Source organism: Sorex araneus, chromosome 1 (genome assembly GCF_027595985.1).
Source record: "Sorex araneus isolate mSorAra2 chromosome 1, mSorAra2.pri, whole genome shotgun sequence".
NCBI classification, from domain to species: Eukaryota; Metazoa; Chordata; class Mammalia; order Eulipotyphla; family Soricidae; genus Sorex; species Sorex araneus.
This window is the reverse complement of record NC_073302.1, coordinates 238,294,954-238,358,006: the sequence shown is the minus strand read 5'-3', so window position 1 is coordinate 238,358,006 and position 63,053 is coordinate 238,294,954. Positions and strand designations below refer to the sequence as shown.

General features: G+C 39.7%; 1 protein-coding gene across 1 annotated transcript; it reads left to right on the top strand.

Annotated features, from left to right (window-relative positions):
- Positions 1-2,663: 2,663 nt before the first annotated feature.
- On the top strand, positions 2,664-40,043 carry TEX26 (testis expressed 26). Its single transcript, XM_012931823.1, is given in 8 exon segments — positions 2,664-2,721; positions 10,365-10,446; positions 16,555-16,720; positions 23,896-24,043; positions 33,036-33,209; positions 35,520-35,601; positions 35,603-35,679; positions 39,967-40,043. Coding segments are annotated over 8 exon segments (864 nt in total).
- The last annotated feature ends 23,010 nt before the right edge of the window (positions 40,044-63,053 follow it).

Sequence of the window (63,053 nt, the reverse complement as noted above, 5' to 3'; positions counted from 1 at the left end):
TGCTGGGTGTGACAACCCCCTGCAAAAAAATAGCAGAAATATCTAAGAATTGGTTGGGAGATAACTCAAGTAGTAAAGCACATTCCTAGCATGTGTAAATCCCTGATTTTTGTTTGTTCGTTTGCTTGCTTGTTTGTTTCTGGGCAACATCTGGCAGTGTTCAGAGCTTTCTCCTGGCTCTCTGCTCAGGGATTATTCTTGGCACTTCTCAGGGGACAATGTGCTGTGCCTGGGATTGAACCACATGGAATGCAAGTGCCTTACCCTTATACTGTCTCTCTGGCGCTAAGACCAATATAAATTTCGGCACGATATTATTCCTGTCTCCAACATTACCAGGAGTGGTCCTGCAGGTCCCAGAGGTACTGGGGGTGGCACCTTAAATATATGTAAGGACTGAACACAGCTGACCCTGATTTGATCCCCAACAATTTATATGGTCCCCCAAGCACTGCCAGAGCAGGAATGATTGCTGAGCTCAAGTCCAAGAATAAGTCCTGAACACTACTACATGTGGCTCAAGAAAAGAAACACAACAACAAAAAGTAAGGATCATATGGCCAAGTGACTGATTTACTAAAAAGCTTTCAGTAAAAGACTTACCCAAGAGACTTATTTATTCCAGCAAGAATGCAAAACCCACCTCATGATTGTTCTCATTACCTCATGAGTTTGATTTTTGGTTAAAGGACAGTACGGCCCAACTTGATCACTTACATTATCAGTTCCAATATCTTTTAAAGTGTTCATTTAAGAAATTCAAACAAATGTGCAGCAGTTTGTGAAAGAATTTTCTAAAGAATTTCAAAAATTTGGGGTGCTACAGCTATAGTACAGCAGATAGGGCACTAGTCTTGCAAGCAGCTGATTCGGTTTCTATCCCTGGCATATCCCATGGTCCCCGAACCCCTGAGTGGTGATCTGAGTTTAGAGCCAGAAGAAAGCCCTGAGTATAGCCTGGTGTGCCCCCAGAATAAATATAAGAAAAAATAATAATTAAAAAAATTCTAAATATCAGCAGTGTCATTAAAATAAATTATTACCTAAAAGAAGAACATTAATTTGAATAGGTAAACTCTAACATTACATTCAAATGTGTTCACTCCTTGAATGAATGTGAGGAAATGAACAGAGGAGTGTGTTGGTAACTATCTGTATTCCGTAATTTTACAGATCCACACACTGACGTTCAGAGAAGAGTCTTTACCTCTAGATCTCCTGGTATATGGTACAAGAAAATCAGTGAATATCTCAACCATTTCACAGCCTAAGATGAGACAAATGTAAGATATTAATAAGATGCACTTTTTAACATTCTACATAGTCAGTACTCCATTTAAAAAATATACTTCTCTTCAATTATGTTATGCTAATTAGTGCTACCATTTTCAGACAGTAATCTGTTATTGGGTGTTACTTTCTTAATTTAGCCACCACTACTAAATCCTAATTTTAGACTCATTTCTTTTCATAGCATTGACAGAAGTTGATACCTTCTCATAGCTTCCACCATTCAAGACTTTACAATCTGAGTCTAAAGTGTGTCATATTCATTCCACTGTATAGCTAAGCATCTGCTCTCAGAAAGTTTAGCTTCATCTTTTTGGTTTTGTCTTTTGAACCACTCCTGGCAGTACCAGGGATCAAACTTGGGCCTCTCATGTGCAAAGCATGTGGTCAATCTGATGAGCAACCTCTGGTGAGCTATGACACTACTGGGATAGAATGTCAAGGGATCCTCACTCTGATACTTGTTCTGTCTCCTTTGATAATCTCCCCTTTTATTACACTTCACTCTCCACTGAGGGCCCTAAGTCTGTGTAGGGATACAGATTGTCCTGAATTGCATTCTAGACACGGTACTTACAGTTTCCAATGTGCATCTACTGGTTTCTCTGTTCATCCAGTGGGCAATGGCCATGCCCCAATCTGGACACATTCATTATTACTAAGCACCTATAATGAGTTGAACTAGTGGACAGTTTGCCCCCAAAAAAGGAAGGTCATGAAACCTCCAATGATAGTGGAAAACAAACACACAGGGACACAATTTCCCTCCAACAATCATGGAAAACAAACACACACCATCTTACTTTGGGTGTAGGAGAACCATTAAAATCACATTCACAAAGCACCATGGTGGTGGCAAGGGACACATGGTCTAGAGCGGAGACTCTCTGACATCTTCTGTGAGAGGTGCCCAGAAGGCCTGCTGGATAGCCAGCTGAATACCTGGGACTCTGCATTCTGACACTGGTTCACTTCCACGAGATTGAGATTCAGATTCTGTCCCGCTTGCTTTCTTTCAAATTACTGTCAGATCCCACACCTCTGTTCAGTTCACCAAAAGTGAAAGTCAGGCTGAGATGAAAATTTGCAGTTGGGTGTTCTGCGCCCCCTCCCCAGTCCAGAAAATACACAGGAAAACTCATTTCACAAACAATGCAAACACCCCAAGTCTGGTGTTCAAACGATGAGAAAAGGCGCTTTTAGCTCTTCACCCGGCGACTTAGTGGAAGACTCCCCTATGCACCTTGCTTCACCCGGAGCAGCTAAGGAACCCTCATCTCTATGGTGATGCGTCACAAAGCACCTCTATCCTTAGCGCAGTTCAGCTGGTTCCGGGGCCCTCAAGGGGCCCGCGAGGGGCCCACGGGGCCCAAATGGCATTGTCTGGGTCCAAGAAGGTCCGGAGTTCTCCAGGCTCCGGCAAGATCCCAAGTGAGAGTGGCAGCAATAGTGGGGCAAGCGCTAGAGATGGGGGCCTTGATTCCCTTGTGAGGGGCGCGGGGAGATGGGGTCCGTGCTTTCCCGGGGAGCGGGTACTGCTTGGAGCATGTCTGCCTCACTCTAGGGCCGGGCTCTGCTTATTTCTTTTTTGTTTTTGTTTTGTTTCGTTTTTAGGTCACACCTGGCGGTGCTCAGGGTGACTCCTGGCTCTGTACTCAGGAATCACTCTTGGCAGTGCCCCTGGGACCATGTGGGATACGGGAGATTGAACCCGGCCTCGATTTAATGCGACTCCTGGAGTCAGGAAAGATGTTCCTGCCCCTGCCCCTTTCCAGACCGTCATCAGGAGTCCTGCCAAACCACCCCCTAAAAACACTTAAGCATTCGCCCCTGCCCTCCCCCCGCCGCGCCAAAGGTCTGGCTACACACTTGAATAGATTGGAAGAATTGCCTAGTGCCTTTCCGGAACTAGCCTAAAGTGGCGAGGAAAGGGAGAGCAGATGAGCATGCTCAGGGCCGCTGGGGAGTGCTCGGGGTCTGAGTCCTGGGTGGGGAGAGCTGAGCGGCCGGAGCCCACCCGGACCTGGACCCGCTCAGGCGGGACCTCAGTGGGCCGGAGAGGAGGCTGGGAGCTGGGCTGGCAGCGCTCTCTTCTAACCTTTGCTGTTTTTTTCTTTCTAAGTGATTTGTATTTCCCAGATTTAGTGCTTTCCGTACAAATTTTGTATGCAAATGCTGCAGATTTACTAACTCAGCTTTTTGCGGCGTTGGAGAGTTTCTTCTCCCCGTGATGCTAGTGGCGTGATTACTGCGCAGTCAGCTCCACCCGGCCTTTCTCAGAGCAATAATAACCCGCTGAAACCTTGTAGTTGGCTAATTGTTCCGCAGAGGGATACAGAGCAGCGGGAAAGGCTCAACTGTAAATTCCCTAGAATTGCTGCCCTGCCAGAATGAATGAAATGCGTGTTTCTGTTCCAATCACCCCACTGTATGAAGAATAGAAAACAAAAATACTTAATTGAAAAATTAAAACCAGACAATGAATGCAGGCATCAAGGTGATTGTCTTGCATGTGGCACACCCCGGTTCCATCTCTCATATCATGTAGGGTCTCCCAAGCACACCCGGAATGACCACTGAGCACAGAGTCCCGAGTAACACCTGAGAGTAGCTGGGTGTGGCTCCCCAACCAAATCTAAGAAAACAAACCCCTTCCAAAAGAAACAAAATGATTTCAAACACTACTTTCTGTCTGATGGCAAGCAAGAACCAAGGCAAAGAATCTCCCCACAATTTCTTCTTCCCTGCTCCTTCGACACTTTGCCTTGGAGCTCCCTCATTTTGGGTTTCCCTAGTCTCCTCTCACCTTTGGTTAGAAATGTGGGTATCCTCCAAGTTTGACCCATGGGGGCTCATGTGCTCTAGGGGTAGCCATGTCCTCTCCCAGGGCTTAAAGTTTGCAAAATAGCTGCAACAGCCCTCAGACTTTAATCTCTAAGCACTCCTTCCTAATTTTCAGATGAAAATGCTATCTATCAGACTGTTCTATTTGGATTTCATAGAAGAGCCACAATGCAGCATGTACCAAATTATGTCCCTATACTTTTTCCTCCTATATGTCACAAGCTCAGGAAGGTCCCAGTTATTCAAAGTGGAAAGGAAGACTGCTTCCTCTGAACCCCAGGCTTCACTGATTCTACCTCTGAAATTCCTTATCCCCTAAGTGAGTTTGATTCTTAACATTCAGCCTTGGAATGCCAACAGCCAGTCTGTGCTACTCCAGCCATGCACTGTTGCTATCAGTGTCCCTCTCTACAGGTGGGTCTGATGTCTTATGGCTTTCATTCAGAAATACAACATGGTGAACAGCTGCTTCGCAATGCCTCTGATGGTCTAGGAGACAATCTTCTGTTTCCTGTTTCTGCTTGTTGTGACCCTTAGGGTTCTTGGCTGTGGCCTCGTCTTAGTACTCCCTGCTTTCTCGGTGAAATTGCTTCTTCTCTGTGCCATGTCTCTCCCTAACTCCCTCATTGATACTGACATTGAAATGATAGCCAGGGTCCGCTGGGTAACTTAGAATGATCTGATCTCAGCCCTTGACTACATCTACAAAACCTCCTTTTCCAAACAAGGTACTGTCTATAGATTCTGGAGATTAGAACAAGCAAGCACATATCTTTTGGGGCTCCAATCACCCAGCAGCAAATGCTTTAAATTAATCATCTGTATGCTGGACCAATAGTACAGAGGTAGGGCATTTGCCTTACACGCAGCCAACCCAATTCTATCACCAGCAACACACATGGTCCTTGAACCCTGCCAGGAGGGATTACCTGAGCACAGAGCCGGGAGTAATCCCTGAACATTGCCAGGTATGTATAAAACTGAAGTAAATTAATCATGTGTAATCCTTACAGCAATGGTATGAAGATAGAATTACTATGTAATGGGTCTTTCTATCGATTATTGAGAGGCTAAAATTAGATGAAGTAGAAACACTTTAGTGTAATATATGCACATTATTTTATATTTTAAAACATAATAATAAATGTTCACAATTGCAAGAATTGAGTTGTTCAGTAAAAAAATTCAAAGATGTAGTAGGACAAAGCTGTTCACTGATCCCTACCATTAGCCCTTTCCCCCTCAGCTTTACTCCTACTGGCTGCTGGTCATGTCTCCACTTTTCATACCTCATACTACTTTCTTCTTTGTTACCTTGTCAAATTTCTACTCGATTCATACCCACTCCTGACTCCGTCTGTTCTCTGAAGTCCTCCTTTTCCATCCTCTCATCTAAGCAGAAAGAATTACACCTCCTTTGGGGTTCCTCTGCCACACAGAGCATCAGTATTCCTATAATCTTGTGTTTATTGATCAATTATTATCTCCTTCACTAGCCCATGAGTTCCCCAATGCCAGTACCAGGTGTCTATGTCTAGGGGCTACCCAGATACCCCATAGAAGGCACTCAGGGAATGTTGATTGAATGAGTGGTGACTGAAAGAAGAAAGAGGCAACAGAGAGTCTTAGACCCCTGGCTCTGTGCTCAGGGGTCATTCATGGCATGCTTGGGGGACCTTATGTGGTAGGAGAGATTGAACCTGTATGTACCACATGTAAGGCAATCACCTTAATGCCTGTATTCATTGTCTGACCTGGTTTTTTCAATTAATTAAATATTTTTTAAGTTTTCTATCCTTCATTGACAATGGGGATTGGAACAGAAATATTCAAATGTCACAGGGTAGTTGGACCCAATTGCAAGAAAAACACTGAAAAACATAACAAGAATAAAGGCAAAAGAGTCAATGACTTTAAGAGAACACATTTGAGACATTTTTTAGAAGATCATAATACTGATGATGCTAAGGATCAATTCTAAGAAAATTTTATTTTCAGAAGTTTTGTCAATTGAAGAAAAAAGCCTAGAAATACAGAACTGACAAACATGTGTTGTAGTAAGAATAATCATTTCTCATGAAATTTGGGGAGATACATTGGAAATGCAGAATCTCCTGCCCCGCACCAGCTGCTCCACTGGGGCCCCCTTGGAGGGGGGCAGTTTGAGTCTCCCTCCCCACACCAAGCAGAGCCCTGGCAGCCGAAAACCTCCAGAACCCAGCCACAGCCATGCTCAAGGCCACTCCACATGCTCAGACGAGCCTCACCCATGAAGGAACCGACAGAGGAACCACAATATGCAGGACCCGTGGCTGAGATCTCCAAGCCTGCTTGGATCGAGACTGGACCTCCTCCACCCAGGTCCCCAGTTTTCCAGTAGCTTGGCAGCCATACCCACAAACTTCCTCCAGCGCCAGGTAATCTTATCAACAGCCAAGATTCAGAGACTGTAAATCAAAGTTCCTGGAAGTGGTGACGCAATTTTTCCTGGAACTCTTTATTTTTATTTATTTATTTATTTATTAACCCGCATGGCAGAGCCTGGCAAGCTACCTGTGATGTATTTGATATGCCAAAAACATTAACAACAACGTGCTCTTTATGTTCTTGGAGTGAGCAGACGCCATTGGGCTTACACTAGCATGAGACAGGAACAAGTGAAGATGTTACTGGTGTCCACTTGAGCAAATCAATGAACAATGGGATGACAGTGATACACTGTAAAATCAAATGTGCACTGATATCAGTATTATATTTTTAAATTTTTTAACTTTTTTTTGAATCACTGTGAGATAGTCTATTACAAAGCTGTTCATGATTGGATTTCAGTCATACAGTATTCCAACACCCATTCCTCCACCAGTGTACGTTTCCCAGCACCATTGTCCCCAGGTTCCCTCCCATCACTCCTCACCCCCCGCTTGCCTTTTTGGCAGGTGCTTTTCTCTCTCTCTCTCTCTCTCTCTCTCTCTCTCTCTCTCTCTCTCTCTCTCCTTTTGGGCATTGTGGTTTGCAATAGTGATACTGAGAAGTTATCAAGAATATCCCTTACCTGCTTTTAACCCTCAGTACTTGTCCAGCATGATCATTCCCAGCTATTATTGTCATACTGGTCTCTTATCTATCTTATCTATCCTCAGCCTCACACACACTTGTGATTAGTTTCAATCATTACCAGTCCTCCTAACCCCTGTTTTCCCTATAATAATAAAGAATATTATTATTCTACTATATATATTTTATATACCACAAATTAATGCAGTCATTCTATATCTGTCTCTTTCCTTCTGACTCATTTCACTCAGCATGATACTCTCCATGAGCATTCATTTATAGGCAAATTTCATGACTTCATTTTTCTTGATAGCTGCATAATATTCCATTGTGTAGATGTGCCATAGTTTCTTTATCCAGTCATCTGTACTTGGGCACTCAGGTTGTTTCCAGATTCTGGCTATGGTGAATAGTAGTGCACTCTTATGTGTGCAGGTGGTGTTTCTGCTGTGTTGTTTTTGGCCCCCATAGTATATTCCTAGAAGTGATATTGCTGGGTCAAATAGGAACACAATATCTAGTTTTCTGAGAAACATCCGTATTGTTTTCCAAAATAGCAGGACCAGTCGTCATTCCCACCAACAGTGAAGGAGAGTCCCTTTCTCTTCATATCCACACCAACACTGATTGCTTTTGTTCTTTTGTGGTGTGAGATGGATATTTGTATTTTAGACACCCAGGTGGGTGAGACCTAGGAAGCTAGTGGAGAGGGAGGTCTGATTGGTATCAGGTTATAGGAGCTGGCTGTGTGTTGTTCTGCTCCGTGCAGCTTTCTAGAACATATACTTAGCACCAAAGACCTGCAGGTTGTTCTCAGAAGGAGAACAATCCCAGTTAGAGACACTGCATAGTTCATTACTCTCCCATCTGATTGGTTGAGAGATGATGCCTGGGGAGCTTTTTGACCAAGGGCCTTGCGGCATTTTAGGGCCTAATAGGAAAGTGAACTATATTAGTGTTGTTTGTCTTAAGTACAAGACGGAAAACTCATGTGCAGAAGATTCCATCTGGGCCTTCTGGAATAGAACTCATATTCTAGTAAAGTTTCTATTAAGAGCTAGACAAACTCATAATTCGTTTCCACTGACTTGTCATGGCATAAATTCTCTTAAGCAAAAACATTTAATTCTACAGTTTGAATAAGTTTTTGAAAGCATAAAGTGATTCCCACTAAATCAGGAAGAGACAAAGATAATATAATTTCTCATAGAGAGGATCCAAGAGTAGGTTCAGGGGTCTGTTGAGGTGCGAAGACTGGAATTGGACTGAGACACAATGGATGAAAAAGGAAACTCAGTTTGTGAAGAAGTAGCAAGTATATAGTCACAGAGAAGAAGGTCCAGCTGCCCAGCCAGATCCCAGGGCCCATTCTATGAATAACACAATTGGGTAGGGAGAGGTGACATGAACAGTAAGGACACAGATGGCAAAAGAGAAATGCTTCTTAGAGTTCTATATGTCAATCAGAGACATAGCAACTTCAAGACTATATGGAAAATAGACATATATGAAAAAGATTCTTGACAGCAATTGTTTTTAGGCACATGAAGAAAGGCAGCCTAAATGAGGTGGCTAGTGTTCTGCAGTCATCGACTTCAAATGGCAGTTTATTCAAACATTTTATCACGTCAGTGAAATGTAAAAAACAAAAAATCAAACAAAACCCAGATATTTCCCAGAAATGAGGAATAAGAGGATGAATTAGCTTTGAAATATCTATTCCTCAGGGATTTAATGATTCTCTGTTAGCAGTGATATGGAAGAGCTGATTGATCTGTTGCTGTTATTTAAGGTGATGGTGATTTTCCAGTTCTTCTGGATCTGACCTGGAGCATTTGGCATCAGTGATCCCTCCTTTCTCCTTGGCCACTTCCTTGACTTTCAGGATGCCATATATGCTTGGTATTTCTCCTTCCTCACTGAATACTCTTCTCCGCCCCTTTAACTGACTCTTTCATCTCTCTGACTTCTGAAGTCAGTTTGTCCACTTTTTTTGGCCTTTGTACTTCATCTCCTCTATGTCCCCTCCCTTCTTCTTATCTACTCTGACATCTAAATCGCAAAATCTTACACAGATGTTACAAAGAATGAATAGATACTACAGCAGATGTGTTGGAGGCACTTTCCATATGGCTGTTAGAGACAGGAGAAAAGGATACTTTGAGTCATCTGAACCCATTTTTGTAAAAACAAAATGGTGAGATGTAATAACCAATATGCCAGTGTTTGTATGGGTATATATTAATCTCTATGTGATTATATCAGTAGTTATAAAAGTATGGAAAGAAGCAGCCATGTACGTTACCTGCATGGAATGGAGCAGAGGGGGTCATTTTAATAGGGTGATGACTCTACAACTTTGGTGTGGACGTTATTCTTACAAAGATATAAAAAGGTGCACTGGGAAAATGTTAAGGTTTTCTAAACCAATGTTGAATTAATGAAACTTGTTTAAAAAATAAAATCATTGGGGCCGGAGCGATAGCACAGCGGGTAGGGCGTTTGCCTTGCACGCGGCCGACCCGGGTTCGATCCCCGGCATCCCATATGGTCCCCCAAGCACCGCCAGGAGTAATTCCTGAGTGCAAAGCCAGGAGTAACCCCTGAGCATCGCTGGGTGTGACCCAAAAAGCAAAATAAAAAATAATAAAAATAAAAATAAAATAAAATAAAATCATTGAGAAAATAAATAAAAAATAATGGTCATGAAAATTTGGTCATTTAAACAACAGTAGTGAACATTGTGTTATGATATAATTCAAATAGGCTTTTAGCTTTATGTATTTTGCTTGTTTGCTTGACGGTCACATCTGGTAGTTCTCAGGGGTGACTTCTAACTCAGTGCTCAGGGGTCTCTCCTGAAGGTGCTCAGGGGACCACAATACCAGGGACTGAACCGAGACCTGCTTCACGGAAAGCAAGCACTCCAGCCTTTTTTATCTCTCCAGTTCTCTGTTTTATATTTTTATTTATTGTTTGTAGGACTTCTGAAGAAAAACAATGGACTTATTTTAATTTAGGAGGGATACTCAGATAATTGAGGTTACCCTCTTTCTTAGCTACAACTGGCTTTATTTCTTTAGAAACTAATTCCTTCCCAAAATGCTTTTCTACTGCAAAATACTTTTCATTATTAAAACATTGGATTTAAAATTGCTTTGTTATGGCTTTGACAGGGACTGTCGACTGGGATTCCTATGCTACCACAATGAGGACTGCATTCACACCCAAGACAGCACAAGTACCCAGTTTAGCTCGGTAGGTAGCTGAGCCCTACTGCTTACAAACTTTTATCTGTTCACCTGTGTTTTGTTATTCAGAATCCCAAGCCAATAGGAAGAGTTATCAGAGTAGGCATGTGAAATATAAATAGTCTCTGCCACAAATAGGAAAGCACTCCCCTAATTGAAATAATATGCAAACCTATCAGAAAATGAAGAAATTCAACACCTGGATTCTTTATAAAGTCACTGTGAATCAAGCTTTAGTTTTCTTGGGGAAAATCTTCCCAGTAGTGTTTGTGTGGGGACCAGGGTTAACCCTATCAGTACTAGGACCAGTAGTCTCTGGGTCCAACAGATCTTGGAGACACCAGGTTGCTAATGGAATTGAGTGTGGGCCTTCGTATAGCAGATATGAGCTCCAACCCTTTGAACTATCTCCCTATGAATACATTTTAAAATAGAACTAGTATATGGTTTAGTAGAACTTGACTCTTAAATATGGGGCCACTTAAATTCAGTGTGAACTCAATTGATTATTCGGTATATTAGTCAGGCAATGGCAATTGAAGAGATGAACCAAGAGTTGTTAGTAAGTTTGCCACCAAATTGTGTCTAGAAAAAGCCCCCAGTCCTCTCTCCCTAATTTCTCTTGTCTAGTTCTTGCTTCCTAAAGAAACACTTGCTTGTGACTCCTGATTCCTCCTGACCTGTGGCAGGAATTCCCATACCTCTATCAGCAGCTTCCCTGAACTCACTGATGGATGAGCAAGTGGGACAAGCAAAGAACTGTCATCTTCTGTGCAGCACAGAGAAGCTTGAGTTGACTCCAAGAATTGTTTTCAATATAGAGGGTCTTTTCCCCTTCAAAGGTCAAATGACTGAGAAGTCAGCAGTCAAGATTGGGGCTGTAGATGGGTGAAATGGGTTCCAGCCTTGGCTCTCTTTTTGCCTCATTGTATCTGCTACCTGACAGGGATTATAATGCACTGTGCCTTAGCATCTTAGTCTTAGATGAGAGGCTCATGATTTCTGCCTGAGATCATTACTCTACAGAGGACAGGATTAAAGCACCAATACAACAACTAGCATCCAAGAGTTACTCAAACAAATTTTCATTCATTTTGCCAGCATAATATACTACTGACTTCGAAAAAGTACAGGGCTGTTAGATTCCTGATGTCAAGATTACCTCCCACCAAGGCAAACTAAGTTTCCTTAACTGGGAGATTTATCACCTGACTACAATGATTACACAAGCTTCCCTGACGGGAACAGTTGTCTCGAAAAGAAACACTTGGGCTAAAAGCCAGAAACAAATGGATGCTAGGAGACTAGGTCAGTGCTCTTTAAATTCACTCATATTTTAATTTCATAGAAAGATTTTCATTATAAATTTAAATAACTACAAAATATAAGATCCCCAGCTCACCCTAAATACTGACATCTTAACATGAAACAGCTGTTTTTAAAAAATATAACTGACAGGCAAATATAAGTACCTTGTCAAATTGACATTCAGTGTGATCTTAAGAACACACAAACAAGCCTTTTTGATCATCTACTCATTCCTTTTCCTTCCTGAGCTCTTTTTTCTCCCACTACTCTAACCTCATTGAATTTTACCCTGCTGTGTTTGAAAGCAATTTATTGATCACTCCATTATATTCCTTTGCAACTATTTTAGCATATTAATTGAAATTAATTTTTAAACATGTTAATGTGGCCCTCGGTATCAAATTATCAAAATTATTTTTAGTACACAGTTTCCCAAAGCAATAAGCACATTGCAATATAAATGATTTCTAAATGCAAGTTATATATTTGCAACCATATCTTAATGAGGTAAATGTGGTTGTTTTGTTTCCAATTAGTTTATGCAATTTAATTATTATTATTATTACAATGAGACTGCATTCAGAATAATTGTTTTCTGCCCCCAATTTGCCCCCAGTGCTGGGACTTGAACTCAGGGCCTCAATCAAGTGATACATGTGCTCCATTGCTAAGCCACATCCTTGGCCCCTTTGTTCTTCATTTTTAGATGCTAATATTGAGAAATTTTGTTCACATAAATTAATAGATGTGAATCGAAAAATTTTAGCATAGCATTGTCTTACAATTCTCTGATCATTTTTTCTGAATTATAAGTCAAAAATCACAGGTTACTTCTAATGATTGATCATTGGCAACTTGGTTTGGTAGTCCTTCAATTTTATTGAAAGCAAATATTTAGATGAATTGTCATCCAGTTATTGAATTAGTCTTCTCTAATTTTCTGAGAAGTATACTAAGGACAAAAGCATGTCTTTAACAAATGATTGTTAAATTATATGTTGCTTTTCCATTTGGAAAAAACCTGCTTAATATACTATACCAAACTGGGTTTAGAAAATTAGAAACATTAATTTGAATGAATTGTTTTCCAATGCAATTTTTGTATAAACTATTTTCTCATTTATTATATATTTTCCTTCTATATATGCACAAATGTGTGTGCATATATATGTATGTGTGTGTATATATAATGTGTGTGTGAATGGCCAGCCCTCCTGGTGATTCCCAGACAACCTGGCTGACAGTTCAATACAAGGGTCTTGCGAGGCTCTGGGTTACCCAAGCCATCGCCAGTGGTGCTTGCAGGGCCTCAAGGGCTAGCAAGCACTTCATGTATTGTTAAATGTTTTTCAATGTGAAATAAGAGATGGGCTATGTTGAAGTATTTAATAATATTTTAGGGTTATGTAAATACGTATCAAATACCTTACTTAATAATGAAACAAATTCAGAAATAATATTTTTTTATCAGTTTCATCCTATGCATCTTAAAAAGGCAGAGCCTGGCAAGCTCCCCATGGCATATTGGATATGCCAAAAACAGTAACAACGAGTCTCACAATGGAGACGTTACTGGTGCCCACTCAAGCAAATCGATGAACAACGGATGACAGTGCTTCAGTGCAGTCAATCTTTAAAAAGTTGGTAGGCTTCAATATGATTCCAGTTATATTTAAAAGAATCAACTTTTCCACCTGTGATTACTCATCTACTCAGAGATACATTTCTTTCCACCCTAGGGATTAACATAATTTTTTAAACAATTAAAACTGCCTCTTAGCTAAACAATTAAAGCTGTGTCGTGGTTGGGTATGAATCATTTTAAGTACTCTATATCCTCTGCTTTTTTCTCTGAGGTACCATCTTGGGGAAAGGGCGAACATTTTGATTGTTAGGAGATGGATAACTAGACTTTATTCTGTTATGTTGCTCTCGATGTATAACAATCCCCCCTTACCCATGGGAGAGATTCTGGAAGACCCTTCAAAAATGAATGCCTGAAAACAGATAACAACACACCCTTCATATGCTGTGCTTTCAGCTATACACACAGACCTATGATAGCATTTTATTGTATACTAAGCACAAATGAGACTAACAATAACTAATAGTACAACAGAACAATTGTAACAATGCACAGGAGCAAAGCACAGATGTAAAAAGCCACCCAATCTTACCCTAGACCATCTCAGAAGTTTCTCTCACATATGTGGGATATAAAGAAACTTCCTGGGGGAATATCAAATGCTCAAGCAAGAGAATTGGTCTTCAGTAGGAAGCTCACCACTGGAATCGGGGTGAGGGTGGGGATATGTTAGGGGAGGGGACAGTAGGACAATGGGGGAGTGGAAATGTTCCTGCCATAGCCTTGGGTGTGGAAGGGAAACTGGACATGTTAGTGGAGGATATAGAAAACTCTGGTTTAGGGATTGGTGTTGGAACATTACATGCCTGAAACTCAATCACAAATAGCTTTGTAACTTTGTAGCTCATGGTGATTCAATTAAAAATTATTTATTTAAAAAATAAAGATAATACATCAAGGTAGCAATTAAGGCAACAAAATGGGAGAACTGATTAACACTATTGATTTGGGGAGATGAGAGTGAGGGGTCTTGGGATCCTCGGGGGATGGAGACGGGTATGCTGGTGATGGGCGTGGTGTTGGAATCGTTGTTATTAGTTTTGTTAACTATAGAATCTCAATTTAAAAAGTATTTAAAGAAGTATACAGTGCAAACCAACAGCATGTCCTGAGAAAAAGAATGAAATTTGGCTTTGTAGGTTTATTCCCCTGAAATAACCCTGACAGTGTTCCCCCTCCTTTCACCTACAAAGTACTGACTTATACTGAGATGAAAGAGACCTTAGTGAAATCCTCTATGAAGTGAGGGAGGGAGTTAAGGGGTGAGAGATAAGGGGCCCATCTGGATGCACAGAAATGTTCTCAGGCAGATATGTGTCTAGAAAGAGGCTGCTAAGAAATGGAGATCTGAACACAGGTTTTTTTGATGGCTATTTAGGAGGATGACAAATTCTGAATGATGTGGCTCATCTGTGGTATACAGACAAACAAAACAAGAGGGTAGGCAAAATTGAATGAGGCCTTTGATTGAAACCTGAGATTCCTAAGCAGTGGGGGAAGAAGTGGAGTCTTGAACACATTGGTGTGAAGATGCAGTAACTTTGTTCTAGAAATCAAGAATGTTAACACAATTTTAACATTGTTACTGAAATTACAATTTTAAAAGTCAAGATGAAATATTTAATTTATTAATTATTATTATTTTCTGCACCATACCTGGTGGTGCTCAGTGTTTACTTTAGTCTCTGCACTCAGGGATCACTCCTGGCAGAGCTCAGGAGACCACATGTGGTGCTGGGATTGAACGCAGGCTGGCTGAGTGCAAGGCAAGCACCCTACAACCTTTACTATCTCTCTGGTCCAGGATAAAATATTTTAGACAAATACAAAGGCCTATAACAATGAATCTCTAGTTATCTATCCACCTCAGTAACAGAAGCACTTGAATATCTCTAAGGAGCCTTCCCACTGGATATTATTGAAGTAAACTTCAGTCCATCTGTGCTAATTCTAAATAATTTTCATTTATAACTAAATAATAAGAGCTACTCTAGAATAAATAATAACCCCAGTTTTATAAATTCCTTATTTTCTATAGCTAATCAGTAAAAGTCTTGTAACTCTTATCATTTAAAATTAATTCAAAATTGAATCCAAATAACTTGTACATGTTATATTTGTTGTGTGATTGTTTTGTATTTTTTTTTGTATTTTAAATCTGCAGGTGTCCCTTCTTTTTTTCCTTTGTTTAATATGTTTTCTCCTTTTTTTGCTTCTGTTTTGGACCCACATCTGGCGATGCTCAGGGGTTACTCCTGGCTCTGCACTCAGGGATCTCTTGGAAGACTCAGAGTCCCATATGGGTTACTGAGGATAGAAACTGGGTCAGCCATGTGCAAGACAAAAGCCCTATCCACTGCACTATCATTCCAGCCCCATTAACACTTGTTATCTGTGTTAAAAAACATCACTTTTCTGGACTTATTTGGTTTCCTTCCCATCATGTCATTTAAAATATTCCCCTTCGGGGCTGGAGTGATAGCACAGCAGATAGGGCATTTGTCTTGCACACGGCCGACCCAGGTTCGATTTCCAGCATCCCATATGGTCCCCTGAGTATTCCTGAGTGCAGAGTCAGGAGTGACCCCTGTGCATCGCCAGGTGTAACCAAAAAAAGCAAACTAAAATAAAATAAAATAAAATATTCCCCTTCATATATTTCCTGAAATCTAATGTCCAAAGACTTCATCCATCAGGCTTGGTAGTTTGACCAGTGGTCTTGTGTAAGCTTATCTAGAGTATATCTTTTTGAACTGTGAATAGTGACTGCTGATTATTGGCTTAATAATCATTGTGTTATTTCATTAGGAGCTTGTGAATAAGTAATATCCTTTTGCTAACTGAAAAACTGATAATTTTTCTTCATAAACTAGTCATACTAAAGTACTACTTATATAGTAAAGCACTCAGCTCTAAATTTTTTTAAATAATGAATTTTAGACTATTTTTTAATTATATTTTAGATCTCCTATACCTTTGTTAGTAATCCTACATTACAAGATTATTTCTTTTCAGGGTAATCTGGAATTTAAGTTATTTCTAAAATTGTCTTAAGTCAGTCAATTTAAAAAAAATGTTAACAAGTAAGATTATTTGACATGTGAACTATTATGGAATTTGGCATTTAATTCCTAACTTAAATTTCCACTATCTTTTATCTAGAAAAAAATGTCTGAGAAGTTCAAAATATACATATTCACCTGGTGACCCTGTACATAACCGGACACTGTACAATGATGAGTATGTTTGGAAACCATATTCTAAAGAAGCTTCGTACAGACCTATAATGTCAAGAGGAGCTGTATACTACAATATTCAGCCCAGTAAAGTAAGATAGCATCCACATATATGCTAGATTAAATATTATATCAACAGCCCACAGAATTAAAAATATGTTTTCTAAAGAATGTTCATCTTCTATAGTTATGTTCCTTTATTAGGCTATTTCGTCATCACTGTTGCATTTGTTTCCAAATACTTCTCCCTTCTCCCTTAGGTTGTTTCTTCTTTAATTTTTAAAAACAAATTCACATGGCATAAAATTAATTTCAATATGAACAATCAGTATCAGCTAACTAGTAATATAATATTGTGCAACCACTGCCTCTATTTCATTCCAAAACATCATCATCATTCCAAAATTAAGAAATTACTCCACACTACCTCTCTGGAAACTACCAACCCCCTTCATATCTTTCTGAATAGATTATAAATAGTGGTTACTCTATATGCAGATTAATACAGTATGTGACCTTTAGTGTCTGGATCCTTTCACTTAGCCATGTTTTTCTGAGATGTATTCATGTTATAACATTTATCAGCAATTCATTTTGTTTAGTGACTGTGTCATATTTTATGTTTACATCACAACTTTTTATAAATGTATTCACTGATGAACATTTCAGTTTCTGTAATTTGGCTATGATAAGTACTGCTGCTGTGAGCAGGGATGCACAAATAGTAGAAACTGTTTATCACTTTGTTGACTATCTAGAACAATGTTTTCCAACTTTTACCTAGCCGTGGCCCCGTTCTGATTTCCTTTCCTTCCTGTATCTTCCTTCTCTTCCTAGTTGACCCCTTAGACTCATGTCTAAGGTCCCCTATTTACATCACTAACAGCTGTGGACCCTTGGAATACTTGGGGGCCCACATGGGTCATATGACCTGAGATTAGAAATGCTGATCTCTGAGCACCCCAGGCTTCCCTCCCCTCCGGACTGCCGGCAGAGTGGCCGGCACGCTACCCCCAGCCGGTTGACCGCTGTAGGGTTGTGGGAAAGGGGCGTGCCCTAATCGTCAGGGGCGTGGCCTAAGAAAAGTGGGCGTTACCAGCCGGCCAAAGCTCACTCCGTGGCAGATGGTTTCCTCAACATCCTATCCAAGACTAACATCCTAGCTATTCGCAAGCAGTAGGACAATAAAACACAAGACTTCACATAAGGATTGAAGGAACATCTCAGTAGGAGACCAGGTTCTACAACCGGCAAGTAAAAAGGCAACCACTATTAACTGAGCCTACCCACAATCCTTTTTCGCAACAAAAGGAAACAGGGCTACTCATCTTCAAGGGCCCTCTTTCATACCACCACAACAACATGAAGAAACAGCGAAAATCCCCATTGCAAGCAGAGGACGATCAAAGGAGTCCGGAAACCTCAATGGGCGTTTCCTACAAACTTGACCTCTCTGATAAAGAATTCAAAGTTGAAATCCTCAACATGTTCAATGAACTCAATGCAGAGATGGACAACTTCAAGGAAGAACTGGCAGAAACAATACAACAGACAGCCGACAAAATACGGGAAGAAATGAGAGCAGAAATAAAAAACCTTCAAAAAGAAATGAAGGATTCGGTACATGGAATCAAAAACTCTCTGGCTGCCCTCAACAATAGGATGACTGCAGCCGAAGACAGAATCAGTATGCTTAAAGATGAGCTGCAAGAGGCCTACAGGCAACAACAAACCATGGCCAAGAGACCTCAAAATAGCTCTAGCCAGAATCAGAGTCCTAGGGGATGATTTCAAGAGGAACAACATTAGAATCTTTGGACTACCAGAACCACAGGGAACCAACTCCAACGAAAAAGACACAGTCAAACAAATCATTGTGGAAAACTTCCCACAGCTGGCAATGCGGGCATCCAGATTCAAGGTGCCCGAAGAGTGCCAGCTAAAAGAGATCCTAACAGAAAAACCCCAAGACATATCATAGTTACAATGATGGACATCATCCAGTGTTGGAATATTTCCCCTTTTCCAGCTGCCTTCTGGAGTTTTGTTACAGAAACCTTTTGTCACAGAAACCTAGCTGATCTTTGACCCCCGCAGATCTAAGGTGCTAGCCAGGTTTGATTTGACATTGTAGATTCCAGGCTGCAGCCCAGCCTGGTCTTTGGGATGTAAATCCGAGTGCTTTCAGCCCAAAGAAGGCTTCCCTTTTGTTTTTGTATCTTCTTTCCGGGGGGCCTAGATTAGCAGGCCTGCAGATACAAGAGAATTATGTTGCCTCAATGTTCTTCCTGTAAGATCTTTTGGTGCTTTTGGTGACGTCAATGTATTGCGCCCTTTGGAAGGGCCATGATCAATAAAAGGGGTTTGGAGAGAAGGTGAGGGGGCGGAAAGTGTATAGAGGGCGGACAGGTGTAGAGAGGATGGAGAGTGTATAGAGGGAAGACTGGAATAAACTGCAAGTGAGACCAACCATCATGGCTCCGTTCCTTCCTTCGCCTGCCACATCTTCGCCATCAACCTCCCCGGGGTGGGGGAAGTGGCTGGAGGCTACCGAACTCGGGTGGCGGGAGAGACAGCTGCTGCCCTAGGCCCTGTGCCTGGCTCGGTGCGGTGAGGCATCCCTTTCCTCGCCCGCGCCTTTTATTTTTATTTTTACACAATCCAGAGAGATACAATACTGCAAGCAGCAAGGTCCAAGAAGGAAATCGCATACAAAGGAACACCCCTTAGACTCACAGCAGATCTATCAGAGGAAACCCTCCAAGCTCAAAGGCAATGGTGGGATATAGTGAAAAAACTCAATGAAATCAATGCTTCACCAAGAATACTTTATCCGGCTAAACTCTCATTCAAACTAGAAGGAATCATACACTACTTTGGGGATAAACAACAGCTCAGGAACTTCATAGACTCAAAACCAAACCTAAAAGAAGCACTAAAGGGGCTATTACAAGAACAACCCCTACAAGCACAACAAACCCTTGCACAAAGATGGCACAAAATCCCAGGGCTATTATAAGACAAGAACAACCCCTACAAGCACAACAAACCCTTGCACAAAGATGGCACAAAATCCCATAACAATAATCTCCCTTAATGTCAATGGTCTGAATTCACCAATTTAGAGACACAGACTGGCAAAATGGCTTCAAAGACTGAACCCAACATTCTGCTGCCTGCAAGAAACACATCTGAATAGTCAGAACAAACACAGACTCAATGTCAAAGGATGGAAAACAATCCTGCAAGCAAACAACTCCATCAAGAAAGCTGGGGTGGCTTTACTAGTATCGGACAACATAGACTTCAGGTTGAAAAAGATTAGAAGGGATAGTGAAGGCCACTTTTTACTAATCACAGGATGTGTACATCAGGAAGAAATCACACTCCTAAATGTCTACGCACCCAATGAGGGACCAGCTAAATACCTACAACAGCTGCTAAGAGACCTTAAGAAGGACATCTCGAGCAACACAATAGTAGTTGGAGACTTCAACACCGCACTGTCTCCTCTGGACAGATCAAGAAGATTAAAACTCACCAAGGAAATACTGGCTTTGAAGGAAGAAATAGGAGAGAGAGGGCTAATAGATCTATACAGGACTTTATATCCCCAAAAAAAGGAATACACATTCTTTTCCAGTGCACATGGAACATTTTCCAGAATAGACCACGCGCTGGGCCACACAGCATACCTCAACAGAATCAACAAGATAGACATTGTACCAGCTATCTTTTCAGACCATGATGCACTGAAGATAAAACTTAATCGTGGACAGATGCAGAAAACCAAATCAAACACCTGGAAATTAAATAGCTCGATATTGAACAATGAGTGGGTCAGGAAGGAAATCAAGGAAGAAATCAAAAGGTACCTAGAAACAAATGAGAATGAAGACACGAGCTACCAGAACCTGTGGGACGCAGCTAAAGCCGTTTTAAGGGGAAAATTTATATCTCTGCAAGCATATCTCAGGAAGGAAGAAAGGGCCCACATAAATAACTTGACTTCACAGCTCAAGACCTTAGAAAAGGACCAACAAAAGGAGCCCAAACCAGGCAAAAGGCAAGAGGTAATAAAACTTAGAGCAGAAATTAATAACATGGAAACCCAAAAGACAATCCGAAAGATCAATGAAACCAAGAGCTGGTTCTTCGAGAAAATAAACAAGATTGATAAACCACTAGCAAAACTCACAAAGAAAGAAAGAGAGAGAACCCTTATAAGCCGAATCAGAAATGAAAAGGGGGACATCAAAACAGAAACCAATGAAATTCAAAAGATCATCAGAGACTACTTTGAAAATCTCTATGCCACGAAACAAGAGAACCTAGAAGAAATGGATAAATTCCTCGACTCCTATAATCTCCCAAGGCTGAACCAAGAAGACCTGGAGTACCTGAATAGTCCAATTAACATCAAAAAAATTGAAATGGTAATCAAAAGTCTTCCCAAAAGTAAAAGCCCAGGTCCAGACGGATTCACTAGCGAGTTCTTCCAAACATTTAAAGAGGACCTTTTGCCAGTCCTTCTCAAGCTTTTCCAGGAAATTGAAGAAACAGAAACCCTCCCAAACAGTTTCTATGAGGCTCATATCTCCCTAATACCAAAAGCAAACAAAGACACCACAAAAAAAGAAAACTACAGGCCAATATCCCTGATGAACACAGATGCAAAGATCCTCAACAAAATATTAGCAAATAGAATTCAACAACTCATCAAAAAGATCATACACCACGACCAAGTGGGATTCATCCCGGGGATGCAAAGATGGTTTAACATCCAGAAATCAATCAACGTAATCCATTATATCAACAAAAGAAAAGATAAAAATCATATAATAATATCAATAGATCCAGAGAAAGCTTTTGACAAGATCCAGCATCCGTTTATGATGAAAACACTCGCCAAAATGGGTATAGAAGGGACCTTCCTCAATATAGTCAAAGCCATTTATCACAAGCCTATGGCAAGCATTGTGCTCAATGGGGAAAAACTAAAAGCCTTCCCTCTGAGAACAGGGATGAGACCTCCATCTATCACCATGTACAAAAATCAGATCAAAATGGATTAAAGATCTCAACATCAGACCAGAATCCCTGAAGTACATTGAAGATAAGGTCGGCAAAACCCTCCACGACATTGAAGCCAAAGGTATCTTCAAAGCTGACACGCCACTGGCCAAGCAAGTGAAAACAAAGATAAATAAATGGGACTATCTCAAACTAAGAAGCTTCTGCAACTCAAAAGAAACAGTGACCAAAATACAAAGACAATCTACAGAATGGGAAAGGATATTTATGCAGTACCCATCCAATAAAGGGTTGATAACAAGGATATACAATGCACTGGTTGAACTCCACAAGAAGAAAACTGCCAACTCAATCAAAAAATGGGGTGATGAAATGAACAGCAACTTTTCCAAAGAAGAAATCCGAATGTCTGAGAGGCACATGAGAAAATGTTCAACATCACTAATCATCAGGGAGATGCAGATCAAAACAACCATGAGATATCATCTCACACCACAGAGACTGGCCCACATCCCAAAAAACAAAAGCAACCGGTGTTGGCGTGGATGTGCCGAGAAAGGGACTCTCCTTCACTGTTGGTGGGAATGCCGACTGGTTCAGCCCTTTTGGAAAACAATATGGATGATTCTCAAAAAGTTAGAAATTGAGCTCCCATTTGACCCAGCAATACCACTCCTGGGAATATATCCCAGAGAGGCAAAAAGGTATAGTAGAGATGACATCTGCATTTCCATGTTCATTGCCACTCTGTTTACAATAGCCACAATATGGAAAAAAACAGAGTGCCCGAAAACAGATGATTGGCTAAAGAAACTCTGGTATATTTACACAATGGAATACTATGTAGCTGTCAGAAAATATGAAATCATGAGATTTGCATATAAGTGGATCAACATGGAAAGTATCATGCTGAGTGAAATGAGTCAGAAAGAAAGAAACAGATATAGAAAGATCGCACTCATATGTGGAATATAAAGTAGCTGAGAGGTACAAGCTTACAATGTTGCGATTCCTGGCAGACATTTCTCTGGACTTAGTTACTAAAATACTAAAATACAGAAATCCAAAACTATGCTGTTGCTAGTGCGGCCTCCTGACCTCATATCTCTTCATTCTCAGCAATGGAAAACAAATTACCAAATGCTTTCTTTTCAGCAGATCGACTTTAGGGGGGAGAAACTCCAAATCAATAATAGTGATTTTTTTAATTTAAATATTGAATGTAATCAATGTAAAGTGAAAGTAAAGTGAAATTTACCAGTTACACATGCGGGGTGGGGGACTGGGGAGGTGGGGGGAAGGGGGGAGGTATATCGTGATTCTTGGTGGTGGAATATGTGCACTGGTGAAGGGATGGGTGTTTGAGCATTGTATAACTGAGACTTAAACCTGAAAGCTTTGTAACTTTCCACATGGTGAATCAATAAAAGAATTAAAAAAAAAGAAATGCTGATCTCAAGTGAATATAATATATATCAAAAACTGCTAGATTTATGTCTAGTTTTATCATGAAGTCTTTGGGGGTATGAAGAGAGAGGATAGCCTTCCCACTCACCTCATTCTATAGAATACTGCTAAGGGCTCTGCATGCCAGGTAAGTATCTCAGGTGGGAATTCCCAGGGAAAATCAGAGCTTGTCCATTTGCTATGCACACATGGCCTGATCTCTAAATCACATGGATTATCTTTTCCTCTGGTCCTGTCTGGAAGAGATTTCTGGTTGATTCCAGTATAACCAGAAAATTCTGGTATATTTCCAATATAGTTGTACATTCCAAATAGCACGTCTTATGTCATCAACATAAGACATCAAGTAACCAAGTACCTGTGTCATGGCTAGGTAAACCATGGTCCACACTGGCACAGCCCTGACAACTGTGGGGTAGCTACATAACATAAAGGATTCAAAAGTATTTGAAATTATAACCATATTTCATGAGCCCCTAAGGATAGCACTGTAGCACTGTCATCCCATTGTTCATCTCTTTGCTCGAGCGGGCACCAGTAACATCTCCATTGTGAGACTTGTTGTTACTGTTTTTGGCATATTGAATATGCTATGGGTATCTTGCCAGGTTCTGCCGCGTGGGCTGGATACTCTTGGTAGCTAGCCAGACTCTCTGAGAAGGACGGAGCAATCATACCCGGGTCAGTTGCATGCAAGGCAAACGCCCTACCCGCTCTGCTATCGCTCCAGCCCGGATATTCTTGGAAATTGTGTTTGTCTTGATAGAACTTCTTTATCTGGACACCACCCATAAAAGAAGTAAAAGAGAATTATGACCCTTGGAAAGACGATCCTTCTGCAGAAAAGGTTAAGAAGGCAGTGACAAATCTGTTTACTTCCATCAATAAGAAAGATTTTAAAAGCAGAGAGCAAGGTAAGCATGTTTGCCTACCAATCCCCTTCCCCAGTAACATGCTGAGTACTAGGATTTCCCCGAGAACCAGCAAAGATGTGTTCCTTCTCTTGGACTACAGAAAGACTTGAGCCAGCAGGCTTGCACTGTGAAGTATGAAGAGGTGTTTGCTGTGGGTAAGATGGGCTGTGTATGTGAGTAACGTGTGCATTGGGGAAGGAGCCAGGAGAGATCTTGTTGGCCTGACGGACAAGGAAAATTCACCAGGCACAGATGAAGGATTTGGAGTTAAAAATACTGCCTCCAATTCTTAAATACTTTTTGTGTGTGTGAGTGTGTGAGTTACACTCGGTGGTGCTGGCCCTGAGCAGAGGGATCACTCTGGCAGTGCTTGGGACTATGTGTAAGGGGTGTCCAGGGGATCAAGCCTGGGTCATCCTTGTGCAAGGCAAGAGCCTTAATCCCTATATTATCTCTCAGTCCTATTATTTTCTAAAATTAAAGCCGACTTTCACTAAATTAATGAATGTGTGTACTTAGCTACTTTAAAGGGCTTACGATCAAATAATTATGATTCCTTGATCCAGGGCTCTTCACTCCCAGTTTTACTCCCCACAGGCAATTCATTTTACTCTTTTTAACTCTTTGTTCTTATGACCTCTCCCATATTTGTAAAATTAAATGCTTATGCTGCTGTTTTTGATTCCTCAACATTAAGCACTATGATTTACTTCCTATTATGATAATTGATGATTTGCCTCTTATATTTTCACTCTCCATTTATCTTCAAAATTCTATTACACATTGTTTGTGTTTATGATTGTGCTGATTTAATATATTGTGATAATTTAACTATTTGGTATCGTACTATGATCATATAAGCATTTAGTGTCAAGCAAGGTAATATTGTATTATTGGCTACTTTTACTTTGCTTTCCTTCATTTGAGATTTTATAATTGATTCTTTTTATATGAATATCTTTCTCTGTGCCTATCACTAATTTTTAAAAAATATTATTCACACAGCTATCAAGTGTATTTTTCAAATATTTTTTTAAACACTCCACTAGCTTTAGTGCTTTCCCTGGAGATCTTTATGGGAAAAATCTGGGAAATGTCCTCCTTTATTTTTGTTTAATATGTCTTTTGTAGGTTTGTTGCTCAGCAATGCCCTGGGATTTCATTTTTGTTGTTGTTGCTGACATCCAGGGAATTTCTTTGATTGCCTTTTTTATCCTTGTCCTCTCCCTCTTATTTAACTGAAATGTCCTCCAGTAGCTTCCAAGAAATGTTACAGGGAGGAAAAATTTAAAGTATGTTATTCCAGGTCTGAAAATGTTCCCGTTTCTTCCTTACAGTGGCTTGATATTTTGCTTGGATATAGAATTCTGAATGGCACATACAATTTTTCAACATCTATCCCATCACCAGTGTCAACTTCCCTCCACCAATATCCAAATTTACCCCTCCCGGTCCCACCCCCGGCAGCCTCCTTGATTGGCAGATTTTTGAGTTTGATTATTGTAGTTTGAATCTCATACTTTCAATTTTGTTGGTCCTATGGTTCAAATGTATAGTTAAATAAAACCTGTTCATCACCAGTGTGTTTAAAGTTTCTTCCCCTGTTGCCTTCCATCTGCCTCTTCCTTCCCCTCTATAATTTCTTTTTTTCTCTTCACTCAATTCTACAGTCCAGGTTTCCAGCATAATATAGGGATCCCTCTAATTAATTGCTTTTCCTTTTCCTATTATTCTATTTTAATGGGTTCAGGTAAGTGAGTCAATCTGATATTTATCTTTCTTATTCTGACTTACTTTGTGCAACATGATACCTCCAGTTCCATTCAAGTTGCAATGAATTGCATGATTTCATCCTTCCTTGCAGCTTTGGTATTACATTGTGTACATATACAGCTGGTATTTTTGTTTCTAACTATCAGCCTTCAGGGGAAAAAGTATTGGAGAAACAGATAAAAAGTAATTACCTAGTATTGATAAGTGCTTTAAAAATATCGATTAAAACATGGGAAGGCCTATCTATACTAACTTGGGGCATCAGAAGGAGATACCTGGGAGATACATATACTTTACACTTAGACTTAAATGATTATTATACATTAGCCAAAAACTATGTATAGATATATATATACACAATATGAAGGGTATATATACACACAATATACAGGGTATATATGATTGTATATATACATAAGATCCTTTTCTATAACCATTGCATTGTAATTGGAAAAGATCCTTGGTATGATTTTAACCTTCATGAATTTATTGATACTTATTTTATGATACAGCATATACATATATTTATCTTTCTTATTCTGACTTACTTTGTGTAACATGATAACCTCCAGTTCCATAGGATTTTCTTCAAGTCCTATAAGGTATTTTATAACTAATTTCTCAACTCTGGCCACTATATAGATTGTGTCCTTTATCTAAAATATTCTTCTCTAAGCCCTTTCTGTGGTTTCCATTTGTTGTTCTTTAAACCCCAGCTAAAATATTACCTGACTTGAGAGACCTTTTCAAATGATTTTCTCTAGTGAGGCATAACATCAACCTGCTTCCCTCCTTCTAGAAATTTCCATTTTTATTGTTTTACTGAGTTTTGTTTTTGTTTTACTCCTCATTGTTGTAGCCCATAGGTCCCCAAAGCTCTTCATAGGTAACTGAAACTCTTCCGTGCCACCCTCGAGAACATCATGCGGCAACTGGAATGGGAAGGAATGGGAGTGAAGATAGACAGTTGGCAACTACATCACCTCGCTTTGCTGATGACATCGTTCTCATAACGCCAAACATTAGCCAAGTGGCACAAATGCTGGCCAACTTCGACCTCGAGTGTGGAAAGGTCAGACTGCAGTTGAACCTCAACAAAGACGATGCTCATGAAAAATGAACTAGTCTCTGATGCTCCATTTGCTCTCAATGGAACGAACATCTCCGAATGCAGCAGGTATGTGTACCTGGGTCGAGAACTCAACATGAGGAACGACTTCGAGCCAGAACTGCGCAGGAGGAAGAGAGCAGCTTGGAACACCTTCAAGAGCGTTAAAGAAGTAGTTAAGAGGACAAAGGGGGCTGGAGCAATAGCACAGCAGGTAGGACATTTGCCTTGCATGTGGCCGACCCGGGTTCGATTCCCAGCATCCCATATGGTACCTTGAGCACCACCAGGAGTTAATACCTGAGTGTATGAGCTGGGAGTAACCCCTGTGCATCACCTGGTGTGACCCTCCACCAAAAAAAGCCAAAAAAAAGGGGGGGACAAAGGACCTCTGACTCCGGGTACATCTTTTCGATTTCACCGTTCTTCCTGCACTAACACATGCCTCAGAGATTTGGGCCCTATGCAAACAGGATGAGAATGCTATTCGGGTATCCCAGAGGAATAGAAAAAGCTATCTATGCTAGGAGTATCATGTCTCACTCAAGTGAGAGAAGGAATCCGGAGTTCTGACCTCTGTCAATGGTCAAGAATCAGGGATGATGTCTTGTTTGCCAAGACATCAAAAATCAGATGGGTCAGACATGTAATGTGATTCAGAGACGACCAGTGGACTAGAGCTGTTACCGACTAGACTCCACGGGATGTTAAAAGACCGCATGGCCACCCACCAAGTAGATGATCAACTTCTTCGTCAAAACCCTGAATGAACAGTTTGAGGCTCTTTCTGTTCTTGGAGCAAGAATTTATCATTGGACTACCCTAGCATGCGACAGGGACAAATGGAGATGTTACTGGCCCCCGCTCGAGCAAATTGAAGATTAACGGGAAGACAAGTGATACAAGTGAAGTGATACTGAGTTTTGTTTTGTTTTACTCCTCATCGTTGTACCTCATAGGTCCCCAAAGGTATTGGGGACCTATAACGTCTCACAATGGAGACATTATTGGTGCCTGTTCCAGCAAATCGATGAACAATGGGACTACAGTGCTACAGTGCTATCCATATGATAAAGGGTTAATAGCCAGGATATACAAGACACTAGTAGAACTGTACAAGAGAAAACCTCCAACCCCATAAAAAAATGGGAAGAAGAAATTAACAGAAACTTCTTCAAAAAAGAAATACAAATGGCCAAAAGGCACATGAAAAAATGCTCCACATCGCTAGTCATCAGGGAGATGCAAATCAAAACAACAATGAGATATCATCTCACACCACAGAGACAGGCACACATTCAAAAGGAAAAAAGCAACCAGTGATGGTGTATATGTGGGGGAAAAGGGACTCTCATTGTTGGTGGGAATGCCAACTGGTCCAGCCTTTTTGGAAAACTATAGGGGCATTCCTTCAAAACCTAGAAATTGAGCTTTCATATGGTATCATATGACCCCATAATACCACTTCTGGGAATATATCCTGAGGGTGCAAAAAAGCACAGTAGAAATGACATCTGTACCTGTATGTTCATTGCAGCACTGCTCACAATAGCCAGAATCTGGAAACAACCCAAGTACCCAAGAACAGACAACTGGTTAAAGAAACTTTAGTACATATATACATTGGAATACTATGCAGCTGTTAGGAAAGATGAAGTCACGAGATGTGCCTATAATGGATAGACATGGAGAGTATCATGCTAAGTGAAATGAGTTAGAAAGAGAGGGACAGACAAAAAATGACTGCATTCATTTGTGGAGTATAAAATAACATAATATAAGGCTGACACCCAAGGACAGTAGAGACAAGAGCAAGTATTGCTCTATGGTTGGCAGCCTGCCTCATGAGCTGGGGGAGAAGACAGCTGGAATATAGAAGGGATCACCAAGTCATGATGGTTGGAGGGATTGCTCGGGATGGGAGATGTGAGCAGAAAGTAGATAAATGACCAAAAGTGATAGCTTCTCAATATCTGTATTGTAAACCATAATGCCGCAAAATAGAGAGAGAGAGAGTAGGGGGAAATTGTCTGCCATAGAGGCAGGAAGAGGGGTGGGATGGGGGGAATATTGGGGACATTGGTGGTGGAAAATGTGCACTGGTGGAAGGATGGGTGCTCAATCATGGTATGGCTGAAAACTCAAACATCAAAGCTTTGTAACAGTGTCTTATATGATTCAATAAAAAAATACTTTTAAGTTTCCAAAGTTGACTTTTCAGCATGTATAAATTAAATTACTATTTCCCCATGTGCAGATAAAAACTGAAGTTCTGTCATGACATCCTCCTAAACCTCTCACTCCATCTGCTTCTCTACCTGCCCACCACATTCACTACATTAATTCAGGCTACCTAGGTTTCTCCCTCAGATGACCTCTAATGCAACTATTGTTTCCATTTTGTCTTCTATTATCCACTGTTTATACTATAGCTATAGTGAGTTTTCAGATGTGTACATTGATGTTGCCTTCTGACTTCTACTTTAATCCCTTTTAATGACTCCCTCCTGTCCCCAGGTTAAAAGATAAAATCTTAACACCATCTTAACAAGTACCCTGTATAATCTTGTCCTTGCTCCAACTCTCTCCCTAAGTGTTCCATGATCTCTATGTACTGATGAATTTTCGTCCTTTATACTGACCTTGCACCCTGCACCATGCTTCACTTCTTTGAAGTGAAACTTCTCCCTCTTCCTTTTTGGCCATGTATAGTTGTAGTTTAAGTCTAAGTTAACTTTATCTCCTATGTTTCTTTTCTGATGGCCTCATCAGGTAATATCTGAAGTAAGGGTCAGTGCACAAATTTTGCAAAAAATTACCAGGTAATCCTGGTGTCTTATCTCCATGAGAGAACCACAGTTCATGTTACAGTTCTAAGGCATTATATTCCATATCTGTTTGCCCTACACGTAATCACACTAGTTCGAGATTGACTTAAGGCAGAACAATAAAATAAAACATATTTGACTGTAGCACAGAACAGAATATAGGAATTGAAATATTTGCTATTAGTTGGTATAAATGCAGATCAGGGCTAGGCATGAGAAATCAAGTGTTTCAACAGAAATTTGCATTTCTTTTGCAAAGCCACTAGTAGCGCTGTAGCACTGTAATCCCGTTGTTCATCAATTTGCTCACGTAGCCACCAGTAACATCTCCATTGTGAGACTTGTTACTGTTTTTGGCATATTGAATATGCCACGGGTACCTTGCCAGGCTCTGCTGTGCTGGCAGGATACTCTCGGTAGCTTGCTGGGCTTTCCGAGAGGGATGGGGGAATTGAACCCGGGTCGGCCGCGTGCAAGGCAAATGCCCTACCCGCTGTGCTATCACTCCAGTCCCACTAGTAATCTGTGGCAATTTATCACAATAAAGCAAATCAGATTGGCACCTTTGACCTCCATCCAGTGAGGGGTAGGTGTCACAGTGAATGAGAAAAGCAAGTACACAAGGACCACTGAAGCCTCCAGATAGCCAGGGCAGCCATGAGTAAGCTCACAGCCATCTGTTCAATAAAATTATCTCTCCCCCTCCCCCAGTTCCCAATATATGAGGCATTATTTATGTTTACAGAGACATTGAGGACTGTTAGTAAGTACATAAACATTCAATGGGTACAAATTTGAGCAGGCACCCCAAAAGTATAAAGAGACAATTTTATATTCTATTTTTGCCTATGTTGCCCATTATAGATACAAGACCCCAAACTGTTTTATCCTTTCCTGGGCATGTACTTGCTGTTTTGTTATATTCTGAAAAATCTAAACTGTTTTACTCAGGGCACAATCCCAACCGCAGGGTTTTTGTTAGGGGCATGATTTCCCACAGTGGTTTACAAGGACCACATTATAGATGGTTTGCAATAAAAATAGTGTCAGATGACTTTTCCAAAGTATTTTTTTAGAATATCATGACGTTGTGTGTTGGAGTTTCCTTCCATCATTAACCTTGTCTTCTTGGATGTTTTATGAAGTCATTGGGACTTCATAAAAGTATTCAGGTATTGAATGTGGGTATTCAGGCCCACATCCTCTCCTTCTGAGTTATCTAAATAAAGAGGCAACATGTAGTGAAGCCCTTTTGCCCTGTGCTGGTCTAGACAGAGACATATTTTATTTTATTTTATATTTTTAATGGGGCTGGAGCAATAGCACAGTGGGTAGGGTGTTTGCCTTGCATGAAGTCGACCTGGGTTTGAGTCCTCTGTCCCTCTTGGAGAGTTCAACAAGCTACTGAGAGTATCTCGCCCTCACGGCAGGCCTGGCAAGCTACCCGTGGCGCATTTTTTAAATTTTATTAATTTTTATTATTTTTTTAAATGAATCACTGTGACATACAGTTACAGACTTACAAACTTTTGTGATTATATTTCAGTCATACAATGATCTAGTGCCCATCCTTCTACCACTGCCTTTTCTCCACCACCAATGTTTCCAGTATCCCTCCCGCCACCCCCACCCCTTCCCACCTCCTGCCTCTGTGTAAGGCACATTCCCTCTTATGCTCTCTCTCCCTTTGGGTGTTATGGTTTGCAATACAGGTACTAAGCGGCCATCATGTTTGGTTATAGTCTACTTTCAGCATGCATCTCCCATCCCAAGCTAGTCCTCCAACCATCATTTACTCAGTGGTCCCTACTTTATCCCAGTTGCCCTTTCCCCTAGCTTGTGAGACCGACTTCCAAGCCATGGAGTGATCCTCCTGACACTTATCTCTACTATCCTTAGGTATTAGTCTCTTATTGTGCTACTTTATATTCCACAAAAGAGTACAGTCATTCTATATCTGTCCCTCTCTTTGTGACTCATTTCACTTAACATGATACTCTCTGTGATTATCCACTTGTATGCAAATTTCATGATTCAATCTTTTCTAACAGCTGCATAGTATTCCATTGTGTAGACATACAAAGTTTCTTTAACCAGTTATCTGTTCTTGGGCACTCGGGTTTTTTTCCAGCTAGAGATATATTTTAAAAATCAACATGAAAGTCTTTTGAGTGCCATTAAGTGACATCACAAATCTTTTGATATACAAGATATATTTGAATTTATTTGGAAAAGACACATATTGAAAAACTAACTTGGAAAACAATTGATTTTTGTATCTATAGAAACTTGTGCTAATAGGACAATGCTTGTGAAAATAATGCTTTTAAACATATTCATGTATAATTTTGGTATTAAATAATGTGCCTCTGACCCAATTCTGTATTGACCCAATATAATATCACTCCCTCTACCCCAGTTCCTGACATGTAAGCCATTGTTTATGTTGACAAAGACATTAAGTAAAGTTAGTACATACCTCAACATTCAACGAGCACATTTTGAGTTACATATTCTGTATTTCACTTAGCCAAGAATTTACAAGAGTTAGAGATGAAATTATTCTAAAATAAATAGCTTGGGATTTTCAACTAAAACCAGGTAGTGCTTACACAAACTGGCATTTAATAAGTACTTGTATATTTCATGTCTATGTACTTAATAATTCTTTGTTAGCAGAGTTGTTTCAAAGAAATAGTGATACTATTGTTTTCTAATAATAAATAATGTTACTGGGCCTTCCATAAATAAAGGATAAACTTCAAATGACTTTTTTTTTCAGGAAATGGGAATGAAATGTGCTTTCCCAAAGAGGGCTGCTAGCTTTTTCAAATAAAAATGTAGGATATACAATTATATTTGAATGATGATATTCAGTAGATAACTAATGTGCACATGTATTTCCACTAACACTTAATTGTTTATTAGAAATTCAGTTTTAACCAATGTGCTATGTTTAAATGACAATCCTAGCCAGACCTGAAATATTTCACTTTGCTTCTACCCTGTCCACTGAGCAGAACAAAAGGCATTTCTAATGGGTATATGATCTCTTCATTAGAAACCACTTCTAATAATTTGAGCTACACTTTCTGTGTCTGACAAAGCAGAAAATCATTTCTTGGTTGAAATATTCATAAAAAATACTTTGACCATGTATTTTAAATACAAGTAGTAGATTTTAATGTGATAAATGCCAGGAGTAAAATGGATGGAAATATAATGTTATTTAGAAATAACTTGTAAGGCTAATTATTTTCTTCCATTTACAATCTTATTCCAGCTCAGGAGATTAAGGAAAATTATCAGATGACTTCACAGAAAGAAACATTAGTTCCCCAGCGTGCAGATACTGAATTCCGGCAAAATTACAAAATTCCTGTTAGAGTTACAGAGCTTAGGGATTTTGCCTTTAACTATGGATACTGTTCAAAGCTGCCAGCTGCTCAGGGTATAGGTAAATATACCTGTTTCTTTTTTTTTAAAAAAAGTTTACTGATCCTATGAAACTGCTCCAAGATTCTTTAGCATTTAGCATCCTGCTAGGTAATCTTGATTCTAGGCATGGAGATGGCCAGTGAACCTTGCCTAGACTCCATACTCCCATAGCGCCTAGCCTCAAAACCTAGGAACAAACAGATCATAAGAAAGCTGAACTTATGCATGTAATAAGTACATTATCCTTCTAGAAGGGCAGTTTGGGGGTTGAGGGACACTTCCACCGCATAAAAATTAAAAGATAGATTCAGTTACCATAGAATAATAGAAAAAGAGGTTATGTGGTAATCAAATTAGATTTGTCCATTGTCGACTTAAAGTTTAGCCACATGGAACACCCTTCAAGCAACTACAGATATATTTTTTAAAGAACAGAAGGGTTTTATTTTATTAATTTGTTTCTTTGGGGGCCACACCCAGAGGTGCTCAGAGGTTATTCCTAGCTCTGTGCTCAGAAATTACTCCTGATAACTACTCCTGGGGTACCATATAGAATGCCAGAATTAAACCTGGATCAACTCATGCAAGGTAAGTGCCCTATCTACTGTATTATTGCTCGGGCCTGCAACTACAGATTTCGCATCCATTCTATTTGAGTACTTTTTCATATTACACTGATTTCTATTGTTTTCAACAGGAAAGCTTTTGAAAGTTCCATGACCAAACTACCTCCAAGCCACTGGGTTGGAGGATAATATGGAGGCAGTGTGACATTGGGATTTATTATCATAGATAATAAATTATCTATGAATTTATTATCATAGAACTATCACTAAGTATTGCTTGTCTATGACTTAGCGGAAAAGATAATGGAATTAAAGTTAATTGTCTTGGCATTAGAAAGCAGCTTAGAAGTTTCCTTGTCTAGATCTTTATGGAGAAGAAATTCTCTCTATTCTCTCATCCTTTCCAAAGGCTAATATTTTTCCTATATGAATTCCTCAGGAGAATGCCCCTTAAGCAAGGCAGTCCCTTCATTCTTAGATACTCCAACTATTTAAAAAATTCTTAACATCAGCACTAAAGAGAGATAGTGAAGTGGGTAGGGCACTTGCTTTCATGTAACCAACCTGAGTTCAAACCACTCCATATAGTCCACAGAGCCCTCCAAAAGTGATCCCTGGGCTCAGAATCAGGAATAAATCCTGAACACTGTTGAGTGGTGCCCCCAAAACCAAAATATTCTCAACAGCTGGAACGTTCTTCACTAAGCTTCTATTGGTTCTATTTCTTCACAAGGAGGTTAACTAGTATATTATTCTGTGAAAATTTCATTATATACCACTAAGTTTTCTCTTCTTCAATTAAAGAATTTCCAGACACTACAATTACCTTACCAGGATGTAGCATCAAATTCCCTCACCAACTTGGTTTTCATTTGGTGAATGAGTGTTCTCTTTTTTTAGAATCTGGACTTGCTTGAAAGACTGAAAGCAGTGTTTTTGTTGATTGCTTTTCTGCTGTTTTCTTTCACTAAATTTATTTACTACAGTTTATGTCACATGATTATAGTAGTGTTAAAATTTAACGTTTGATATACACATTTACCACACTTCAATACCACAAGGCTTCCCAAGCTACTCCACAAATGTATTTATTGAAAACAGTGCTTATAAGGTGTTGTTGAGGATTTATCAAATGGATCAAGTTGTAGAAAGTAGGTTTTCACTTCATTTCTTCATTTTTTTTATGATAACATCATAGAATCAGAATCCACACTAAATAGCATTCAGTGATTTTGGTTTTGTCTGCTTCTTATACTCCTATGAATCTGCATGGACAATGAGAAATTACCATAGTATCATTGTCCTTCCAAGTGTTTCTTCAAGGACCCTTAGTGCCTAAGGGATGTCTCTGAGCGTCTGTCGAACAGGTCCTCGTTAGTTGGTTCAAGTCTAAGGAGACAGTAGTCTAAAGTGAAAAGAAGCTTCTTATAAAAAGGCATTTGTTTATTGAGCACATGGTGAATATTGCACTCTAACATGCTGGCACACAGAAGAGTCCATTTCAGGGAAAACTTCTTTTCTGAGGCTGGATGGCAAGCTCAATGACCTTCTATTATCTTCAGTCACTCCCAGAGGCAGCCAACATCCATGAAATCCCTGAAACTTTGCAAAGCCCAAGTCATGGGAAGAGTCACTTCATACTGTTGGATACACTCAGTATCCAATATCTTGAAGTTTTCTGATTCAGGACGAGCCAACAAATAAGAGGAAGAATCCCATGCTCAGAGATAGACTTACATTTTCTTTTCTCTTGCGTTTCCTAGTGCCTGCTGTGCTGCTCAGTCAAGTAAGTGACCAGCGGTGCAGAAAGTATCAGTCTATATACCAAAGTGATTATGGGAAATCTGCCTAGCTTTATAACAGTGTTGAACTCATTCCCTCCTGCTCAAGTCTACAGTTACCTTCAGAGTGTTTCCCAAAAATGTAAGTTCATTTATAATCCATCTATATGAGTGAGTTGTTTAATGAAACGGCAGATTATAATGTACTGTTGTATGCCAAATAAAAATGGTTTTAACTTCCAGTAACTGGAATGTCCAGAAAAAGAAAAATATGTCCTGAAAAACAAATCCTATAGTTTAGGGCAAAATTCAGCCTCCTTTGAAATTCTCTTTACAAAGCTAACTATATCCCCACTCACTGCAAAGAAATGTCCAGTCCTTACTTCATTTCTCATCCTGAGTTTGCTGCCTGCAATTAAATTTCTCCAGGATGACTTCTTTTCCTATTACAACTAATTGATTTCTCCAGGGAATGTCTATATTAGCTCACAGTCTTGTTTTATTTTCGTTAAACTTTAGTTCATATTTGGTGTTACTTCTTTTGTGACAGAATTTTCTAGAACACATAATAATCTTCATGAATCATACATCCTCAAAAATAACAATGACATTGTGGGCTCATTTCAGAGCCTGGTGATTGGAATCAGTTTGGGAGCATCTTAGTACAACCGGTCATCCTGCGCATGACCGTATCAGAGAATTAATGTTGGCAGAGAGGAAACTGACCTTTTTCATCAGCTTCTTTTCAGCACCCAATTCTAGAATCACACACAGTATTACTCCTCATTTTGGAGGCAATGCTCCTATGTGGATGGATGTATTTATTTTAAAAAGTGTTGTCATAAACCACTAAACTAATAGGTGCATTACAAAAAAATGTTTAAGGAAAAAGTAAAAAGAAAATAGGAAGAGATATATAGGAAGAGATATTCTAGTTTCTTAACCAATCTTCTTTACCCTACTTTGTATTCTAGGCTCACCATTATGGGAGTTACTGTCTTGTTTTGTGTCCTGTGTCATCCACCAAATACTCTTCAATTGTAATTTTTCTCCTACCCAACTCTCTGGTCCCTAATCTATGTCCCCGGACTCAATAGGAAGGGCTTGATCTTCTGAAATTCTTGTTTGAAGCCTTTTCAGTCTGGCATCTGTTGTTCCACATAAGATTGAAACCTTCCTGCAGGGAAGACTGGAAATGGTGTGTGTGTGTGTGTGTGTGTGTGTGTGTGTGTGTGTGTGTGTGTGTGTGTGTGTGTGAATTCATGCATGTTCAAAGTCCCTTAGAAGAACTTGAATATTGAGTTTCAAGTCAGTACACAAAACAGATGCTTTGCTTCATGCCCAGGCATACACAGAAGTCTGTATTCTCCACTGGGAGACTTGTTCCTCTCAGCAGATGCCTCTAGGCCAGTTTGACACTTCAGAAGGAAGCCAAAGCTCCTTCAGGTCTACTGGTCAGATCTTCCCAAGAGACGGAACAGAAGTTATACGTTCCTTTCCTGAGTGTTAGTTCATTTCTATAAAGCCATCATCTGCAGTTTATAAGGTACTCTTTCACCTTTCGGAGCAACATCTGTCCGACCCTATAGAATGAGTATTTCAGTCTTCCCAGAGCATCTGCTCCCACATGCCCAGGGACTCATGATACAGATGGAGCTGTCACTTCTCTGCCTGTGTAGAAGCCATGGTGGTGGTTGGACACATCTCTTCCTCTTGTTTTCTCTGTGCTATTTGCAATCTGAGCCTTGGCAGAGTCCCCTGAGGGTGAACTGGGGACTCTTCAGAGTCCTCTAGCAGTCATTGCTCCACTTGGATCCACTTACTCCAAGATTCCTAGAGTAAGCTGATTCTTGGCATTAGAATAATGTTCAACTAGTTGACCTTTTATCAAAGCTTAGGCAGCTCAGACATGATCTCTGAGCTAACAAGATAAATTTAGTGCCAGCTGAAACTAGTTTCTTAGCTTTCCTGGCTTCCGTTAACAGGAAACTAGTGTAGGCAAGAATTTCCATAGGTCTGCCAGATTGCACTAATGGGTGGATGTAGGGTCTGCTGTCAGAGTGCAGTTTCTCTCTTCTTTCTTAGCTTTAGTTCACTCTTCGGTACCAGTTATGCTAAGGGCTGACAAGTAAGAGGCATAACATGTGTATATATGTATGCATTCATCAAGTGTCTATTAATTATATTTTTATATGGAACTGCTTTGTTGATAATCTTTTCCTCTATATTTTATTCTTTTGACCTTTTTCATGTATGTGGATTTGAATTGCATTTTATTTATTTTAATTTTTAATTGAATCACTGTGAGATAGATCCTTACAAAGCTGTACATGATTGGGAGTCAGTCATACAGTGTTCCAACACCCATCTCACCACCAGTGTACATGTCCCAGCACCAGTATCCCCAGTTTCCCTCCCAACACCCACCACTCTCCCTCAGCCTGCCTTTATGGCAAGAACTTTTATTCTCTCTCACTTGCTCTCACTCTTTCTCCCTCTCTCCTCTCTCTCTCTCTTTCTCTCTCTCTCTCTCTCTTTCTCCGTCTTCCCCCTCTCTCTCCCTCCCTCCTTTTGGGCATTGTGACTTGCAATATAGATACCAAAAGGTTATCAATAATATCCCTTTACCTATTTTAACATTTGGTTCTTGTCCAGCATGATCATTTCCAGCTATTACTGTCATACTTGTCTCTTTTCAATCTTTCCTACACTTCTCTACCTTACCTGCCCTGAATTACGTCTTAATTGATATTAATTTCCATTCATACTGAATTGGGTTTTTTCTCCTTTGCGTTTGCTTCCTATCTTTGCCTTCCATTCATTTATTCCTTATAATTTTATCAGAAATATTCTATACCTGGTTTTATATTATAACTGATATAATAATTTTAGTCCTAAATAAAAAATAATCTGTACAGTAATTACAATACTGCACATACTTGGTTTTTTTTTGGTTTAGTTTTGATTTGGTTTTGAGCCATACTCAGCAGCACTCAGGGCTTACTTCTGGTTCTGTGGTGAGGGATCATTCTTAGAAGGATTTGAACAGTGAAGTGCTAAAGATTGAACAATGGTTGACTATATTCCTGGCAATCACCTTACCCCTGTACTATCTCTCAGGTCCCCACACTTTTTGTAGTTGTTGTTGTTGTTTGTCATTCTTTGTTTTATTCAGTTTGCTTAGTTCTAATTTTCCTGATATTCCTCATCTCCTTACCCCCAAACCTTTTGTGGTTTTGCTGCTGTATGGCGTGATACTAATGATTTTAACTGATAAATATCTCAGCAGAGCTTGTTTGTGGCAAGACTGAGAGAGTAAGCAAGAGAATGAAAAACCTGGCAGATATATTAGGATGAATTGTTATTACCTCATTGTTTTGTTGTATTTTCTTCTTAAACAGGTGAGGAGCCCAAACTGTTAGAGTCTGTGTGAGAGGGGAAGGAGATGGATCAGCAGAGTGGCCCAAGAGAAGCAGCTGGGGAAGGCAGGATAGAAATAACACCAGGGAGATAAAAAGTCAAGCTAAGGAAGAAAGAAAGAAAACAGCAGAGGATGTCTTTTGTTCTATTGACTCTGTTTCCCTGTTTGGTATTGAGTTTCTGTATTTATAACTTGAATAAATTGTTCTGATGTTTTTATTGGTTACTCTTTTTTAAAATTTTTATTAATTAATACTTGTTATTATTTGGTACCATGGTGGTTCTCGGGAACTACTTCTGTCTCTGTTCTTGGATCTTCCCTAAGGGACATTGTGGTGCAAGGGATTGAACCTGGGTCTCCTGCATATATAGAATGAACTCAGCTTTTAAGCTATCTTTCCTACCTCAGTGGCCATTCTAAACTCAAACATAAGCTTAGGAGGCTGGAGAGAGAGTACAGCAGTTGTCTGCACACAGTAGACCTGAGGTCAATCTCCTGTACCTCATATGGTCCCCTAGGAGCCCCATCAGGACTGATCACTGAATGCAGAGTCAGAAGTAATCCTGTGCATTACTGGGTATGTCCCCTAAACAAAACAAAACAAAACAAAACAAAATTAAACATGGCCCGAACCCTGATGTTTCCTTTGTGCATAAACTTCCATACTTGTACTTGAAGCCCTTCTCTTTCTGGTGAACTTCTGTTCTCTCTTGAATGCATTTTTTCATTCTTTTCCCTTTTAACAAAATGTCTTTACTTCCAAAAAATGTGGAATCATAAAAATGAATAAACTTAAACATAATTAGAGATAAAAACAGGGACACTTTTTTGTCTTTGTCTCCCGTCTCTCCTCTATTCTCTTGTCTCATTCTCTATTCTTCTCTCTCTTTTGTTCTCTCTCACTCACCTCTCTCTCTCCCTCTCCACACACACTTGGCATTTGTTCCGGTGCACATAATGTCAACATTGAACATGATACTGTTATCCCTCTCCTCCTCCTTTTTTTAGGTTTTGCTGCACCAATGACAATTGCTAACAGTGAGCAAAGTTCCACAGATCTGCTCTGTATTATTAAAACTGTATGAGTTAGATAAGGCAACCATAGATTTTTAGAATCAGACAAGACTACTTTGTTTACAAATGAGGAAACAGGCCAGTTCTCATAGGACCTTCTCTCCACCTATTACACAGAGGTAGGTGAACAGCCATGACCTCAGTGAAACTTTTGAAATAATAAATCATTTCTATTGTTTGTTTATCATAGTTGTTACTCTGTGGCTGGAAACATAAAGATTAATCTACAAAACAGGGATAACAAAGTTGCATGCAATGAGGTGGACAGGTTAAGAACCTGTGATAAAAGTAGTGGAGGCGTTTTAGCATCCTCGGGATATATTCCCAGAAGTGGTATTGCGGGGTCATATGGAAGCTCAATTTCTAGTTTTTGAAATTTTTTTTCCATATTGTTTTCCAGAAAGGCTGGATCAGTCAGCATTCCCACCAACAAGGAGAGTCCCTTTTTCCCCACATCCATGCCAGCGCTGGTTGCTTTTTTCCTTTTGAATGTGTGCCTGTCTCTGTGGTGTGAGATGATATCTCATTGTTGTTTTGATTTGCATCTCCCTGATGACTAGCGATGTGGAGCATTTTTTCATGTGCCTTTTGGCCATTTGTATTTCTTTTTGTAGGAAACTTCTGTTCATTAGTAGAAATGACATCTGCACCTATATATTCATTGCAGCACTGTTCACAATAGCCAAAATCTGGAAACAACCGAAATGCCCTAGAACAGATGACTGGTTAAAGAAACTTTGGTACATCTACACAATGGAATACTATGCAGCAGTTAGGAGAGATGAAGTCATAAAATTTGCTTATAAAGGAAGAGATCTGGAGAGTATCATGCTAAATGAAATGAGTCAGAAAGGGAGGGACATACATAGAAGGACTTCACTCATTTGTGGAGTATAGAATAACATCACATGAGGCTGACACCCAAGGACAGTAGATACAAGGGCCAGGAGGTTTGCCCCGTAGCTGGAAGCCTGCTTCATAAGCGGAGGGGAGAAAGCAGATGGAATAGAGAAGGGATCACTAAGAAAATGATGGCTGGAGGAATCAGTTGGGATGGGAGATGTGTACAAAAATAGATAATGGACCTAACATGATGACTTCTCAGTGTCTGTGTTGCAAGCCATAATGCCCAAAAGTAGAGAGAGAGAGAGTATGGGGAATATTGTCTGCCATGGAGGCAGGGAGAGGGTGGGAAAGGAGGAGTATACTGGGAATATTGGTGGTGGAGAATGTGCACTGGTGGAGGGATGGGTATTTGATCATTATGTGATTGTAACCCAAACATGAAAGCTTGTAACTATTTCACAGTGATTCAATAAAAAATTTTTAAAAAGTAGTGGGAGGTGGACACTCTAGTGGATGGTGTAAAGTCAAAATGTTAGGTGCATGAAAGCATAAAACTCTATTGTGAACAATACTTTAAATCATGTTGCAGTAAATAAAGCTCAAATAAATAATTAAAATGTAAAAGGTAAGACTACATTATTTTCTTAGGGGTTGGGGATGTTGATGCACACTCAGCAGTGCTCAAGGCTTTAGTCCTAGTTCTGCACTCAAGGGATCACTCTCAGTGGGGCTCAGGGGACCAGGGATTGAAACAGGCCGAACACATGCAAGGTAAGTACCTTATCTGCTGTATTGCTGCATTATCTCTCTAGTCCCTGTTTACTAAGAATTATTGTTATTGGTTTTTTCTAAGCATGGTTTTATTTTTATTTGTTCACTTTTCTTCCCATTTTTAATGAATGATCATTCTTTACAGTATTGTTCTACCACTAGAGCGCCTATTTCCCTTTGCCACTTTCCCTAGGAGGGAAGATTCCTTCTCCCTCTCCTCACCCCTACCACCCCCCAAATAAACTGTAGACCAAGTCTCCAGTTCTGTTACCTTTGGCCCTGTGTTGCTCCCTTACTATCACTGCATCACTGTCACTGTCATCCCGTTGCTCATCGATTTGCTCGAGCGGGCACCAGTAATGTCTCTATTGCGAGACCTTTTTGTTACTATTTTTGGTATATTGAATACGCCACGGATAGCTTGCCAGGCTCTGCCATTCGGAAGAGATACTCTCGGTAGCTTGCAGGGCTCTCAGAGAGGGGCGGAGGAATCAAACCCAGGTTGACTGCGTGCAAGGCAAACGCCCTACCGCTGTGCTATCGCTCCAGCCCATCCTTACTATGTCTCTTTATATTTCACATACAGCCCAAATAAACAACAAATGAATGGATAAAGAAATTGTGCTATAATGCACAAGGGATGTGTAATGTGGGATATGTAATGTCTTTTATGGACAAGACACTCTGTCCATTCCAATGACCGTGTAAAGTACGCACTGTTACCTATACTCAAAAATAAGGAAAGGGATAAATGCAAAGGTAGAATGACTTGACAATATGTGCCATTGATGAACTGAAACCTTCAGGATTGTTTATTCCCCAAACTCACAATCCTCTTGGTGACTTTCTTCCTTAAGTCTTCCTGATCCTTTGAATGTCAAGTGAGCTCTTTTCAATCGGTAGCAATACAATCATGCTGTCTCTTTTTTAAAAATTATTAGACATATTATTAGACATAGTATTCATTGATCATTTTGGTCTTATCAAGTTTGTAGATAAAGTATTTTGTAAATGATCAGAAATTGTCTAGAATTTCTCTCATTTAATACTTAGAGTTTATATGAGATTTTTCATCCTGTTTGCCCTATCATTTAAGAAGGAAAATTCTTGATTGTTTTGTTTTCTCTCACTACAACATTGACAAAAAACAACATGAAAAAGGAAAATAATTCAAATGAAGACAATCTGAAAATCAGTGGGAGCACTAGAGACTTATGGTTCATTTTTTTCAATAATCAAGGGGAAATATGATGCATATTGGTTCTAAATGCGATGTGATATTTATGTCGGTGTCCTTTTTAGCCATACCAGAGATTTAGCCCAGGTCTTCTGGATGCTAGTTATGCTTTATACCACTAATCCACATCCATAGACCCTTGTTCTTTGTTTTAAAGTAATAATAGTTTTAAGCTATATACCCCTACTCACTATTGAGATTTACAATATCATCAATTTTTGAATTTTTTTCTACTCTACTTTCCTTCTCTATTAATTTTTTGTTTGTTTTTAGTTTATCTAAGAACAGGAATCATAATGAAGAGGCTTCTAATTTTTCCACTGATTACAGGACTTTAAAAATCTTCTTGTTGATTTCTCATTTGAAAGTGGGGAAAAGATCTTTGCTTTGGAAAAAGTGAGCAGAATTTAATGCTCAGTATATGATTAACCTGTATGTTCTGTGAACAGAAGAAATAACATTTTAGCATGTTTATTACAGTATTTATTTCTCACCATTCCAAGTGGTGAGAACTGAACCAGGCTAATCACATGCAAGGCAAGCACCTTAACCCCTATACTCTCTCTGACCCTATTGTAGTTTTTAATTCTCCTATATCTTTGACTTAATTTGTATAATTGATCTTGTAAATTAAAATAAATGTTAAAAATATCTCACAATAACTAAGCGAGGGTAATGTTACTGTAGATTTAGGATTAGGGTTGGGATTGAGGTTGGGATTAGGGTTAATTTTTGAAATAGGATTGGGATTTAATTTTGGCAGTTTTCAAAATTCAACGTCAGTATTATTTTTAAGATATTGTTAAATTTTGTCTAACTTGCAGGTTTAGACCTGGGCTAGAGTAAATAAAGGTAGAGTTAGGGTTAAGGATATCAATGGGGTTAGAGTTAAGAAAAGGTTTTTGCCAGATGACGGAGGATTAAGTTTAGTTGTATTTCAATCTTATTTATAGGACAATTGTGAAACTTAGGATAGCAAGATGTTCAGACCTAATCTAGGGTCAGGTTAAGGTTAGTTAGCACTGGGGTTAGGATTGGAGTTAGGTTTAGCCATGTTCAAAGTAAAAAAATCAAGATTACTTACAGGACTATTATCAAATTAAGGCTAATGGGATGGTCGAACTTAAGCTCTGGTAAGGTTAATGTGCTTATGGTTAGGATTAGCCTTAAAGTTAAATATTGCAATACATTGTGGGTCCAGTTTGCTTTTTTCAAAGTTAAATATCAAAGCTGTATGCAGGGGAATTGTTATATTTAGCCTACTTTATTGGTGTAGATCCAAACTCAGGAAATATTAATGTAGACTTTGGGTTATGATTTGCATTGTCATTAGGGTGGGTTTTAAATAGAATTAGGTTTGATGTTTGGTTGTTTTCACAATTAATTACAATGTTATTTGTAGGATAATTGTTAAATTTAGGTTAATTCCAGTTTTTTCCCTAGGCTAGGATAGGGTAGATTAGAGTTGGGTTGAGGTTAAAGTTAGCACTGGAATTAGGGTAAAGTTTTGGTTTGTGTTAGGATTTAGGATTTAGGTTTGGCTGTGTTCAAAGTTAAATATCAATGTTATTTATAGGGTGATTATCAAATTAGGTTAATGTCATGTCCAAACCTAGGTTAAGGTAAATCTACTATAGGGTATGGTTATTTCTAACATTGATATTAGGTCTAGGGTTTTGGTGGGTTTGTTTTAATACATTTAGGGCATATGTTTGCTTATTTTTGAAGTGAAATATTAATGTTATTTGTAGGGTGATTGTTATAATTATTCTATTTTGACCTAAGCTAGCATCACTTTAATGTAGTATTAGGGTTAGGGTTAGAGTTAGCATGGCCGTTAGCATTAGCATTAGGGTTAGGATTGCAATAAAATTAGGGTTTAAATTTGACTGTTTTCAAAATTAAATATCAATGTTATTTGTAGGCCAATTGTTAAATTAAGTCTAACTCGTCGATTTAGACCTAGGCTCAGATAAAGTTAGTAGAAGGTTCGGGATAAGTTTAGCATTGAAATTAGGATTAGGGTTTGATTTGTAATATGATTAGAGTTTATATTTGGTTATGTTAAAAAGTTAAATATCAATGTTGTTTATAAGGTGCTGTTAAATTTTGGCTAATGTTCAGACCTTAGCTAAGATTCAGACCTTAGCTAGAGCAAAGTTACTATGGTTTGGGGTTAGAAACAAAAACATCCCACAATAAATGTAAAAATACTTCATGTTTCTGGTATTTTAGAAATATTTATATAAGTCTATTTATATAGGTTTATTATATATAACTAAATATATAGTCATTTTAAATCTAAAAATACTCAGTGTAATAATATTTATATAATGTTATAAATACTTATGACATAAATGTTATTACATTCAGATGCTGAAAAATTGTCAGAGCAACATAGAGAATAGAATCATTGGGATTTTTTGGAGAGGGGTGTGGAGGTGGGGCTGTTTGGGCCACATCATCTCTGGCCAATGCTTCCTCCTGGCTCTGCACTCAGGGATCACTCCTGGAAGAGCTCAGGGGACTGTATGGGGTGCTGGAGATAAAATATATGTCAACTGTTTGCAGCTGACATTGCTTCAGCCCTAGAGAAGCATTGATTTTAAAAAGGTGAAATAAATTTCCTGAAGTTAAAGATGACAAATGAAATAGGACAAAGCCTTAAAATTTAGTGTATTACTTCAAAACTAAAAAAAAAGCAATTGTACATATTTTTAGAGGATATAAAAGGGGCATCAATTATTGTTTTAATTCAATTAGAATAGTTTTACATATTACACCCTAAGGTCAAATATAGCACAAGACTACAGAAGATTGATTTGGGACTAGAGAGATAGTAGAGTGGATAGAGCGCTTGCCTTGCATGTAGTGTACCCAGGTTTGATTCTGAACATTCCATGTGGTCTGGTCCCCCAAACACTGCAAGGAATAATTCCTGAGTGTAGAGCCAGGAGTAATTCCTGAATATCGCTGGGTGGGTGGCCCAAAAAACAAAACAAAACAAAAAACCATTAAGGCTTATCGACACTAGCAAATGTGCAATGCATAAATAAAAGGTTCATCTTGTAAGATAGGAAACTATAATTCTGTTTTTTTGTACTTTAAAATCTGCCAAATAGACACTTTAAACATTGAGCACTTCAAAGGTTCTCATGAGGCCAGTAGCCACTGCTCATTTTAATGTGCCAAAAAATATGAATGATAGCTTTAATGTGATTTCTTCTTAGAGCAGATTGTCAAGATCAGATAAGTCAATGCACTTGACTTGAGTTAATTATGTAGTACTAGTACCTCTATTATGTTTCAAAGAGAGCAGTCTTTCAGCACAGATCATGATTCTGAATATTTTTCGCCATGATATTCCCTGATGGCTTTTTTATTTCCTTTTTAACCTCCTACAAAACTGACTTTTATACACACATCCACTCCAACAAGTACATATAGCAAATGTCAAAGCTTACAGAAACATCTGTTCTTTGTTTTTAACCTCTTAGAGGAAATACACAAATATGTTGAAATTTGCTCTATTTTGCTAAATAGAATCGATTTATGAATGGAGAAATAGAAAAATAAAAATCACATGAAGCTGGGTCCGGAGCTACAGTACAGCATAAAGGGCATTTGCCTTGCATGCAGCCAACCCAGGTTCGATCCCTGGCATCCTGTATGGTCCCCCAAGAATTGCCAGGAGTAATTCCTGAGTGAAAAGCCAGGAGGAACCCCTGAGCATTTCTGGGTGTGCTCACACACAAGAATCACATGAAGCTAAAGATCACAAGAATTTGTAAAAAATTAAAATGTAGAGATCACAATGCATTATGTGTCTTCTTTTTATACTGAAATCTCCTCTCTGTGAGGGGAGATTTATTTACACAAGAACAATGATTTTCAGTCTTGATTTCTTAATATCATGAATTGGAGAGATTTAGAAATCCCAGTATTTGAGGCAACTTTCCAGTTAATTCTATCAGGGTTTCTAGGGACAGAATTACAGGCAGTGTCTATCCTAAAATTTCCCAAGTGGTGGCAAAATGTAGCAAGAAGAAAACTCTTTGACCTAGGGGAATGGTTTTATAGACAATTACAAATGCTAATGTTATTAGTTCATTGGGGTCTAGGTAGAAAATACAATGCACCCCATTTGTTTCAAATTTGCACAGGTAATGTGAAGTGTGGAGAAGAGAGATGACAGTCTCAAGAGTGGAATCTGCCACATCCCCCTCTACCCACCTTGATAACTTGGGAGAAGAGATTGGGGAAATCTAGTACTGACAAAAGTCTACGATGAGCACCTATACTGAAAAAAACCTTATGTCTCACCAGACCCAGCAGGTGGTCATCAAACTGCATTTGGGTCCCACTTAATCCACCCATCATGGGAAATTATCTCTGCCACCTGATTTCTCTGGGAGCTGTGAACCCAGGCTGGAGCAAGGAAAGCCAGGCTGAAATCTTACCTAGGCTTTCCAAGTCTGTCATCTAGCCTTTGAAAAGTTAATTTTAAAGGTTTCCTTTTCAATTTCCCACATCTGGAGCTTTCTACAAGGATAATTAGTTGCTATGATGTCAATGGGAAGAGCTTGGAATTTTTGGTGTCCATGTTCATGTCTTAGCACAATCCTTTGTTTCTACTGGATCTTCTCTCTGGAATGAGACTACAACCATGCCTTTGCCTGAGCTGGCACTAATTAGAGTCTTATCAGAACTCAGTTCCTGTGTCCACAGGTGGGCCCAGCCATAATGTATTTCCTACTTTAGGGTTAATGACACAGTCACTTCTTTGAATGCAAGAACTCATTTTAAGGATTCTCCCATCTCACCCTCCAGTCTACCTGCTTCAAAATTATGCGCCTTAACTCACAGACTGCTTCTGAGGGTGAGGTTGGCTTCAGTCAGAAGCCACTGCCATATCTAGATCTGAATGGAAAACATGGCTGGAGCCCAGTGAAAGCCAGGAGCCATGGTCCCCTGGGAACTGAGGTAGAGGACAGAGCCACAGCTAGAAACAGGAAGCAGAGTGGCAATAAATGCTTCCCTTTTATGTCCTCCTTCCCCCTTATGCATTTTGTGGGCCTCTCAATGACTGTCATCACCTGTGTCCAGTGAATACTTACCAAGTATCCATGTCCAGTGGGATAGTTAGAAGTTATTGGAAAGGATGCAGCCCACGGGTTAGCACAAAACAGAGAGGGACGTGAAAGGAATGTTGAAGGCCAACTAATTGCCCTCAAAAAAGTCAGCCCTACTGAACCCCAGCCAAGTGGAACATAGGAAGCCACTTCATAAGATGTCTGAATGGGGGATGGAGCAATATACAGCAGGTGGGGCATTTATCTTGCATGAGGTTGACCCAGGCTCGATTCCCAGCATCCCATATGGTCCCCTGAGCAATACCAGGAGTAATTCCTGAGCGCAGAGCCAGGAATAACTACTGAGCATCGCTGGGTGTGACTCCAGAACAAAAAATGATTTCTGAATGTAATTTTATGAAACACTCCATATCTATAAAGTGAAAATATTCATTTAAAGAATTTATATCTCAAAGAAAAATAACATTTCATGCAAAAGCAATTGTTCACAGAAATCCAAGTAGCTTGCTTGTTGAAAATATAAAAGTTATCCTTCATTTAATATGTATTTGATGATGTTTTAAATTTTATGTTATACACTTTGTAACATATGCCTCAGAGACCTGGGCCCTACACAAACAGGATGAGAATGCTATTAGAGTATCCCAAAGAGGAATCGAAAGAGCTATGCTGGGAATATCATGTCTCACTCAAGTGAGAAAAGGAATCCGGAGTTCTGCCCTCTGTCAACGGTCAAAAATCAGGGATGCTGTCTCATTTGCCAAGGCATCAAAAATCAGATGGGCCGGTCATGTAATGTGATTCAGAGATGACTGTTGGACTAGAGCTGTTACCAACTGGATTCCACGGGATGTCAAAAGACCACATGGCTGCCCACCTACGAGATGATCAGACTTTTTTGTCAAAACCCCTAATGAACAGTTTGAGGCTCTTCCTGTTCCTGGAGCGAGCAGGTATCATTGGGCTACCCTAGCACGTGACAGGGACAAATGGAGACGTTACTGGCGCCCACTCGAGCAAATCAAAGATCAATGGGACTACAAGTGATACAAGTGATACACTTTTTTGTGCTAAGGTACAGAAATTGAAGACAGGGTCTATTCCTTTTTTGATTTAAAGTCTAGGGGCCATACTGGCAGTATGGTGGGTAGGGTATTTGCCTTGCATGCAGACGAGCCAGATTTGATCCTTGACATCCCATATATTCCCCTGAATCCTGCCAGGAGTGATCTCTAAGTACTGCTGGGCATGGCTCCAAAACAAAACCCAAAAGAATATTTAAAGAGTATCATGCTAAGTGAAATTAGTCAGAAAGAGAGAGACAGACATAGAAAGATTGCACTCATCTGTGGAATATAAAATAACAGAGTAGGAGACTAACACCCAAGAATAGTAGAAATCAGTACCAGGAGGTTGGCTCCATGGATTGGAAGCCGGCCTCACATGCTGGGGGGAAAAGGCAACTCAGATAGAGAAGGGAACACCAAGTAAACTGTGGTTGGAAATCCCGCGTGGGAAGGGAGATGCGTGCTGAAAGTAGACTAGAGATTGAACATGATGGCCACTCAATACCCCTATTGCAAACCACAAACCCAAAAGAAGAGAGAGAACAAAAGGGAATACCGTGCCACAGAGGCGGGGTAGGGTGGGAAGGGATAGGATTGGGGAGTGGGAGGGATACTGGGTTCATTGGTGATGGAGAATGAACACTGGTGGAGGGATGGGTTCTTGAACATTGTGTGAGGGAAACACAAGCACAAAAATGTGTAAATCTGTAACTGTACCTTCACGGTGATTCACTAATTAAAAAATAAATATATTATAATTAAAAAAGAGTAGTGATAGATACAATGAGTAGGTTCAGTGTTTTATCATCTTTCAGCAGTGAGACCCACCTTTGGGGAACGTCTCTAAATCCAGCCCCCTGTTTTTAGTGTGAAATGAAAACTCAATGTACCTGCCTCGGTCAGGTCAAGTATGGGACGTCTCTCCTCTGGATAGGCTCTGGGTTCAGTCCTAGCTTTTCCTCCAAGGAGAAGGAGGTAGAGCACTCTTTTCCTTGACAGTTGAGACTCATTCTAATCCAGCCTATAACAGCAGGGATCTTAGCTGCCTTTCTTCCAGCTTCCAGGAACAATTAGCCCAACAGGAGACCGAAAGGGATGCCTGAGAGAGGGGAGGGCCTCATCTGACTGTAGAGTGTGTCCTTGCTGCCAGCTCCTCCTGTTGCCTTGAAAGTCAATTCATTCCTTGTTTGACTAAAGCTGAAGTGAGCTGCACTTCTGCCACTTGAAATCAAGTGTTCTGATACAGAAGTTTGAATAAACTCTGAAGAGAGGGATGAGTCATGTCTAGGATATTAGAAGATTTCTGGGACACTTGCCTCATGTATGATGAAGTGTCATATAAATTTTCCTAGCAACACAGAACTTGTCTTTTTTTTTTTTTGAGAAACTGGCACTCTGCTATTTCCATAAGCAAGAGTCTCTAGTGTGATGCTTACAAGTAACCTAAATGCAGGAAGTTATGAAACTATAAGGACTATCGTGAACTGGAACGTGGAAGCCATATGGGTAAAGAGCTGCTGACATCCTCACTAATCAATAATTATCCTATTAGATTGTATTCTTTATATAAGGTTTCAGAAAAATGCAGAGTTTTAAAAGTATATGCAATCCTTTTTTTTTTTATATTCCACAAATGAGTGCAATCATTCTATGTCTGTCCCTCTCCTTCTGACTCATTTCACTCAGCATGATACCCTACCTGTCAAAACAAGGGCCAGGAGATTTGATCCATGTTTGGAAGCTTTTCAAGTGCTGGGGAGAAGGCAGTTGGAAGAGAGAAAGGACCGCTAGGACAATGATAGTTGAAAATGATCACTCTGAATAAGAACTGAGTCCTGAAAGTAGGTAAAGGAACAAATATAATAGCCTCTCAGTATTAGTATTGCAAACCATAATGCTCAAAAGGAGGGAGTGAGAGAGAAAGAAGAAAAGTGTAGGCTACAGAGGGAGGTTGGAGAGGGGAAAACCAACCGGGTGGCAGGGGGAAAACTGGACACAATGATGGTGGGAAATATACACTTGTGGAGGGATGGGTGTTGAAACATTGTATAATTGAAAGCCAACCCTGAACAGCTTTGTAACTGAGTATCTCATGATGATTCAAAATTAAAAAATAAATAAAAACTGTATACCATGCTTTCACTCTTTTTGGTGAACAATGTTACAGATTGGACAACTGCTCGGAGGATTACACCCACCACCATAGTTATGACACAGAAATGTAAGATCCTGGTGTTCATGCCTATACTTTTGCTTTTTCTAGAATGTCACAGAAATAGATTCCTACAATATCTAGTTTCTGTATCTGGTCTTGTTCATTTAGAAAAAGGAATTTGAGATTATTGTTCTTGTTGTATCAAACTAGTTCCTTTTCATAGCCAAGTATGAATGTATCATTTATCTAATTTATCTATCTGAACGGCATCTGGATTTGTTTCAGTTTTTGAATATAGTTGCTGTGAAGACAAATTTGCATTTCTCTTCCATAAATACCTGGGTATAAATTGACATATGAATGTTCAGCTTTATATGAAGCTATCAGACATTTTCAAATGACCATACTATGAAAGTTACATTTGGTCCATTTCCTCACCAGCAGGCTAATATATATATATATATATATATATATATATACACACACATATATATATGGGATCTTGGCATATAATAATGTTTTCAGTACAAAACTATCGAGAGAAAACAGCTAATCAAATCAGCATATTGGAAAAGCTACTGAGAGCAACCTCAGAGGTTTCTTGGAGCCATCCTTCGATCTGGCTGATTTCATCTGCATTTCTTGCCACACTTATCTTGGTCTGCTTTAACCTTCTCTGAAAGCATGTGAGACTGCCCTATTGCTTCTCCCTGGGTGGCCCTTCCTCCAGATATCCAACAGTCATCTTTCAGTATCATCTGTAAATAGCAATGCCCAATGCTTCTCTATCCTCAGCCTACTGCGTTTTCCTCCATACTCCTGATCTCAACACTTAGAGATATATAGTATATATTTACAACTTATAGTATATATATGTATATATATATATATATATATTGTATATATGAGACTCCAGACTCCGCACCAGGCTGTTTTCACTCGGGCATCCCAGAGGGGGGCGGGTAAGAACCCTCCCGGCCCCAAGGGACCCAGCCCCAGCAGTCAACCTCCACTACCCAACCACCACCATGCTCCAGGCCATTTTTCAGATGTTCCGGCCAAGCCTCATGCATGAATAAAGTCTCACTGAACCTAGATAATGTGGAACATTGTGACCTTGGACTCTGGACTCGAGGGGACCCGGAAGCAGAGATCCTCTGCCTGCTATCCCCCAATCACATTATAAGACACTTCCTACCCTTTTTCCATAATTACCACACCATATTATGTTGTGGTATAACAACAACTCTCGGAAAGCCCGGCAAGCTACCGAGAGTATCCTGCCCACACAGGCAGAGCCTGGCAAGCTACCCTTGGCGTATTCTATATGCCGAAAACAGTAATGATAGGTCTCATTTCTTTGACCCTGAAAGAGCCTCCAGTCTTTGGGAAAGACAAGTAAGGAGAGGCTACTAGAATCTCAGGGCTGAGTGTAATAGAGACGTTACTGGTGCCCGCTTGAGTAAATCGATGAACAAACAGGATGACAGTGATACAGTGATACATTTTATATAAGAAATATTTCTGAGATTTCTCACTATGTGAAAATGAATATTCTATGAAAAATTCTGTTGTTGTTTTTTTTTTGCGGGAAAGGATATTCAGGAGTCCTGGGGGGTCCCATCTGGTGATTCTCAGCCTGCTGGGCTGGTGATTCAATGCAAGAGCCTGGGAGTGTTGTGCTTTTCAGGCTTTGCAGTGCTTGGAATACCAGGACCACAACTAGCAGTGCCCAGGGGCCTCCTGGACTGTATATAGCAGTGCTCTGGGGAGCATGTGGTGCTGGGAATTGAACCTGGGTGGGGCACATGTTAGTTATGCTCCCTGACTACTTCCCAGGCCCTCTATGAAATCTTTTTAAAGGCAGAAATGGCATAAAGTGAAGAATATATTACTATTATTTTATATGGAAAGATTTTTTTTCAGATTTCCACCCCCCTAATATCAAATCATACTAACAAACAAATACCTAACATAACACTAACATATAGTAAGAATAGGAATTCTAACTCTAACACATAATCGATCTAAGCAGTCCTCAGGGAAGGAGCTTATAAAATGGAGCTTAAATCGTATTTTCACTTTTAGATTACTGGCTAAAGGCCAAAATCTTCTTCCAATTTCTTTTGGTTAGCAAAAACAGATACTAATATAGGTTTTTAGGTAAAGTTAAGTGGCCTAATCAAAATATTGGAATGTAGGGGATACCTTTGTATTACATGTATGTTGTTTTCTTCATGCTGTTGTAACTATCATACATTTTTAGTTTATTAGATTCTAAAAATTAAAATCTTGCTTTAAAATTAAAATTTTTAGAAAACTAATTTTGAATTTATTAGTTTTGAGTTTATTAGTTATCAATTTTCTTCAGAATATAAACTCTACATAAATTTAATCTCTTTACCTCAGAGTCCAGGTAACTGAGCTGAGAAATGTACTTAGTGATTGAATAATGAATGAAATACATTTTTTAGCTTGCTAATTTTTCATTTACTTACTCTTTGAAAAAAACCTCCTGAAGTATAATGACCTTCAAGTACTTATGGAAAAAGAAGAGCAGACAAGTTGTGACTCATCTGAGCTTCCATAGTTACTACTTCAGGTGGGTTACAGCCATTTCTGTCTTGTGAAGTTCCAGCTGGGCTCTCTATCCTGGAGATGAGGTCCTTTGAAACTTCATTGCAATTGCTCCAGGTGGGATCTCCCTGATTTTTTATAAAAGTATGGAAATGTTCCAGTTTTCAGTACTGGGCTGGACACGTAATGCGATTTGGAGACAACCGCTGGATAGAGCCATTACATACTGGATTCCACGGGACGTCGAAAGAATGCCTGGCAGCCCACCTATGAGATAGTCAGACTTCTTTGTCAAGATCCTGAACAAATTTTTTAAAATTTTTTTTTATTGAATCATCATGTTGAATGTTACAAAGCTTTCAGTCTTAAGTCTCAGTTACATAATGCTCAAACACCCATCCCTTCACCAGTGCATATATTCCACCACCAAGAGCCACAGTAAACCTCCCTCAACCCCCCCCCGCCCCGCAGCCCCCCACCCCTGCCTGTGTAGTTGGTAAATTTCACTTTACTTTCTCTTTACTTTGATTATATACAAACAAAAAAACTCACTATTATTGTTTGGAGTTTCCCCCCCAGAGTTGGACCTGCTGGAAAAGAAGCATTTGATAATTTGTTTTCCATTGCTGAGAATGAGGAGATATGAGGTCGAGATATGAAGAGATATGAGACAGTAGCGGCCGTGAGGTTCTAGATTTCTGTATTTTAGTATTTTAGTGACTAAGTCCAGAGGACTTTCTGCCAGAGGTTGCATCATTGCTAGCTCTGAATGAATGTTTTGATGCTCTTCGTGTTCCTGGAGTGAGCAGACGCCACTGGGCTACACTAGCACATGACAGGGATGAATGGAGACGTTACTGGCATCTGCTCAAGCAAATCAATGAGCAACGGGCTGACAAGTGATACAAGTGATACAATCGATAAGCTATCACCCAATATACAACTCTGAATATCTATTCCTCTAGATATACTGTCTTGGACTGGACATTCACATATTTTTATCTCCCATTTAAGTAAAGGCCTATAATTGGATATAAATGGAATAGCATTATTTTGTAATTCCCTTTCGTTTACTTAGCAAGTTACCTGGATTAAATTACATCCAATCAATATAGGCTTAATTGTGTGCATGTTGTTCCATTCTAACTCTCCATAACAGTCCCTTATCTCTGAATTCAGAGGCCATTGATGTATTTGTATAGTTTTATGCAGTGCTTTGGTTCTAAAACAAACTGGGCATGAAATTTTTCCCATTTGTGGAAAGATCTCATTAAGGTAAATCCATGAAAGCAGACCTTGGAAACATGTTGTCAAACTGAGGTCATGCTGGACTCAGTTGAGCTCAATTCCAATCTGACTAGTGTCCCTACGGAAAGAGGAAAATTGGGAGACAATCACAGAAGGAAGAGGGATGGTTGTGATGACACAGACAGTGGGGGCTGCAGTGTGACAAGGAAGAGATTGAAGTGATGCACCCATATAGTAAGATCACTTGGGACACCAGAAGCTTAAGCTGCTTGAAAGGATCCTCCTCCACTTTGGAGAGTGTGGCCCTACCAGCATTGCCACTACTGACTTCCAGCCTCCAGAATCAAGAGAAGACATTTTTATTGTTGAAAGCCACTCAATTTGGGTGATGTTGTTAAAGCAGCAAACTCTCTCCTAACCACACACAAGAGTGTCTTTTCTCCCTTCATCGACATTGTTTAGTTCATCTATGCAATAGAACAGACTTTTGCCTATTTTTCTATTGAGGTCTTCACTAATTTCTTATTAATAAAGATTACAATATTTGAATACACCGCTACTACATGTGATACTAATTTATTACTGGTGATACTAATCATTTTACAGTTATTTTTAAGGGGTATAGGTGCTTTTGGGATTTATTTGGCCACTGAAAAGATTTTACTTTTTAGGTAGGCAGCATTACTCATCATTTTATTTTAAAATCTGGCTTTTGCAACTTACTCAGAAAGGGAACCGAAGCACAGATTGAAAAACTTCTTCTAACCCCCTTAGCCAGAGAGATGGTACAGAGGGTAAGGATTACCCAGGTTCAATCTCCAATGATCCCCTGGCCATTTCCAGGAATAATTTTTAAATGCAGAGCCAGGAGTAAGCCCTGAGCATCACCAGGTATGGCCCAAAACCAAACCAAAAAAGTTCTTGTAAGGGTGAGAGAGCTAGTTCATGTGTTAGATGACTAGAATGTGTACAGCCCTGTATTTGATTCTTGCATACCTAGTAGTACTACATACCCCTTCAGCACCAACTTCCAGACTTCCACACTAGTATAGCATTATTCACAGGTGCCCAAATCCTTACTTGGAAGTACACCAAGTGATCACTCCTGGTGGTCTTCAGGAGACTGCATGTTGTGCTGGGGATCAAATCTTTGTCAGCTGTGTGCAAAGCAAATGCCTTAATCACTATACTATCACTATAGCACATAATTTCATATTTTGAAATGTTTTGCTTTGATTTTTTCCCAAACATCTGCAATTTTTTAATTAAGGAGGTGATATCTAGAGTCTTTAAAAAATTTTTTCATACTTAACAGAGACCAAAAATAGGTGACAGATGTCAATAGCTTTGAATAAGATGAGAGGCATGGCAGGGTTTTTAGTACAGGCTGATATTTTAGTATAGTCTGATATTATCCAACTTCTGCTTTTGGAAAATTCCTCTCAATCTAAAGTCATTCTTGGGAAGCCAAAACTAAAACAGAGAGACTAACCAGGAGGCTACTACCTAAAACCAAGCAAGAGATACATGCTTGTCAGTGAAGAGTGGCTGGGTTCTGAAAGTACTGCACAGATATATTTGCAATTCATTGGTGAATTGCATATATGTTTGGGAGAAAAATAGGGGAGAGACATGATACAAAGGATTTTTATCCTAAACAATTGAAAAATAGAATTGCTAGCTGAGGGGGAAAAGTGGTAATGGCATTGGCTTTGGTAACCTAGGGTTCCATTTTGTAAAGTTACAATCCAATTACAACTATGATTAACTTCACCCTGACTGAGACGATGAGACAGCTTTTAACGCCAGATATTTTCCTTTTTGTCTACTCTTAGGCACCTTTTTCTGTCTCACCTTACAACTTCTTGTCGGCATCAGTTGTCTCCTGTGTAATGGGGTTAATGCTTTTGGGGAGGAGCAGAGGGAGGAAGAGCCTACCTTGATACTCCCTTTACAAACTCTGGCTCAGCAGGAGGCAGATCACAACAGTGAGTAGAGCTCGCCAACACTGGCCACATTCAGCAAGAAAAACGACAAAGTTTTCTTCCTGTGGCACCTCTTTAACCATTAGCGAATGCTGCAGGGGACCAAGTGAACAACCCTGATCACTAGCTGAGGATCTCGAGAGGTTTTACTGTCTGATACCCCGATACTATGGAGCATAGAAGAGGAGCAGGTTCTGCTTTGGGAAGGTTGGAAAGAGCTTATGTGAAGAGGTAGGAGAAAATAGCCTTCATTCCTTTTTCTATTTGGATCTCAGAATTTTCTAGAAATCTGCTTGAGGTACAAACAAAGAGCTGTTTTCTGTCACAATGAATGTCAAACAGTAACCGTGTGCATTGTCCAGGAAGCAGAGGAAGGGAAGGGAAGTCTGTGCTGGCTGGTTGTGCATTCTGACCACACTCCCCTGCCTGACGTGAACGCGCAGCAGTGCTCGGGGACCTTGTGCTCAACCAGCTGTTGCTATGGAACATCGCCCCTGTAATCAGAGCCTCTGTCTTGATAACTTAATTGCACTTTTTTAAAAAGACAACCTTGAATTTGAGTAATTTTTTAGAATATCATGAGGGCTTTTGATTAATGTAAAATTAAGGCTTTCTCAGAAACATTAATTAAATTAAAAAAAAACACTGTTCAAAGCGCTATAAGGATATCCTAGACCATTTGAAGATATAGGCTTTATAGTCATTATCTTCAAATCTGGGTAATTAAGGTACTTAGTGTCATCAAACGTTTTGACTCCAGGGTATTTTATTTATATTTAGACTTTTATCTAATTCTCTTGTTGTCCTTACAATTGGGTATCTATTTTTCCCCTTACATTGCCCTATGTGAATCTTTCTCTTTTTCATATTAGAAACATAAGCCCTAGGCTCTTTCCAATGCTTTCTTTCAATCCAACCTTCTTACCAGCCAAGTGTTACTAAAATGCTATAATTAAAAGTGATACTTTGTTTTATCTGAGGTGATTAAGATAAATTGTGCTTTTAACTTAGAAGAATTTAATTTGGGTTTTTTTAATGAGGCAAAAATGGGCTTAATATAACGAATTCCATATCAATATGATACAGGTAAGTGATACATGTAAAAGATTAAATACTTTATATTCCCTCAAATAAAAGAAACTACTAAGTTATGCGCTGTTACCTTCAAGCTGTGGCATGATCACATTGCCAGTATGAATGTTTTTCCTTCTTGCTTTGCAGAACCACACATACCAGTTGGGATACTTTGGGCTAAAATTCCTAGACAACACAAGTTCCTAGCCATTTAAAAAGTTTAATATCTTATATGTTTAGTGGTAGTGAGTTCTCCAAAGGTGTGACTTTAGGCAAATATTCTTTCCGTCTTCATTGTTTCATATTTTTGGCATCTATCCTGGTTGCAAGAATGCTACAGAACTCTTATCCGGAGGCACCATCTCAAACAGGAGGGAAACCCATTTTCTCCTTTCCTTTGCTTTCTAAAAGGGTGGAAACCTTCCTCAAGAGACATCTAAAATTGACAGGTCAAAAGCAGAACTTATTATTTTCCCCGAAACCAGCCTGTCACTAGGTTTTTCCATCTTAGTAAATGGCACCTCTCCCTACCAGATATTTCAGAACAAATGTCTGGGGTCATCTAGACTTACCTGCCTTAACAACCCATCACAACCATTTTCCTTTGTTTCAACTGGCATCTCACATGCCACTCTGCGGTCTCAGCGCACAATAGAAGATCAATAAATATTTGTTGAAAATTGACTGGATGTGCTGTGTGGCACACACATAGACTAGAGAGAGCAGAGAAGTTAGAGGAGTTTGCGGGTAATAATGCAGGGCATGGTGATAGAGGTAACCTCTCTGAATGAATTGAAAGAAACATTGGCAATATTCTCCAAGAGATGTAATGCTCCCTTCCTCCCCAATTCAAACATAATTCCAACCATCTTTTGATAGGGTGTAATGGACACTAAATGAAGGGTAAAGATAGAATCTTGCAATTTGCTTGGAGCTCCTCTCAGATGCTCTGGCCTCTATGGTGCTCCCGAGGTCAGGGCCATGTGTGGTGGCATGATGCACCATGAGGGCCCAATGTGATTTAAATCATAATGCATGACCTCTATTTTCTCTCAGTGAGATTTGTGATCATTCACTGCTAAAGTGGAGAGCTGAGGGTTGGAGTTCTTGTCTTTTTCATCTTCAGAGCCACTGATTGCCGTGATGCTGGAAAGGTGATTATATGAGTCAGTAGTTGCTGCATAACAAATGTCTACAAAACCTTGGCAACGTACAGCATGAACATTTTTTCCCCATTTATGTGCACTTTGGCTGAAATGACTTATCTAGGCGAGGCTACCTCTGGGGTAGCCACCTGAAGTGATTGTTCTACCTGTGCTTGTTGTGGGGAGAATTTCCTCCACATATACTCATGTTGGAGGGCCAAGAGCTACTTAAGAGAAGTTCCTCTTATAATGATGACAAAAGGCAAGTGGAAACATCTGAAAGTTTCTAAAGCTTAGGCAATTGATAGTCTCTTTGACTAATTCACTGTATCACTGTCACTGTATCACTGTCATCCCATTGTTCATCGATTTGCTCAAGCAGGCACCAGTAATGTCTCCATTGTGAGACTTGCTGTTACTGTTTTTGGCATATCGAATATGCCACAGGTAGCTTGCCAGGCTCTGCCGTGCAGGTGGAATACTGTCAGTAGCTTGCAGGGCTCTCTGAGAGGGACAGAAGAATTGAACCCGGGTTGGCCACGTGCAAGGCAAATGCCTTTGCTGTGCTAGTGCCAGCTTTGGCTAATTAGTAAAATCAAGTTGTAAAATCCAGCCCCAAATAAAGGATAATACAAGGTACATTTTGTGGGTGAATCAACAGTAAAAGGCAAGGAACAGTGATAAGGAAAGTGTGAAAAAACTAGAATATTTCAGTTTGCGTGAATATATACTATACATCAAAGAAAACAAGAGAGAAACTGGTAAGCCTGAATTGAGCAAGGGCAGGGTGGGGCTGCATCCTCCACTGTATTTTGTCTGCCTGTCAGTGTCATTCTTACTGCTCCTTGTGGTCCCTTTGGAAGAGTCTGCCCAATCCCACTCTCCTCCCAAATCCATTCCACTTGTTATCTATTCAGTAGAGCCCAGACTACTTTCCGGGCCGGTGCCCTGGATGTTGATTCCTCTACTATGGTTGTTATGGGAAACATTTCATTTCACATCTGCTGACACAATTTGCTGTCTCTCTAAAATATTTTTTTAAGAACAAGACAGAGAGAGACTCATACTCTGATGGCTGGAAAGGATAATGAGTAATTTATTCAGAGCTATATACAAATCAGGCTATCGTCTTGCAGACAGAATCAATAATATCATTTTAAGCCCACACACATTTACAAATGCTAACACTTCAGTGCAGCTGGGTTGCTATGGGCAACCAGGGCATGCCAGCTCGGGATCTGAAACAGGCCAATGTCTCCCAGCCTGCTAAGCACGTTCTGCAGACAAAATAGAGGGAGCCAAGGATGTTAGTGTTGGCTCTGATCTGCCTGCCACACAAATGCACCCCTGTGATGGTTTGGATTCATTTTTGTCTGAACTCTCAGCTTTTAAGAACTCTTGTTTGCACAGGACTCGTTCAATATCCCTCTGTGCCTGCATTTAAGTGGGGTGGGGGATGGATGAAATAGATGGGTGAAGGAGCTGTGTGTCCTAGAGCAGGTGACAAGAAATTCCACTCATAGCTCTCACTCTCAGGGCAGTGAGAGCGGTGCTCATGGCAGAGGCCCTTGGGCATGTTGGTAAACTAAAAAGGAGGCTCCAAAGAGTCTTCTCCAAAGGAGGAACTATTCACAAGTTGGGAGCTGATGAAGATCCACTGAAACAGCAAGAACAAAAAAACAGGAAGAGGTAAAGGGCAAATATAATCACTGAGAGTGGTCTGGGGGCTAAGAAGGTTCTTATTAGAGGAATAGTCAGGGGTACACATGAATCACTCATAATGTTTCCATTAACTATGCCCATGTAAACCTAGATTCACTGTCAGAGAATGTGTTCAGGCTGCTAGAATAATATAGCAGCAACTGGGTGGCTTAAACTACAAATATTTGTTTCTCAGTTGAGAGACTGGATGCTCAATTATCAGGGTGCCTTTGAGTTGGGATCTTTGCTGAAGGTCTTTTTGGGGGGATGATAATTAGCCAATTAGCCAATTCCTCCATGTATCTGCACAGCTTGAGAAGAGGTGCCCCATGCCTCTTCTCCTTACAACTCTAACTCCATTCACAAGAACTTCATCCTTGTGCCCTTATTACCTCCAATACCCCATCTCTGGGGACCATATGGGATGCTGGGAATGGAACCTGGGTCAGCCGCGTGCAAGGCAAACGCCCTACCAGCTGTGCTATTGCTCCAGCCCCATCAAGACCCCATCTCTGAATGTCATCATATTGAGAGTTAAGGTGTCAACATATGCAATTTAGTGTGGGGCAAGATGCAAACTATGAATATGGAATATTCTTGGTATGAAGCCATTGATATTCATGAGAATTATGTAAATAGTAAACAAACAACAAGGGCAATCTTTAACTATACTGTTCCATGACCTGCTTTATCCCTCACTTATCCTTGGTGCCAACCCTTGATAAGTCATTAAGAAGAGCAGACTGGAAGAGAGAGCTAAACATTAGTGCTGTGCCCATCACTGGAAAGTGTATGCTTTTTCAAAAAAATTATTTTACTTTTATAAAGTAGTTCACAATATTTGATTACATTTAATATTTGAACACCAATTCCACCATCATTACACCTTCCCACCACATTTTGGATGTTTCCATTCCAAATCCTAACCCCTGCCCCAAAGCAGGACTGAAATAATTTTGTATTGTTTAATATAAGTAAACCACTGAAAATGCTCCAAAAACCTTTCCTTAGAGGAGAGTGTTGTGAAGATTGTTGTGTTTCACCCAGAGGCCATTAAGCCCTTCTATAAGAGATTACTACTATGTTGTTAAAGGTTGAGCCTTGTGTGCTCAAATCAAATGGAGTATGAGTGGTGTGAGGCATGAGATGTCAAGGAATAGGTTTATTCATGGGTGAGGCTCAGCCTCAGTGTGTAGAAAGTGGCTGTGAGCATGGCAGCGGTTGAGGTTCTGTGATTTACAATACTGTTGGTGATGGTTTCCCTTGCAAATAACTACAAACACTACATTTATCACCAATGTACCCATCCTGCTGTTCTAAAAGACAACAATGTCCCTCCCTTTCAATCCCAACTCCATCTCAGTTCTCCCATCGTGATGCCTTTGGCCCTATTTTGCTACCTTGCAGTGCATTTTTAAGTCTCAAACACGAGAGATCATTCTGTACAGAAAATCCTACTTTAAACACAGGAAAGACTCACATCGACCAGTTTATCTCTTCACCAATACTCAGTTTGTTGAATGTCTTTTGAAACTTTGCCCTATTAGCTGTGAGCAGTGGAATCAAAGATACTTAATCAGTTTCTTATAAAACAGGAATATGTCAGGTAGGTCACAACAACAACAAAAATAGCAATAAGAATAGCATGAATGGCTTCCTTACTCTATACCTTGCACGGCTCTTAATTTCTGCCCTATGTTATAGAGTCTAAGATTACTGCCATTTTACAGTTGGGGAAATTGTTATATCATTTAACCAGATCTTTCACTCTTAGATAAAAGACTGTCTGAAATGCTCCCTCTCCTGCCCTCCCCTCACTCATTTCCCTTCTTCTGGAAAAGACCCAGTGCTCTTGTTTTAGGTGCTCATTGTGAGTTTTTATTGAATTCTCCCTTAGTTAATATTTTTGTCCCTTTGCCCCAATCAGAAATTTCCTCTTTCTTTTAGTTTGTCTTCCAGCCCTCCTCCCTGACCTCACCTTACCCTCAAAAGTCTGATTTGGCTGTTTTTCAGGTAGGATCTGTCATTACTAGAGGGTCCATTCTTCCAGGATAAGTTATGTTCTTTTGGTGCAATGAAATTAAATACCTACACTAAGAAAGTTGAAAATCTCCAAAGGTTT